General features: G+C 51.9%; 1 protein-coding gene and 1 pseudogene across 1 annotated transcript; both read left to right on the forward strand.

Moving 5' to 3' along the window:
- Nucleotides 1-342: 342 nt before the first annotated feature.
- On the forward strand, nt 343-33,717 carry HS1BP3 (HCLS1 binding protein 3). Its single transcript, XM_054475594.1, has 7 exons — nt 343-459; nt 5,966-6,131; nt 10,264-10,471; nt 12,800-13,016; nt 26,535-26,695; nt 27,526-27,661; nt 32,299-33,717. The coding sequence occupies exons 1-7, from the start codon at nt 428-430 to the stop codon at nt 32,555-32,557; spliced, it is 1,179 nt and encodes a 392-aa protein (XP_054331569.1). The 5' UTR covers nt 343-427; the 3' UTR covers nt 32,558-33,717.
- Nucleotides 33,718-46,906: 13,189 nt separating this feature from the next.
- On the forward strand, nt 46,907-47,280 carry LOC129030344 (small ribosomal subunit protein eS25-like; annotated as a pseudogene).
- Nucleotides 47,281-70,433: the final 23,153 nt, after the last annotated feature.

Genomic DNA, 70,433 nt, shown 5'->3' on the forward strand with positions numbered 1-70,433 from the left:
GTTAAATATTTGTTGACCGATCGGTTGAATGAAATGGTCTTGGGGCAGAGGGGGAGTGGTTTTGTAATGCGGACTGGCGGCGGAAACAGCAGAGTCCCGTCTCTCTAACGGCTAAACTTTAGCGCAAAACGGACACACCGATTAAGGTTCACCGCGTGCCAGGGCCAGGCTGGGCTTCTTCTAGGTGGTTACGGCGGGCGCGGCTCAGCCTGGGTACTCCGGGAGCTCCGAGCAGCGCACGCCGACGGCGACCGTGCGCTACCCGCCCAGCAGCGCTCCCGCCCCGCCTCTGGCCACAAGCGCGAACTGCGCGGCCTCTGCCACCAGGGGGCAGGCCAGGGCGGCGGGAGGCGGGGCGCAGACGCGGTGACGCGGGCACTGCCGGGTCCCGTGACTGCGCGCCCCGCCCGGAGCCGCCGCCGCCGTCATGCAATCCCCGGCGGTGCTCGTCACCTCCAGGTGAGCCAGACCCCCGCGCCCCACATCGCGCAGCTCGCAGTCCGGGGCGCCCGGGCGGAGAGGCCAGGGGAGGCGGCCGCCTCCTAGGCCAGGGACCTGGTGCAGGTCTCCCAAGCGCCCTCCGTGGCTTATCCGGGCTGGGCCCCTGCACCGCCCTGCAGGAGAGGTGGCGCTTCCGATTTACAGATGAGGAAACCGAGGCCCTCTAGAGGGTAGAGAACTAGCCAAGGACAGCGGGAGCCCTGGGACTGACTGGTTCAGTGCAGGCGGGCGCAGTGGGGACTCAGCTCTCCTTTCCTATCGCCTTGGGTTCTTCTCTTTTGAGCCCGAAAATCTAGTTCCCCATCCTTTCAGCGCTCCCTGCGTCCCAGGCCCGGTGCTGGGCACTGGGGACCGGGGCGAATCAAACAGGCTCGCCCTGTAGGGGGCTGCGGTGGAGAGGGGGTGATGCCAGCAGCAGGTAGTAAGCTCAGGTTGCCATGGGAACACAGTACAAGGCAGGAACCCGGTTTCTGGGAGAATGAGTTTGATGAAAGACCAGGGAGAGGTGGTCGCTGCTTGCGAGGCAGCTCAGGAGAGCGCAAGTTACAGCAAAGGCCTTGGAGGGGTCCAGGCGGAAGATGCAGAGTGGGTCGGCCCTGATCGAGGCCTGGAGGACCCCTGACAAGGCTGGGAGGCACGTGCTTTTACTTCTTTCCCCCTTTAAAACGTTGTAAAGTGACTTACTTCAAATATTTTCATACACTTCACCCTTGCTCTCCCTACACAAAGTCTTAGGCTAAGATGCCAATTTATGACATAAATAAACGTGTTACCCAGCCAACTGTTGATCTTCCAGTTGTAATCAGGAATTCCCCGTGACTTCAGGTCTAGAAAGGTATGATTCCTTTTGTAAACCCTGATGTCGGAGCCTGCTTGGTCTTGCATGATCAAGTGTGGTTACAGTTGTATCTTCATGGGCAGAAGAGGTTTCCCTACTGCCACTTACGTTACCTCCTCTCACCAAGCCTCGGTTTCCTTTTCTGTGAATTGGAGGTTTGAGGTTGGCAGGCATGAGCAACGTCAGTAGTATATGCCCCTCAGCCACGTGCAGATCGATGGGGTGTGACTTAGGTGCTGGGTGCTTGGGAAGGGGTGGGTGGCTTCCCTCCCTGCCGCACTGTACAGCCTGGACTTGTTAACAGACGTGGGGGCGCTGGCGGTGGTAAGGCCACATGAGTTGTGCTCATTTCTTGCTGAGGGCACCAGCACACCCAAGGATCTTGCCTGCAGGGTGAGTCCAAATGCCTTACCCCAGCAGCAAGGCCAGCCCTTCCCAGTCGCACCCCAGCTCCCCTTTCCAGCCTGATCTCCTCCCTCATGTCATTGCCACATGCACTCAAGCTTGAATTCAGCCAGAAGGTGTTTATCGAGAGCCTTCTCTGTACCGAGTACTGGCCCTAGTTCTAGGAGACAAACAAGTCCCTCTTGTAGAGCTTTAATGGGCGCACAGGCACAGTGGGCAAATCTACTACATGTCAGGGATGTTACATGCTATGAAGGAAAACAAAACATTGGGGGCAATAGAGTGGTAGGAGGCACGCATGCTATTTTCTATGGTGCGGTCAAGGGGTGTCTTTCTGATGGAGTGGCCCCTGGGCAGATCCCTGACAAGCTCCATGACAGAGAGAGCCATGAAAAAGAAATCTTGGAAAAGTGTGTACTGGGAGGACAGGACAGCAGGAGCCAGGGTTCCAAGGCTGGTATGGCTGGAGTGGAGTGAGCCCGGGGAGAGTGTTAGGTGATGCGGTGAAGAGGCAAGCTTGGGAGTGAGGGATGATCAGGAAAGGCCGCGAAGGCTGTGGAGGAGCCATCGGATTTAATTTCAAGTGCAATAGGACCCAACTTCTGGTTTATAGAGATCCTTTGGCTGCTATGCTGAGCATGGGCAGTGGCCCAGCTGAGCATTCAGGACGGGGCTTGTAGGATTCCATGTAGAGCCGGTGGTGGCTTGGCCCGGGGTGATGGCGGCCGTGAGGGTGAGAAATGTTTGGGTTCTGGATATATTTTGAAGACTGAGCTTTCAGGTTTGCTGATGCTTGGATATGGGGTGTGAGAACAAGAAGAGAAGTCAAGACTAACGGCAAGTCTCTCAGCCTAAGATGCTGGAAGAATGAGGCTGCCCTTTAGCAGGCTTCAGGAGAGGTAGGAGCAGCATTTGTGTAGACAGGTGAGTTTTGAGAAGCTCGTTGACAGCCCAGTGGGGATGTCAGGCAGCTGGAAGCAGGCTGGCTGTGAGGGGAGAGTGGGCTAAAGATGGGAGTTGGGGAGCCATTGGCTCGGAAATGGTATTTAAAGCCTGGAGCCTGGATGAGATCACCTGGGGAGGGGTACAGTGAGAGGAAGAAGGTCTAAGGAGGGTGCTCTGGATGCTATCAAGGGGAACCATCCAAAGCAGTTCCTCTCCTCCTGTTTGAGCAAGAGTGGCCAGGGTTGGCAGAGAAGAACCAAGAGGGAGGGTGTGCTCCAGCCACCAGTGAAGGCAGAGCTTGAAGGAGGGGAGTGGCTGACTGTGCTCACTGCTGCTGACAAGTCAGACCAGAGGAGAAATGAGGATTCACCTTTGGATTTAACAACATGGAGGTCGCAGGTGACCTGGGCGTGGGCAGTTTGTTGCATGATAAGGACCAAAGTCTGGCTGGAACGGGTTCAAGATCAAACAGGAGGAGAGGAACCCATGAATATGGGGCCCTCTGTTGAGGAGTTCTGCTGGAAAGGGCAGGAGGGAAACAGAGCAAGGGGAATGTCGGGTGAAAGCACAGCTTTTGTTACAGGAGTGGTCAGAGCATGGTTGCATGCTAATAAGCATGGGCCAGTAACGAAGGAAAATCGATGGTGCGGAAAAGAGGGGTGAACTGCAGCAGCCATGTCCTTGAGTAGGTGGGAGGGCCTCGGAGCCGCTGCCCTGGTAGAAGGTTGGCCTTAGGAGCAGCCAGCCAGTTTGTCTACAGTCCCAGGAGAGGGCAGCTATCAGGGAGCAGCTGCAGGCTGATGGGCAGATGTGACAGCGAAGCCTAGGATGTTCTCCGATGGTCTCTGGAGCAGCACACAACAGTGTCCACATCACTTGGGAATTTACTAGAGATGGTGAGGGCCCACCCCGGGCCTGCAGAACCAGAATCTGCGTATTAACAGGATCCCCAGGGGGTTGCATGCACATTACAGTTGGAGAAGCTTGGTCTAGGGCACATCCTGCCCACCACACCCCCATTTGTTCTTGTACTCTCCGTAGCAGCTGCAGCAGAGACCAGATACCCTGCACAGCCTGAAATATTTACTATCTGGCCCTGTAGAGAAAGAGTTTTCCTATGGGTTCAGGGAAGTGGGAGGGTGATGGAGTAGGCCCAGGTGCATCAGACTCGCTGGAGGGCTTACTAAGAAAACAAGATTGCTGGACACACTAGGCCCGAACATGTCTTTCTTACAAGTTCCCAGGTGATGCTGATCCTGATCCAGGGACCACACTTTGAGAACCCCACATCTAGGGCAAGGTAGGGTTGCCAAGCCTGGTGCGGCGCTGTGCCTTCAAGTCTGCAGCTGTGAATTTCAATGGGACCAGGCTGCATGTTGACACCGTGTCTGTCCCCAGTCACGTTGAGCCACTTGGGCACAGGGTGAAGGAAGCAGAGAACTGGAGAAGTGGGCTTTGACCAGGCTAGCTCAGCTCTGGGTAGGAAGTCAGGGGAGCTGGGCCTAAGGCAGAGGGATTCCAGCAATGGAATGGGACCCTGGAAAAGGGGTGGGGTTATGGATTGTGGGTTCTGGCGTGGTCAGAGAACCATTGGATGTGGCGTTCTGTGAGGGAGCTGGATTGTGGGAGGTGCCCATTTGGGTCTGCTCCATCCCTTTCATACCCCTGAGAGGACCTCCCCCCAGCTCAGGCACCGCCCTTCTTGTCACTTTCACCCCCCGTGCCTCGTTTTCATCATGATCCTAAAGAAATGATGCCTGGCTTCTTTCTCATGCCTGCCCCATAAGAGGCCACCTGGGCTCTGGAGCAGCTGCCTGGGATTGAACGCAGCTCCACCTCATGCCGGGTGAGACCTGGGCAGGCAATTTCCCTTTAGGGGTCCGTTTCCCTGTCTTAAGTGGGTCTGGGTAGCAGAGCTCCTTCGCAGGGCTGCAGGAGGCAGAAGTGACTTCACACAGGTGCATCCCTAGAGCCCAGCGCGTCTCCCCTCAGCATCCAGCCTCACCTTTCTCCTCCACACTGGTGACAGTGACACCGTGGGCGACACCAGGCCGCGGAGTGCACACCGCGTGAACTCAGTGCTGTTGGCAGAGGGCTGGCTGTGCATGTGCACCTCCCAGTGCCCATTCGGCCCTCGCTGCACTTTTCACCACCTGAAGGCAGGTTGCCTGGGGTGCCCTACACTGCGGGAGGATATTCCTTGTGTCTACAGCACGCAGTCATTGGGTGTCACACATGGCATAGGAGGCGCATCACTGTAGGCCTCACCAGTTGGTGACAGCAGCATCGTGCTGGTGACAGCGTGGCCTAGCGTGGGACGTGAGGGGTCCGTGTGGGAGGAGTGCTGGGGCAGAGGGATTTGATGGATTGGGGTATAATTCCAGAGAGGGAAGGGCCTTGCCCCAGACACAGGTTAAGCTCCAGAAGCTCCTCCCATGTTTTCAGGGTCCTGCCTGGCACACAGGAGGTCTCACCTCAATGGTTAGAGCTGCTCAGAGGGTGCCCCACATGTCCTGCCAGAGGCGTTTGTGTGAGGGATGTTAGTCTGCACAGGTCTGTGTCTCACCTACGTAGGATGAGGGATGTATTTAATAACTTTTTCCACTTCAAGGAAAACATCTCACCACTTCTTTGCTCGTCATACAATTCATTATATTAGAATTGCATTTTACAAGTCTCCAAGAGCGGTGATGTTTTGCCGATGCACCCTCTCTACACCTCGAGGGGCAGCATCGACTGCCCAGATGAGGGACGGGCCTATCAGTGCCTCTCTGGGCCATGGGGGGGTCACAAGGGTTCTGCCTCCAGTGCTCATCCCGTGTCCCCCCCCAGGGGGCCTGTAGCAGCCCTCCTGCCCATTAGCCAAAGAGAGGTACCTGTCTGCAGCTGGGATTTCAATCCCATGTTGTCCCTGCAGCCCCAGGCATGTTCCTTGGTCTGAGTAGAGGCCCTGGGATGCTGCTCCCACCCACTCTGCAGAGTTTGTGTCGATCCCTTTCAACAAGCCCCATCCTTCCCTGTTTTCCTGCAGAGAGCAGACCTTTGTCCTGAGCAACCCCAAGGCAGGACCAGGCCCGAGGCCTCGAGGCCTGGGAAGCCAGGCTTATGAGGGCTGGTGTGGCGGGATGGGTGGCCTGGAGCAGTGACGACTGAGGACAGCCAGCAGAGTCACCTGGCACCCAGGCCTGCCAGGCCCCCGGAGGTCCTGCCCACACTTTGCTCGGGAAGCCTACTGCCTTGACCCTGAACCCCACCTGCCTTCTTTTCCTCTGGCAGGCGACTTCAGAATGCCCACACTGGCCTCGACCTGACTGTGCCCCAGCACCAGGAGGTACGGGGCAAGATGATGTCTGGACACGTGGAGTACCAGATCTTGGTGGTGACCCGCCTGGCTGCGTTCAAGTCGGCCAAGCACAGGCCCGAGGATGTCGTCCAGTTCTTGGTGAGCCAGAGGCTCTAGCCAGGATGTTTCGAGGGTGCCCGGGGTCTGGGCGGGCAGACACACCTGCCCACCAGGGTTCAAGTAGCATCTGGAGCAGGTGCTTCTCTATCTGTTGTTTGCTCAGGGCCTGGAGTACCAGACCATGCTAGACAGAAGGGACACAGTGAATCAGACGCTTTCAGTCCGTGGAGAGGCAGACCTCTAAAGAGACAGATACAGATGGGGACAGGAGCACCTGGGGGGCTCTGGGGGTATAGAGAAGGGGCGCCTAACTCACCCTGGGGAAACTTCTTGGAAGAGGCAGTGGCTAAGCTGTGTTTTGAGGAATAGATGGGGCTCAGCAGGAGAGGCGAGAAGGGTGTCCCAGGCGGACAACACATCCTGAGCAAACGCACGGAGGCTGGAAACAGGACGTTGAGTGGGAACTCTGCACAGTTGAGTGTGGTCCTGGGAGGAAGTAGGGAAGATGAAGGTGAGTGACAGGCAGGATCCAGATTGTGGAGACTCTGTGGGAGCCTGGACTTAGCCTGCAGCCAAGGAGAGTTTTAAGCAGGGGAGTGACGTGGGCCCTTTTGCCTTTAACCAGCCAATCTGCTGAGAGCATGGAGTTGGATTGGAAGGAACAAAACAAGCGTCAGGGAGCCCAGATACATGGCCAATATGGTCATTCCCAAAGCAAGGGCTTGGAGCAGGCCAGTTGCACTTGGTATGGAAGGGAAAGGGAGAGTTGAAAATGTTTACGGGGTAACATGCACCGCATTTGCTGACTGTTTCCACCAACTGAAATAAAGAATATGATGGAGGAGCAGATCTAGGGGGCATGTGGAGTGTGAAGTGTGAAGTGTCCGCCCTGTGGATGGATACATGAGGCTGGAGCTCGGGCTGGGCTCAAGCCTGAGATACAGGTTTGGGTGTCATCAACTTGGAGAGATACAGGTTTGGGTGTCATCAACTTGGAGGTGATATTAAAAATCTGGGAGTGGATCAAGTTGCCCAGAGAACAGATGTGGAAGGCAGAGAGAAGGGCTGAGGAGGAAATCCTGAGGACGCCAGGGGTTCAGGGACTCTTGGGGAGAAGGAGGAGTCTGCAGTTGAGGCAGAGAGGAGAGAATTGGGTATCTACGGAGTCACAGGAGCTAAGGGAGGAGAGAATTTCAAGAGGGTTGAGATCACACACTCATTGGCTTATTATTTACCATTTGGCCTCTTGTGAAAAGGACCTGCAGCTGGAGACCAAGAGACACAGGTACAGGATTATTAGGACAAAGGTGAAATGAACTAGACCCAGCAGTGCAGCAGGGAGTGACATGGGGCTAGCTTGGAGTCTCCTGGTAGCCAAGATAAAAAGGGAAACGATGAGTTGCATCTTTCTGGTGACCTGTTGAAAGAGACACTAAATTTTAAGAGAAATTTACGGCACAAATGTTTCTTTTTTTTAAGAGATAGGATCTCACTCTGTTCCCCAGACTGGAGTGCAGTGTGTGTGATCATAGCTCACTGCAGCCTGGAACTCCTGAGCTCAAGCAATCCTCCTGCCTCAGCCTCCTCAGTATCTAGGATGACAGGCAGACACCACCATGCCCAGCTTTTTGTTTTTTTAATTTTTTTTGGTAGACATAGTGTCTTGTTATGTTGTCCAGGCTGGTCTCAAACTCCTCAAACTGTGCTCAAGCAATCCTCCTGCCTCAGCCTCCCAAAGTGCTGGGATTACAGGCATGAACCCCCACGCCCAGCCACACAATTTTAAGGGACATTCAACAGCGTCATGAGAAGAGTCTAGAATAGCAATGCTGTTTTTCATTTGATTGCTCCTGTGGCCGACTCTTGGTGAGAAGCAACGTGTGATGTCAGGGGTGATTCTGGGCCTGCATTGCTTTGAGAGTGAATCTGCTTCACAGGGCACTTTGCAGCTCCTGGTAATCTGACTTGATCCAGGATGGAGCTCAATGCACCTACATTTTCAGAGACAGGAGCAGAAGAGGAGAATATTTGACTTTGATGTTGCTGGGCGTGAAGCAGGGAGCATTCTGGGAAGCTTGGGCTTCAGCCCAGCCCACTTGGTTCTGTGCAGAGGGCCGGCCTTACATGCGAGGTGTACATGAGGATGTTTTAATACCTCCATGAATCACACTAGTGCCACTTTTTCCTAGTCAGTGACGCCCACTCCCTGTGGAGTGTGTGCGTGCAGGGGCTTGTCAGACATTTGAAAGTACTTGCGAGGGCATAGAACTCCTTTACTCCCCATGGGATCTCAGGATGGAGCCTAAAGTTACATACCCCCAAGCCTGAAGTCTCTTTGATGTTTCATGATTTAACTCAAAGAATTAATAAGCATTTTGTATCTACTTAAAAGGGCATATGTGTTTTAATATAAACGTGTACTGATTTGCTGACCATGGAGTAAAACAGCCCCAGGAGGGGGCACCGCAGTGGAGGTTGTGCAGGCTCTTGGATGTGCTAGTAGTGCAGACACCCACAAGCTTACTAATGTTACAGGGCTGTCTGCCCTGTGCTCAGCAGTGCCCGGCACACGGGAGCACCAGATAAATGTGAGTTCTCAACCTTGAGCTTCCTCTGCTCAGGGTCTCTTACTTGGCCTCCTCTTGTTGCTGGAGCAGGTGCCCACCCGAGAAGCCCTGCCTGAACCCCTGATGGACATGGGCCCTGGGTGGGGTGGGAGCCCAGGCCTGTTGCTCCCAGGTACTCACGTTGCCAGTGCCCTGGAGATGGGAGGTTTCCCGGAGCCTGGATTTGCTGGGTCTGTGGTCTGAGCCTGAGTGGAGCAGTCGGGCCAGCAGGGGGCGCCCGGCCACCACCGTGGCCTGCTCTGCGGGCCGGGCTGGAGTCACAGCTGCTGTCGGAGCCTGTGTTAGCGATCGCTCTGCGAAGGGGTCCGTGTGCCTTTCCCTGAGGGCTGTTTTCAGGAAAGGCTGGAGCCAGGCTCTTGTGCTGACAACTGCAAGCAGCACCTGTCCCAGGTGACTCCCCACTGGAGGTTCTGAAGGCCCCCCCAGTGCCTCCTGGTATCTTGACCCTTCGCAGGCTGGGCATTCTGGGTGGTGTTGTGGAGCCAAGGATGTGTGCTCCAGACACACCCTGCACCAAGGGATCCCCCCGAGCCAGAGGGCGTCAGATGCCCGCAGCCCCTGCACGCCAGCACTCCAGTGGCACACCGTGGGTACAGACCGGGCCTGGGAGTATAAGAGTGAGTGGCCCACACTTCAGTCGGGGGAGACAGGCCCAGTCTATGGGGAAAGCACAGAGGAGCGAGGAGTGAGGGTAGGTGCCAGGACAATGGTGTGTGTATACAGCAGGTGACTTCACTGAGCACCCACGTGGCTACAGACACGGTGATGGCACTGAAACCACTGTGAGACAGAGAGCCTGCTGGGGTGTCTCTGTACAGAGTAAACATGCAGCAAGAGCTCTGTGAGTGAAGGGGTGACGCCTTAGCCGCCCAGGAGCTGTGGGGAGAGGCCAAGGAGGCAGCAGGAGTCAGCCGCTGGCCCCAAGGGAAGCTGAGTGCTGCCCTCTCTGAGTCAGATGGTGCTCAAGGCCACCTTCTGATGACAGAAGAGTCCTGGCCTGCTTCACTCGGGTGCCTGCATGCAGAGAGGTCCTGCCTGACTTAGGGCAGAGAACCAGCCTTGGAAATATCTGTCTCCACTGCTTGCATGGGCTGGCCCGCCGAAGGCCACACTGGTTCACGGGAGAATGAGGTTGGTGCTGAGAACAGGTGATTCACGGTGTTGCAGGAAGATGACCTGCCAGCTGGTGAGATCACCCTCCTGATATGCAGAAAGCTGGGAATGAACGCAGTGACCCTGATCACCTGCAGGCTGGGCAGGGGTCCCTGTATCAAATCTTTTTACCTGGACCTGTGACAGCGCCCAGAATGGCACCGTTATTGCATCTTTCCTCTGGGCCACTACGATGTTTTTATTGAATCTGCTATCGGCCAGGCGTGTTAAGGACTGGAGCCTGAGGCTGGGAGACAGGCGGAGGGGCAGCAGACGGGCGTACCTGGCACACTTCCTTTGGCTGCTGGGCCTCGGGAACCCCTGGTCGGGGTGAGAAAGGAGCACTGCCTGCCACTCTTCACTCAGGAAACCACATGCTCCTCTCATTCCAGGTCTCCAAAAAGTACAGCGAGATTGAGGAGTTTTACCAGAAACTGAGCAGTCGTTATGCAGCAGCCAGCCTCCCCCCACTCCCCAGGAAGGTCCTGTTTGTTGGGGAGTCTGACATCCGGGAGAGGAGAGCCGTGTTCAATGAGATCCTGCGCTGTGTCTCCAAGGATGCTGAGTTGGCAGGCAGCCCAGAGCTGCTAGAGTTCTTAGGTACCCGAGGCTCTGCCCCATGTCCCTCAGGTCTCCCTGGCCCAGAACTAGGCCCTGCTGCCCTGCCCCAGTGGGAGCACGTCCACAGCTGCCTCAGCAGCCTGGAGGCTTCAGCCAGGCTGGTGAGGCAGGTGGCCTCACTGACATCCTTGGCTGGATGGTGGGCAGAAGGAGGCCTACCCTTGAGGAACTGAACGTCTGGGTGTCAGGTGGGGGCTCACACAGCAGGCATTCTCCATAGTGTGACCCCATCCATGGCCTTCCTGGCCAGCGCCATTCCTAGAGCTTGCCGGATGCCCCCCGACTGACCATGCACCACATACAACCCCCTGACACACACCCCACACTCCCCTCTGCCTCCTTCAACCAGCCCTAGGGACCTGCAGTATCCCGGGAAAGCTGTGTTCTCACAGCCTGGCTGGTGACCTGCCCCTGGGGACATGTGCCTCTCACCTGTGCCCCCACAGAGAGGGTCGTGGGGACAGCTCCGGCCTGAGGAATTGATCCAGCACCCCTGCCCCCAGTGGTGGAGACGTCAAGCCCTTCCCATGGGTGTCCCGGCCCTCTCTTTTCTCCTCAGTTTTCTCATCTGTAAGGTGGGATAGCCTGGCTGATAGGCTGTTATGAGAATTTACAGAGCTAACACATGCAAAGTGCTTAGAACAGAGACAACAACACAGTAAATAGTGGCTACAATTTTACCCCACTCCTCGGTTAGTCCTGTCAACCCAGAACCCCTATGGGGCAAGCCCTGATCTCACAGATGCCCCCAGGGCAGGGCAGGTTCTCACCACTGCTGGTGCCGGACTCCCACCCCTTGACTTCTCCCCTCTTTACATCCGTCTGCTTAACTCTTTCCCAGCTACTGTGGATCTCCTAGTTCCACAAGACAGAAGGGAAGTTTTCAAAAGAAAGTTGACCGTAAATAAAACAAATTATTTAAAGTGAAAGGTGGAGAAGAGAAGCAAAACTGGTGAATGCGCAGGCCTAGAACTGGACAAGCTGCACAGCCCAGGTGTCCTGTGGCCATGTTGGGCCCCTCACATGGGTCTGGGTTCTCTTCTGCCCTTGTTTGGTCCAAGGTCACAACCCTTCCTTCCTTGCCTGTCTCTGGGGCTGGGTAGACTGTGCCAAGAGGTTCCAGCTCAGCCATCGCTGGAAGAGGTGCTCAGGATGTCCCAGCCCCTCTCTGGTGGAGAGGCAGGATAGAAACACAAGCTGCTCTATGCCTCACTTTGCTCATCTGCAAGATGGACGTACAGTAGGGATCTCTCTCATAGGGCTTTTGTGATGTTTAAATGTAAGATGCTTATGACATGAAATTGAAGGTTTGGGAGATTTTGAATGGCCTTTTCACATTTGTCCAAGTAAAATAACAGAGCATCACATAATATAATATCGTCATTATCACTCAGTGCGTCCTGTATGCCAGACACTGTCTAAGTTCTTTACCTACAAGGTGATTTTATTAAAAGTCAGTTGTTTTAAACTACCCAGTAAGCACTTGGATAGAGATGAACAAATAGCTGAGCCCACGCTTCTCAAACTATCTGTGGCAAGGGCTAGCTCTTTTATTCCCATCCTGTCACAGATGGATACTTTCACAAATACAAAAGCACACTCGGGTATTGTGATGATGGCAGGATGCTATGGATGTTTCTGGATGCTTGCTCTCCCTTTCTCTACTTACCTCATTGTGGTCACACAGGGGGCATTCTCTGTCTGAAGACCACACTTTGAGAAGCGCTCATCTAAGCCAGTTTGTAATGGAGTGATCACCGTTTGTTCTGGAATCTTCCACATGCTTACCCTGGGCACCCATCCAGTCCACAGTCCAGGTGCCCAGACTCTCGGGGCAGGTCTCCGTCTGCAGAGCTCCTTGCCGTGCCTCCGACTGTAAACGGTTCTGGCTGCTCTGGTTCTTTTTGAATCACCCTGTGCCCTGGCTGGTGTATCCCACTGCTCACCCGGGAGGAGGGCGTGGCCATCCTTGTGGCGCACACAGGCTCTGGGCCTTGGGTTCAGGAACCGCTGCTCCTGTCTTGCTCTGAAGCTCCCACTTGTGACCACTCCACTCCAGGCTTCCTTGGTGCCCGTCAGCCCTTGGGGGGCTGCAGCAGGCACTTGGCTGCTCCCAAAACAGAGGTCACCGTCCATCCACCCAGACTCGCCATCCTGCTCGGGTCCCAGGAGGGATGAGTTTGGTCCCAGGAGGCTGCAGGAAGCCCTCGGCCTCCGATCCTGGCATGGGAGGGTGCAGTGTGGCAAGATGCCTGCCCTGGCTCTGGCGTGGTTCCCAAGTCCCTTCTTTTCTGTCTTCCTCCACAGGTACCAGATCCCCAGGGGCTGCAGGGCTCACCAGCAGAGATTCCTCTGTCCTGGATGGCACAGACAGTCAGACGGGGAATGATGAAGAGGCTTTCGACTTTTTTGAGCAGCAAGACCAAGTGGCAGAAGAGGGTCCGCCCATCCAGAGCCTGAAGGGCGAGGATGCTGAGGAATCCTTGGAGGAGGAGGAGGCGCTGGACCCTCTGGGCATTATGCGGTTGGTCTCCCATTGTTGAGAGGGCCCCTTTGGTGTATTCCAGGCTTTCTGGAGATGACGTCCCCCTTCCCTGGAATCTGAGAAAAGCCCTGAGCATCCCAGGTCACCCCCTCGCAGGGATCTGGGCCACGAGGCCTTGGCCTGGCGTGCTTGGGGCTAGCTCTCTGCGTGGCCCTTGGTGGTGTCCATGTCTCTGGGGCTGGGCTTAGGTATCGCCTCCCTTCCCGGGTCACAGGATGTCCTCCGCTTGTGGCTCTGCACTGAGGCTTGGTAGAGGCCCCCGTGACAGCTCAGTAGTGCAGGCTGCGGACCCGTCTGGCTAGTGTGGGAGGACTGAGTGCTCCTTCCAACTATGGGACTCGCAGAGGTGGCTGTGGCTCTCTGGGCTGCATCATCTGCATAGCAGGAGCATTCACCTTGGCCCTGCCTCCACACAGGGCCGTTCACCAGCCATACATCTCTGGCCATTTATGATCTCTTTTCTTCGGTTTTCCTCAGTGAAGATGGACTCATGGTCGTACCAACCTCTTAGGGCTCCTGTGAAGATGAACTGAGTTATGTAAATTTAGCAATCAGCTATCCTCATGGCCCCATCTTTCAATGGAATCAGACCAGGCCAGGGGTACTGTTCTCCCACAACGAATGTCTCTTAGCCATTTACCGAAGTCCTCGGGTGCCAGATGAGTGAGTCCTCTCTTGTAGGTCCTGCCCCAGAAAGGAATTAGAGCCCAGTAGAAATCAGGCAGAAGCAAGTTCAACTTCATCAGCATGCAGAATTCTCTCCTAAAATCACAGCCCACTCTGGAAAGGCTTTCTTCGTGGGGAAGGTTATGGGAGGGTGGACTGCAGGGTGGCCACGAGACCAGCGTCCAGGGGTGAGGATTTGCACTGGGAAAGGGTATGCGGCGCTCAGGGAGCTGCAGCAGAAACAGGCCTGAGATCTGGGGTCCTGCGGCACCTGGGCACAGCAAGTGCCCTGCAGTCGCTCCTCCTGGCCCTCCGTGGCTGGCCTTGTCCTTGAGTGGGGTCAGCGGCCCTTAGGGAGAGGCAGCCAGAGTAGCGGGTGATGTGGGGACAAGCCTGTAATAGTCACTCCTTATCAGCCTGGCCCAACCCTGCAGGCCTTTCTTGGGCTTTATTTTAGTAAGGGTGAGGCTTTGTTTGAACTTACATTCTCTGTTGTTCTGAGTAACCACACGTAGTGCCAAACCGAGATGGACTTTGGTGGTCTGTGCCAGCCTTTGGCTGAAGAACACACTTAGCAGAGCGGCTCCTTTTTTGGGTAGGAAAATGTTCTTTGGGGCTGGCAAGTGCTGCCTTGAACTTCCTACTTACTTCATTAGCAGATTGTCAGGGGAGATGTGTCAGCTGTCCTGGGACCTCTTGGTGGGGGGGCCCCAGCCCCCTCCCCAGCTCTGTACTCTGGGGCCCTCGCCCCTGAATCCTGGGAAAGCTTAGCACCTAAGAGTAATCCCGCTGGCTTGAGACCCTCTCCTGCTGGGCTTTCTTTTTAAGGACCCGTGTGACAAGGTGCTGATGGATCAACGTTATCACCTCTGGCAGGAATAATAAGTAAATTTTTGAGAGTTTATGAAATGCTGGGAACTAAGTTAGCATTTGCTTGCATGATCTCATTATACCTGTAAGACAGCATTTCTGAAACTACTTGCTACGACCCATGGTAAAAACTATATGGTATGCCATGACCCAGGACACACATGTATAAACATCCCATAGAAATGAAGCAAAAGTTCCCAGAACTCATACAAAACCTTACTAAGTGTATTGTACTGGGATATTTTCTATTCTATTTCCACGTTTGGAAAGGTCATGATTCACCAAACTGCTTTCAGGATCCACTGTGGGCACAGGTCAAGAAACGGAGAGCCCTGGAGGCCTGCAGTGGCATCAGCCTCTTCTGTGTGGTGGGAAACTCAAGTTCAGGGCCAGTGGTTCGTCCACATTCCTGCAGCCTGCAGATGGCAGAGCCAGGACCCCACGCCATCTCCAGTCCAGTCTTTATCAGCCTGGGAGGCGGGCAGGGCCCCAGGATTATCCCCCTTTCACAGATGGTAAAATCGAGGAAGGAGTTGAGCAGGATCTTGGCCAGAGCTGTGTGTGTGGCAGAGCCGTGTGTGTGGCAGAGCCGTGTGTGTTCCAGAGCTGTGTGTATGGCAGAGCCGTGCCTTGAAGTTGGGTTTCCACCTCGGCCTTTCACAGACACCCAGGTGGACTGATTGATCTCTCTTGGTGCCACCCACCTGCCCTTTGGTGGGGGACTTTCTGTTCTTCTCGGGAGGCTGTTTGTGCACCCCTCTCCCTCCCGTGCCCTTGGTTCCTGTGCAGATGCAGCAGCCCCCGTTTCCCAGCTTGCCCTGCCCCATGTCTGGGCTTAGCTCTGGGCTCTCTGGAGCAGCCACCATTTCCATGCAACCAGCCTCGGTCCTTCCCCGCCGTGGCCGCGGCGAGGCGCTGCTGCTCTGCTAAAGGGCTGCTCCACGGCAGGGCTGCTGGGAGGGTGGGAGTCGCCAGCACAAAGCGGGAGCCCAGGCCGGCCTGGCTTTTCTTTGTCTTTTAAACCTGGTTTTGATTAGGGGCAAAAGAGCGTTATTACACCATTAGAGAGCAATTAAAGATAGAAAAAGCCCTCACCTCGGCCCATCCCAACACCACCGCTCTCCCCATCTGCTGGGGCTCTCGTCTGACCCTATCCCAGCACCATCCATGCAACAGCAGGCACAGTGCACGTGCCTTTTCGTACTCTGCTTTTTCACCCTGTGGTCTGTCCCGATTGCTGCTCCATGTCGCCCCTGTTTTGTATTTAAGTTTCTATTTTAGAGATGCCACGGTGCTGAGAAAATTGACATTCTACCCTAATAGTTCTGCCTTATGCTGGAAATCCTCTGCGGGAAACCATTTTCATTGTGACTCAAATAATACACAATTAGTATAGAAAAATTGCAATCACAGATAAAAGTCCTTTCCCTGTGAATTTTTGAATGCACCTTTGAATATTCACATCTTACTGCCAAAATGAGATTGTCTTATGTGCCGTTCTGGAATTTGCTTTTTTCCAGTTTACATGTTCTAGGTCCTTCCAGATCAATAGCTGCACTCTCCCTCCTTCCTCTGCTGGTTTCTCAGCTCGATGGGCTGTAAGTGGCATTACCAGACCCCTGCTTGTGGACGTGGTGGGGGTTTCTGTAGGTTTTTCCTATTACGGGCAATAACTTGAGGAACTTCTACATATACAAAGCTTTTATTCTATGGAGCCTTCCCCTATATATGTGCCCCAGAGTAAGGTCCCTGGAGCTGCTTCTGGGGGCTTTGGGGTACCATTCCAGTAAAGGGTTGTCTAAGGGCTGAAGCCCCTCTGTTGGGAGGGCCCCTCTGCTTTTCTAGCCCTGCCCACCCCCGCCCTCAGGGCCCACTCCTCCCACCTCTTCTTTTGCACACAGGGACCCCCTCCAGGCCCTGGGTCCCTGAGGACTCACAGTGTCCTGTGGGACAGGCTGGCTCCTGTATGAACAAATGCACCTGCCTGTGAGGCTGGGCTTCCCAGACTCCCTGGAAGGGGGAGCCCACACCTGGGTCCCTGTGCTGTGGCCTCCGTGGTGAAGCTGGATGTTTCTCTGGAATGCCATGTTTTATGGTTATTTTTTAATATGGATTTTGCTTCGTCTTTCATAAAACAACCACATGTATTTTAGTATAAAAATAATATGTTACTCTCTATATTTGGATGAAATCACTTCTCTGGAATGATTATGTGGTTTTGAATGCTTCTGGCACATTGCCAGGTGCTCCCAGATTTGCTAACCCAAGATTTAGCAGCAAGACAGTCCCCTAAGGTGAGCTGTGGAGGGGAGCTCTGTGGGGACAGCAGGGCCTCAGCCCCACCTCCTGAGGTGCCCTGGAGCTGCTTCCCCAAGGGTGCCTCTTGCTGAATATCCTGACCACTGCGCATGGGCACCTCTTTATTCATTCCAGCCTGAGCCTGGGCACCCAGGGCTTCCCTGATGCCACCAGTGCAGCAGAGACCACCTAGGGATTCTGGGCCACTGAAAGCTTGGCAGAGATAGAGATTCCAGGCCTCCCTCAGATCTGGGTAGGGCCCCCAGAATCTGTGTTTTAACAAGCTCTTGAGTTGGTTCTTCTGCAAGCTCCTGTTTGAGAATTCCCAGAAACCAAACTCCATTAAAGTGTTGGAAATGCCAGAAAGGAAACAGGTGTGGAAAGCGGCAGGTCGGCCATCACCACAGTCTGCTGCCCACAGCGGGCTGAGGACAGGGCGTGTCCAGAAGGCACTTCCGGTACTGTCTGCTCCCCAGCTCCTCCTGCTCAGGCTGGGCTTTCCCTCATCTGCTGGCCCACCTGCTGGAGGAGTTCTCTGCTGTGCCATCCTGGAGTTCATGTGGGGGCCATGAGCCAGGATGGCTGGGCCCGACCTCACCCTGCACCTGTGCAGCACTTAGCCCCGGCCTGGCTGGGGACCCAAAGCCATAAGGAAAGGAGGAGGCAGGTGCCACAGCCGCCCTGCAGCATCACGCAGGTGGCACACCACGCAGGCTGTCACAGTGATCACAACAGCACAGTGTGCATGCCAACTGCATTTCCCCATCCAGATTACTGCTGTGGCCGGATGCAGTGGCTCACGCCTGTAATCCCAGCACTTTGGGCAGCTGAGGTGGGCAGATTACTTGAGATCAGGAGTTCAAGACCAGCCTGGCCAACATGGTGAAACCCTGTCTCTACTAAAAACACAAAAATTAGCTGGGCATGATGGGGCACACCTGTAATCCCAGCCACTCAGGAGGCTGAGGCAGGAGAATCGCTTGAACCTGGGAGGAGGAGGTTGCAGTGAGCTGAGATTATGCCACTGCACTCCAGCCTGGGCGACTGAGACTCTGTCTCAAAAACAAAACAAAACAAAAACCAAACAAACAAAAAAACAGATTACTGCACAAAGTCCTGCCTGAATGAATGGGCTGTTAGGAATAACAGAAGTACTAGTGGTTTCTCCTTTTTAAATTCAGTAGCAAAACCTTTGGCTCAAGAGACATATCATCCAGAATCCCAGTACATAAAACAGGCTGAAGTAGGATTTCCCCTGGTTGGGACAAGTGGGGACTGGATCTTTGTCCCTCCAGCCTCAGCCCCACTTCCTGGGGTAGCCCTGGGCAGCTTTGCAGAAGGCGAGGGCCCCTTAGAGTATGGTTTGACAGTGAGTGGGGCAGCTAGAACCCCCAGGATGTGTGGCTACCCCCAGAGCAGGGTTAAAGATGGGCAGTCGCAGGTTCAAATCCCCTTTCTGCCACTTACTAGCTGGTGGACGCTGAGTGCGTTGCTGTACTTCTCCAAGCCTGTTTCTTTCTTTGTAGAGTGGGGGTAAAGTAGAGGCCCAGTGGCTGAAAGGATAAAATGAGATAAAGCACTACAGGAAAGTTCCTTTGTAAAATGTTATCACTATTTCAGATTTACTTTGCTCTAAAGAGGTCTTTGTGTATTTAAACAACAGTTGAAATATGAATATAAAAGGCAGCTTTTCCACTTCCTATAGTTGTTATGCAAATGTCAGGACCCTGTGATGTGCACACTATGACTTTGCCTCCCTCCAGGAGCGCCAGTATACCTGTCACCTGTTACAGCTTCCTAGAGCAGGCGATTCTGGAGATGGGGCAGCCCCTGGCCCTGGAGGAAGGAGCCTGCTTATCTGAATCCTTAGTGGGATTCAGTGGTTGCTTGATTCCTTGAGAGATAGAAATCTGGGTGGTCATACTTGCCATTCTCCCAACTCAGGCTCCCCCAGGACCCGTTGTGGCAAGTTCTGGCAAATAGCAACACTCTTAGGATGACACAGCCTTTACGCTCTGAGGACTGCAGATCAGATCCAGACTCTGTTGTTACGACTGAGGAACCTTCCCAGGATCACACAGGAGGGCATGAGAGCAAGAGCTGGGGGTCTCCTGACTGCTGGCCCAGGACTTTTCCCTTTGTCCCCAGTCTGTGTCCAACACTTGTGCCAGGGGACTGACTTCTCAGCCCTCCCCTGTTCACTCTCGTTTTTTGATGACATGGGTGATGGGCATTCCCCACTGCAAGGACAGCTAGCTGCCTGCTGGTCATGTCACCATTTGGAGTGGATCGGGGCATAGGAGCGCCCATGTGAGAACCAGCAATGGTGGTTTACTTAGAGCTTACTGCGACCACGGAGGTATCAGCCACCATCACCTGCATTTGGCAAAGATGCAAAGAGAGGCAGGGGAGTGGGTCACTTTGAAACAGATGAAAGGGAAGGCTCAGATACACGCTGATTGGAGGTTATCGGCATGGGGAATCCAGAAGCAGCCAATGAGAGTGGGGCATCCTTTGTCCTCTGTGACCAGGAAGTGGGGCATGTTTGGCTTTCTCTGGAGGGTCCTACTAAACTGGAAATGGGGAAAAATTTAGGAAAGCTGGCAGTTATTGATCAAATCTTGGCCATTTGGGGCTGATTGCTGCAGAGGCTGTGGTCTGGCTTCCTGGGCAGGTTACTGCAGACTGTGGATCAGAGTTCCACCTTTACATGTGGCCTGGCCATTGTCCCTTGGGGGGACTGGGTGCTTGCTGTAGAACGTGGGCTGCAGAGACCTGCAGCTGGGACCCACTTGGTTCCCTGGTGGTGCTGGAGCTGGGATGGGTGAGGGGCAGTCTGTGGCCCCATTGTAGAGAAGGAGAAATGGCATCACCCACAAGCTCAGGTGGGATTGTCACTGACTCCTGGTCCCTCAAGATAGGGCTCAGTGGCTGGGAGAGTGGGCTCTGGCTGTTGAGAAACAGGTCCTTGGAATGTGACTCTGGGGACCATAGCAAATGATAAACATTCATGGTGACCACCCAGGCTAGCCCCATTTTTTTTTTTTTTTTTTTTTTTTTTTTTTTTTTGAGACAGGGTCTTACTCATTTACCTAGGCTGGAGTATAGTGGTGTGTGATCTCAGCTAACTACAGCTTCAGCCTCCCAGACTTAACTGATCCTCCCACCTCAGCCTCTCAAATAGCTGGAACTACAGGCACACACTACCATGCCTGGCTACTTTTGTCTACTTTTTGTAGAGATGAGGTTTCACTATGTTGCCCAGGGTGGTCTTGAACTCCTGGGCTCAAGTGATCCTCCTGCCTCGGCTTCCCAAAGTGCTGGGATTACAGGCATGAGCCACTGTGCCCGGCCTGGCCCCATTTAGTTTTTAAGGCCCAGAGTGAAGTCTGCTGAGTAGAAAGCATAAGTGAGCCTAGACATCACCAGGCAGCTCCCGGGACCCCAGGCCTCTGCCATGGCCCTGCGGTGACTTGCATACAGGACCCACTTGGCAGCTTGTGAAGCATTTCTGTGTCAGTTGCCTCCTTCTTCCCTTTGACCTCCAGTAAGGAAACATGGTTGGGGAAGTTGAGTGACTGGTCCAGATCCTATACAAGTTCTCCTACATCCCCCTCTGCTGCTCCTGTCTCAGCAAAGGCCAGAATCTCCCCAGGCCCCACTGGAGGTGGCCAACAATTCGCACAGAGCCTCCCTCCATGCACCTGCTGCCCAGCTGTTGGGCACTTTCACTATGCCAGGCTCTGCACACCTTGGCGTTTTCACAGGGCTCTTCTCTCTGCCCGGAGCACAGCTTTTGTGACTCTGCTCGTTTTTCCATCCTGGCCTTCTCTGAAGCCCCTGTCCAATGAGGCTGGCTTGGACTCCCAGGGTTAGTCCCTGTCCTCAGGTGATTCTCACTCTTGTGATTGCTTCTCCAAGGAAGCCCATTGCTGTTGCAAATAACATTGTCCTGGTGTGAATTTCAGAAGTCCATTTATTGGTACTCTGAGAATTTTCTCATTGAAAAAATAAAACCAGCCAGGCACAGTGGCTCTTGCCTATAATCCCAGGACTTTGAGAGGGCAAGGCGAGAAGACCACTTGAGCCCAGGAGCTTGAGATCAGCCTGGGCAACATAGCAAGACTCCATCTCGACAAAAAATATTTTTTTTAATTAGCCAGGTGTGATGGTGTGTGCCTGTGTCCCAATTACTAGGGTGGCTGAGGTGAGAGGATCACTTGAGCCCAGGAGGTCAAGGCTGCAGTGAGCTGTGAGCAGTGAGCACCCCAGCCTAGGTGACAGAGACCCTGTCTCAAAAAAACAAAAACCCAAAAAACAAAAAGACACCAAACAGCTGAATTTAAGAATAAAGTATGAAAAGTGCATTAGTTTAAAGTACGCAGTTTGCATCATTGGAAAGGAGGTGGATTTCTGTATTTGGTTAAGCTGCACCCTGGCTTTGAAGAGTCATGCTGTCCATGTGTCTCAGTTGTGGAAGGATCAGCAGTCTTCTGTTCAGACCCAGTTAAGCTGGCTGTGTCTAGGACATGTCTCTGCCATGCATGTACACCCGGTTCTGAGCAGTTGGTGCCCATTGGTGGTCTGCCGTGTGGGTGGGCACATCTGGGAATGGTGCCACAGGCCCCCTGGGTGGCCAGAGTGGTGGATGCTCTTATGTGTCAATCACTGTCACCAGAACTGCCTGAGCCACAGGGAGCCAGGCTGCTGCTCAGCCTGTCTGAGCGTTGGAGCTGTCAGCCGCGGCAGCTGCCGCCTCTCACCCCGTATGCTGCACGCCTGCCTGCAGAACGTGGCCTGGTCTGCGCGTCTGTCTGCCGTCAGGAATACACAGCAGGAAAGCGGGTGTCTGTCCATGCACACATGTGCACGCAACAAGAACATGCCAGCACATGCCTGCAATCCATCCAGGAGCACCCCACCTACCTCATGCAACCTCTGTGGACCCAACTCATGTTTGGTGGCCCTCATGGCCTGCACTAGTTCCGATGACCCCCGTGCTCACCAGGAAGTCAGGAGCTGCAGTTCCAGGCCTGTTCCCTGCAGACCTCCCTTTGAAGCCCCTGTTGCCCTGTCCCTAGTGACAAGATTCTAATCATGACCAGCTGTCCTTCCAATGAAGGGAGAAGAGGGCACCCTTCCTCCACGTCAGTGAGGAGTTTTGTCTCCTGTCAGTGCAGAGGGTGGGCTGGAGGGCGGGCACTGCAGAGCCAGGCCGTGCGCCTGCAGACAGCTGGGTGGATGCTGATATAGGAATGGAGGAGGAGGAGGACCAGGGAGGAGAGGATTGAGGGGGCCCCCGAGTGATAGCCCATGTGTGCGACCTGACCCGACTCCGTGTTCATGACAACCCTGAGGTGTTTGTGCTAGGAGAAGGGTGAAGAAATGGCTCAGAGGCTGAGTGACGCACCTCTCATATGGAATTACTGACCCCCTCACTGAGATCAGAAATCTGTCATCACCTTAGACAATTCCCTTCTGCCAGCTGATCACCTCAACTGTCCAGATGTATAAGCACGTTTGCCTTCTGAAGTTCCCCCTAGCCTGTCTTCCCCTCGCATCACTGCTGCTCCCCTAGTCTAGGCTCTGGTCGTTTCTTTTATGGACCATGAGCAAAGCTTCCCTGGAGAGACCTGACTCTCAGCCTGTTCCCTCATGGCACTACGTCTGCTGCAAACCTAAGGGGTCCCCTTTCACCAAGAGGAATCTGGGTTCCCAGTTATGTCTTAGTCACACCCCCTGCAGACCCTCACAGTGTGACTCTCAGGTCCTGTACCTGAGAGGCTATTTAGCTCCATTCCACAAAGTTCACTTCCTGTCTCCACATCACCTCCTCCAAGAAGTCTTCCCTGAGCCCTCAGGCTTGGTTGGCTCTGTCTGTGCTCTGCCGTGACAGAGCAGAACACCCTGTGTGCTAATGAACAGTTTCCTTTTTTTTTTTTTTTTTTTGGAGACAAAGTCTCGCTTTGTCACCCAGGCTGGAGTGCAGTGGTGTGATCTGAGCTCACTGCAACCTACATCCCTGGGGTTCAAGTGATTCTCTTCAGCCTCCCGAGTAGCTGGGATTACAGGCATGCACCACCATGCTGCGCTAATTTTTGTATTTTTAGTAGAGATGGGATTTCATCATCTTTGCCAGGCTGGTCTCAAACTCCTGGCCTCCCGCAAACTTTTTGCTTTAAACTAAAGCACTTTTCGTATTTTATTCTTAAATTCACCCGCCTCAGCCTCCGAAAGTGCTGGGATTACAGGCATAAGCCACCTCGCCCGGCCATAATGATCAGTTTCTATGTGACCCTGCTCTGCCATGAGCTTCTGGGGACAGCGGCAGCTCGTCCTCATCTTCGTTCCCTCGTCCCCGGCACAGGTTCTTGCAGGTGGGAGGTTCTCAGTGACTGCTCGCCATCAAAGGTGCTCATGAGGGAAGGAATTAGTTGCTCATAGAGTAGCTGAGGGCCTGGCAGCAAGGCCAGTGGAGTCAGCCAGGAGATCTTTGGAGAAGGGGCTTTCGCACTTAGGGCGCTGTCTGAGACTGGGTCTAGGAGCCTATCCCTCTTCCCTCCCTGCCCCTCCCGCCTTGAGGAATAGGTTAACAGAATCCTGAGATGGAGATGTGCTGGCACCCTGCTCTCTGCCTACCTGTCCTCCACCTGTCCATCCCTGCTCCCCTCCGTCCATCACCCATCCTCTCATCCAGAGTTTATCAAGGCATCTGTTCTGGACCAGGCACATTACTAAGTCCCCAGAGCCTGAAAGTTTTGGACCGCTCAGGACAGGACCCTGGGGCTTTTAGGCACCAAAACTCTGTATTTCCTGCTTCTTCCTTGATTCCCCTGAAGATGGTCTGGAGAGTTGGGGAGGTAGAGAAGGCAGCCCAGGTGGCATGGGTGGGTGGGGGTAGGGTACAGACCATGCCTGCCGGAGCCGCCTGCGTGTGCTATACATCCATTTTATTTCAGTTCAAGACAACAAAAGGGTAAACATGTCTCTAGGGAGAAAAACAAGGACATGATCCAGTTGGAGGAGAAAACTCACATGGAAGGAAAGTTCGGCCTCCTGTGTGCTGTCAAGACCAGGTGCAGGCATAGGAAGGGGCACCACGGCTTCTCCAGAGAGACCTCCTCAGGCCTGTTCTCTCTCGCTTCCTTTGCTCCTCAGATGGCTCGCTTCCCTCTGTGCGCCCTCTGATTTCTGGTCAATGCAAAGCCTCTTTCTCCCCTGCCCCGAGGGACCTGTGGCTGGGTACATGCAAGTTCGATCCCCAGGAGCCAGGGAGGGCCTGCTTGTTTCTGAGGGGACAGTTGGGGGTGTGGCATGGAGCTGCTGCTGGGGGAGGCTGCAGAGCAGCCTCAGACCTGCTCTCCCTGAGAGCTGCCACCTGGGTAGGGGCTAGGGCGGCTCTCCACCCTTCCTCACCACAGTGCCTGCTGGGGCCAGGAGCAAGGGCCACGCAAAGGGCAGCAGAGATGGGGAACGAAGTGGAGAGAAGCATCGGGCAGAAGAGCGGCTGTAAGCCTGACTGACTGTGGAATTCCATAGGAGACTGAACACAGCCTCCTGTGTTCAGGGCCTGCTTGGGTTTCCGACTCAGTGGGTCTTGGCTGGGGTCAGCTTTGCTGTCTGCCCCAGGAGGCCATGGCCCTTGTTTGGTACCCACTTCCTAGGAGTCATGAGAGCCGAGCTGGCTCTGCCTGATTGGTGAGAATAAAGGGGAGAACGTCTGAGTAAGAGCAGGCGAGCCCTGGCTCCTCTAGGTCTCAGAGGAGCAGAAGCTGAAGATTTCTGGAAAGCACTTGCCCTTAGGGTGGAGAATCCAAGCTCCCTCCACCTCACCTCCAGCACTACAAGCAGGGCCTGAGGGTGGTACACAGCAGAGGAGGTCCCTCATGGCCTGAGCTGGGTGGAGAAAGCACAGGACCAGGCAGATGGGCCTTCTTGGAGCAGTCCCTGCCACTGCGTCTCTGCTCCCCATCACTACCCTTGAAACATGCCACTTTCTCCCCAGAGAACAGCAGGATCAATCCTGTTATCCCTGCCCCATCCTATATCACCTTCTTCATGGGACATTTGGAGGGGACAAGAGGATAGGACCACGAGTATGACCATCCTCAATCTAGACCCAGCCTGCCTGTCCCTTCCCTGCTGTGTGGCCGTGGGCAGACACTCAGCTTCTCTGGACCACTGTTTCCTCATCCAACAAACAAGCCCTGCAGAGATCCTTCCCCTGGGACTGGGCTCTGAGCTCAGAGGGTGCTCTGTCCTGCAGCCTTCCAGCAGGGAGCCTTCCTGGCTTTCATAGTTTCTCCTCACCTCGGCTGGGCGCCTGGGATTCTGCCAGACCTCAGACTCCAGACTGTGGGAATGGTCACCTTGCGGGGACCTGCCCCTCCAGCACCCAGGGCCATTCTGCTATTTTTATCTGCCATTGGTTAATCTGTATCATTGTGTAGGCCAGCCTCTCGGTGCAGTTTTGCCGCAGCGTGTTACCGGCATGAGCTCAGATGGTGACCTCACATAGTGACCTCAGTCCAGTGGAACTGCCCGCCAGGCGGGCAGGCACGCGGAATTTCAGTTTCCAGTAAAGAGCATATTCTCATTATTTTCAGGAACCTTAAAATGGCTAACAGGCATCATCAGCGGGGATTGAATGCCTGTTAAAGTAATTGTTAAAGTAAAATCAAGTGTGTTTACTTACTGGCAGTATCACTTACAGTGATGTACACAGATCCTGAGCATTCAGCTCCATGCGTGTTTACTTATCCTGCCAGTAACCACCGCCTGGATCAAAACTAAAGTACTCCCACACCCTAGAAGCTTCCATCCTGCCCTGTCCTAGTTTCTTGCAGCAGGGTCTGGCCCAGAGCAGGACTTCCTCAGCCAGTGGGCAAGTGCACTGTAATGGGACCTAGGGTGGCAGAGCCGGAGCCGGGGAGGTGGGCAAGTCCCAGAGAGGCTTCCTGAAAGAGGGGGGCTGCTCCACAGAACCCAAGTGTTAACTAGAACAATGGTGGTTTTACCATGCAAAGGAAACAATAAGGCACTTACCAAGGCTGCTTTCTGCCCTCCTGAGTCCTAGCCCTGAGGTTTGTGGCTCAAGACCAGGTCCATCCCCATTTCTGAGTGGCTGTGGAATGCGGTTCTCTGAGCCTGGCCCCCAAGTGCTGAGACCCTGAGACCAGGCAGCTGTCTCCACCTTCCAGATGGGAGCGTGATCTCTGGCCTGTGACCACATGGCAGACTCAAGGCCTGAAGGCGTCTAAGAGCTGGGGTTGTCTGGCAGCCGCCTGCTCCTCCTGACAGTGGTCATTTCTTGAACACAGGGCACAGCTGCCCACAGTAGCAGGGGCCTTACCACTCTGTCATTGGGGAAACCTGCTCCTCAACCACCTTTGCTGGCCTGCTTTTCTCCCCTGGGATGGAGGACTTGTTCTTCCCTTGGTCGTGTGACCATCTGTTAGAGATTTCAGAAAGTCTTCAGCTCCACCTGCCTGGACTGCTCTGGGTGGCCCTCTCCAGGCTTTCCCTGGTCCCTCTGGCCTGGTCTTTTCTGGCCCATGGCATCCAGCCGCCCCCCTGCAGGGCCCAGCGCCTGTGTGGATCTGACCAGGCCACCTGGACACTTGTGGGAAATCCTCACCTTGTGCTTTGTCTGTGATTCTCCAGCTCCAAGAAGCCCAAGAAACATCCCAAAGTGGCCGTGAAAGCCAAGCCCTCACCCCGGCTCACCATCTTTGACGAGGAGGTGGACCCTGATGAGGGGCTCTTTGGCCCGGGCAGGAAGCTATCTCCGCAGGGCCCCTCGAAGGACATGTCATCCATGGACCGTAAGTAGAGCCCCAGGGTCTGCTCCTGGTGTCCTCTCAGTGCCCAGCCCAGTCACCAGGCAGGGTCTGGACTCACCCGGCATGAATAGGACCCATATCTCCCCTGTCCTGTTTAGATGTGATATAGACTGAGCTTTGGAGGGAGCTTTCCTGCTGGAGGAATTGAGCCTCACACCTGGTTCCCCACAGCCTGGAAAATTCTGGGACTGTGGGTTTCCTCTAAACATCCCGCCAAAGAGGAGGATGGTTTCCTTTGCTGCTTCGAGAAGTGCTTCCATGACATCTGTGGGCAGATGTGGGCCCTGGGTTTCCAGGCACCGTTTGTGTGGAAAGCGATAGGGCCTGCCTGGGGCACGTGTGTGACTGTAGGTTTGGATTTAATGGGACTCTCTGCCACCTGCGTGGACTGCCCTGGAGGGCTCTGTGCAGAGTTGGCAGAGGGAAAACTGAGCGGCCTTGGGACATCTCCACTCGTCCCCGGGTCTCTTTCCTCACATGCCCAGGTCATCCTCCGGTGAGGGGAGTTGATGCCACCCACTAATTCAGCCCATACTTGGTGAGCCCTCACTGAGGGCCGGGCCCAAGAACATGCTGAGGAGTGAGACCTAGTCCCCGCCCCTAGTCCCTATCCTGAGGGCCTCGGGGACCCCTGGGGAGACAGGTCATCGCCTGACAGTTACAAAGCAGCACCAGTTATGACAGGTTGAGCAGAGGCATCAATTCCTGTAGGACTGCCCAGAAGACTTCCTGGGGTGGGGCAGAGAGAGAGTGGCCATGGCATCCCAGCCTAGAGGCTTCCTCTGACCCCCCCTGCTGCTGCCTTCCCACAGCCCTGAAGCTGTTTGATGATCCTGACCTCGGCGGGGCTGTCCCCCTGGGTGACTCCCTCCTGCTGCCAGCCGCCTGTGAGAGTGGAGGGCCCACGCCCAGCCTTGGCCACAGGGATGCCTCCAAGGAACTGTTCAGGTACCACCTGTCCCCAGTGGCGCTTGGCCAGCTCTGAGAGTGTCCTGGACAGAGCCAAGGGCCCGGCTCATTTGAGGGCATTGCCCAGTCACAGCCCCAGCCTCCTCTGAGGGGAGGACCCCAGGCCTGTGAAAAGTAGAAGCCTGTGGGTGCACATTGGGTGAGAGGCGGTGAAGGAGGCTGAGGGGGAGGATCCGCAGCCCAGGGCTGCTCAGCTAGTTCCAGAAAGAGAGAACTTTGTGTGCACAACCAGTCTTTCTTTTCACAATCGTATTTTCACAGTTTATATAAAGAATAATTAAATTATATAATTGCAAGAGCAGGTATAACTGGCATAAGCAAGTTTGGGAACAAATTAAATTGACTCATGGCAGCATGCAGCCCATTCAGCGAGGGGGCAAAGTGCAGGTGTCCTGGTGATGGCCTCTCTGCCGGAGGGCCCGGTCAGCAGCTTTCACAGAAGGAAGGGAGAGTGAGGCCTCATCTGTCACATGGAGGTCAATTGGCAGAACCTGTGCCAGTGACGGCTCCTATTTCCTGAGTCTTTGCTGTGTACGCAGTAAGCCAGACTCCTTACATGTTCTCTTATGTAATCTTCACGACAGCCCCCTAAGGTAGATGCTATTTTCTCCATATTATAAGAAATCAAGTGTGGGAGGCCACCTGGCTAAGGCCCCGCTCTGCCCCTGGCCTGGCCTCTCCACTTCATCAGGGACTGTCTGAGCACTTGGCTGGATGATCTGCCTCCCCACCCAGCCCCCCAGTTCTCCCCAGGCCTTTACCTCCGCTGGCCACATTCTCAGCAGGCTCAGTGTTGTGCGTGTCTCCAGCTCCTCCTCCATGCTCCAGGACACAGGACTGTGCCAGGATTCACAGGAAGCCAGGCCGCCTCTTTCCAGGAACAGCTTATGTGACACCAAGGCATGCAGGCCCTGGAGGCTGTCATCTGTACCCCTCATTAGCAGCCTCGGGCTATTAGACAGCCCTGCAAGTGCCCGCCAAGCCTGAGTCACCGTGACGGCTTCTGGTATTTACATGTCCCCAAGGCCCCTGGCATCTGTTCAGTCTCATCCTGTGTCCTCTCTCCTGACATCCCAGCGGGCTGGAAGAAACCAGGATTGTTATTTTATTAGAGGGAAACCGAGGCACAGGGAAATGAAATACTAGAGTCTGCCTGGGGAGCAGCAGGGCCAGGCCAAGCATGTCTAGGAGTCCATGTGTCCCTGTGGGGTGGCTCTCGTGGGACCTTTCCGGCCTAGTTTATTCTAAATCCATTACTTCCCAACCTGTGTTCTGCGGAACATGGTACAGTGGGGTGGTCAAAGGCTACTCAAAGAGGCTCTGTGGCTGATGAATTGGGGAAATGCCACAAAAAGCAGGGCTCGTAGTGTGCGGGCCAGCACCACACGGCACTTCACGTTCTCATTCGTCCCGCAGAGCGCTTGGGGAATCCCTGCTCAAAAAGTGTGGGTCCCGCACCCCCACCTTCACTTTAGCAGACATCTGCTAATGAAAGGATTAGCTGCTTTTCTTTTTTTTAAATTCAGACAAATTCAAAAACAGCTGTAACACTAGGATTAGCTTCTTGAGAGCAGGAACCACATTCATTCTTTGTGTCTGCCCTGTGACTATCCAGGGAGTAGCTGGGCTTCCTCATAATAAAGAATGTTCTGATAGTCATTCATTCATTCATGCTTTCACCCCTTCATTCATTCTGTCACTAGCCTCAGCCGCCCTGAGGCTGCGTGGGGTACACACTGAGCGGGTCGAGGCTGAGAAGGCTTTGTTCCTTCTGGCTGTGCAGCCACACCAGGGCAGGGCCCCTAGTCTAGATGTTTAGGTGAGTCTTGTCTTCCGCAGGGACCCAGGGAGAAGGAATGGGGCCAGGGTCTTAGAGCTCCCTTACCCCTCACTGGTTGACCTCACACCAGCTGGGCCTGGAGGAGAAAAGAGCTGGACCTTGCGTTAGTGAGAGCTAGTCCTAGTCATGACTCAGAAATAGGGTGCTTGGAAAAGGGGTGCCTTGTGGCCTCCTGTGTCCCAAGAGCAGCTATGCTGCCTCCCGCCGTGGCTGACCACCCATGTACACCTCCCACCTGGGAGCAAATCCAGCTGCTGATTAGTTCCAAAGAGTCACTGCTTTGCCAAGCAGGATAATCCTGAAATCTGACATAAGCCTCTAGCAGCTGCTTTATTTTCCAAAGGGCCCCTATTTGAGGATAATTCAGTCCCTTTGAGCTTTTCCCAGGTACCCTCAGCCTTCAATGGAGGCCGCCTCATGCCAGTGGAGCTGGCACCTGCCCTGGGGGAGTCAAGGAAGGGCTGCCACTTGGAGGGAGCTCCGGAACATCTGACCTGAGGTGGTCGGGAGCAGACTGGCCATGAATGACACCTCCTGAAATCGCCTCTACCCCAAGACAGCTGGTCTCTCTATGAAGGCCCGGCTTGGGCCAGTCCCTCTGGGTTTGTTCAAGAAGGACACCTTTTATTCATTTCTCTGCCATCCAAACAGACTCTGAATTCTCTCTCTGGGGTTTGTGCCCCATCACAGGAGGTTGAGCCAGGAAGCAGGCAGGGTGTCCGGAGCTCCTTCCACAGCTGGCTCCAGGCAGGCATCCACCCCTGGGGGTGCTGTGCTGGGCACCTCCATACTCACACAGGCTCTCTGGTAGTGCCAGGAGTTGTCCTGAGCAGAGGTATCGCCTCTCTATCCCCACCCCTGCATGGCCCTGCCCCAGGGCAAGAAGCCGCTGCTCATGAGCCTGCCTGGTTCTTCCTGTTCATTCTCATTCCCGCCTCCAGATCTCTGCTGTCTGCTCCCTTCTCCAGAATTCTGTTCCCTATTCATTCCAGGCTCACCCTTCTGAAAAGGCCCACCTTCCCAGGAGGGCTTCCCAGCCTGCTCTGGCCCAAGGGCTCACTCCCTTCTCTGGACTTCAACACCTTCTTTCCAGACCTTTACAATTGTGTGGCCCCTGTCTGACTGCGCTGGGGGTGTCCTTCATTGTAGATGGAGGCACTGCTTTTCTGTGCCTTATGCCCACTTGCTCAGACCCTGTGACTGTCAGTAGACATCAGTACATACGGCCTTCCTGTACATTTGGAAACTACTTTCCTTGTGTTCTCTTATTTGATCCTTGTAAGAATCCCTGTGAGGGTGGTAGAGCAAGTACAATCCCACTTTATAGAAGAGACTGAGGACCAGGGAGGAGGAGTGGCCTGAGGCCACCTGATGGAGGAGTTGCAGGGTGAGGAATGGAAGCCAGTTCTCCTCCCACAGTGCTGTGCTTCTGTGCACAGTTCCGTGCAGCAGTGCCAGTGACATTGTTACTCCTGCTTGTAGATGAGGAAGCCGAAGGCTGTAGAGACCAAGTGGGCACTCCAGGTCTTCTGCCTTCAGTACTTGTGCCTTCCCTCACCTGACTCCAGCATGGCTGAGCGATAGACGTAGAGATGCCCGTTAGCACAAGGGGAAACCTCACCCTGACACTGGAGTCCGAGTGCCCCAGCCAGGGGAACACACCCCAGAGAACCAGCCACATGCAGGCCAAGTCCTGTTCATCCTCACACTAGCTGTGGGTCTCAGGGCAAGGCCCTTTGCCTCTCTGCACCTCAGTTTTCTCATCTGTAAAACAGGGCTAATCTCTGCGACCACACAGTGTTTGGAGATTATTAAATGGGTTAATGAACGTGGAAATGTCTGGCCATCACGGGTGTTCAGCACAGAGCTGAGTGGGTGGAATGGATTGAATGAGTCTTCCACTGTGCATCTGGTCTCCAGAAATCAAGTTCTGGAGAATCAGTGGCCTGGCCTGTTTCCTGCCCTCAGCACCCAGGGATGGTCCTGAGTGACTGTAACACTGTCGGGGCTTTTTGCCCACCCACCAGTGGGAGATCAGAGGTCTGGAGTGATGACAGAGTTTTGGTGGGGCCTGGCCGAGGCCATCCTCAGCTCTCGCTGGGCTCTGTCTAGCACCCGTGTGGCCCACAGAGGGGCACTGTGGGCGGGCCAACCCTGCGCCACCATGGCTCAGCGCCCCTGGTTATTCTTTCTGTGGCTGAGCTTGCTTTGGATGAGGGCTCAGCTTCTGAGGGCCGATGTCCTGTTCCTTCCAACAAAGGCACTGTCACATACCATCCCCTCGAGGTCACTCGGCCTCCTGGGACTCCAGCATCCTCATCTGCATGATGGAAGCACAGTCATGCCTCCCCAGAGTGGCGTTTTGAGGATGAAATATGATAACGTGTCTGAAGTGCTCGGCACAGAGCGGGAACTCTGTACATAGTAGCTGGTGGTTATTTCTGAAGGGATTGGAGGGAAAGCTCCCTATAGAAGGCAGCGTGTGTCAAGTGGGGTCACCTGAAGAGCAACTCTCAGGAGGCTGCGTGGGGCCTGCCCTGTGCCTGCTTTGCTGTGGGTGGGAGGGAAGGAGAGCCCTGGCCTTCGTGTCTCCTCTGGGCAGGATGGGTGGAGGGGCCGGAGTGGAATGGGGCAGAGCAGGGCGGGGCCTTGACCTGGCCGAGGCTGGGCTCCCTGCAGCTGCCCAGCCCCGTGTGGGCACTGGCATTGCCTGGGGTCTTGTTCCTGTCGCGGGGTGGCAGTGTTATGCTCAGGGTTCCTCCCTGTGGTTCCCTAGAGTTGAAGAGGACTTGGACCAGATTCTGAACCTGGGGGCTGAGCCCAAACCCAAGCCCCAGCCTAAGCCCAAGCCACCAGTGGCAGCTAAGCCAGCGATACCCAGAAAACCAGCTCTTCCCCCCAAAGCGGGCCCGGCTGAAGCTGTGGCTGGGCAGCAGAAGCCGCAGGAGCAGATCCAAGCCATGGACGAGATGGACATCTTGCAGTACATCCGGGACCACGATACACCAGCCCAGGCCGCCCCCAGCCTCTTCTGACCCTTCCATGCCGGCCCCTGGCCCAGCAGGCCTGTCTGTGGGGACATCTGCATGAAGGGAAGGGACTGGGCCCTGCAGGGTCAGAACCTCCCCACCCCCAGGGGAGGCCAGGCAGAAGCCTGGGTCACAGCACCCACAACTGCATGGTTCCATTTTCTCCTGGGCTGTGGGGCTAAAGTAGAAGCCTGCAGGCTGCGGGAGTGGCTCTCACCCTAGGAGCTGCAGCCCAACGTGTCTTATTCCCCGTGGACATGAAGGGGAGGGAGGGTGTGGGGATGCCTTGCCGACCAGAAGCCCAGCCCCAAGGATGAAGCAAGACATGTGGGGCCCTAGCGAGGTGTCACGTGGGGCAGGGAAGCTTCGTGCCCACGGGTTCTGCCAGCCCCAGCACAGACCCAAACTGGGGCTGGGCCTCTAGCCCTCCTCTGCCTCTGTTCGCATAGTAAGAAGGAGTGACCAGGATCCTCCCCTTCCCCTACCCTAAGCTGCAGCCTAGGTGACTGACTGGCCTGGGCCTGGGGTGGGGAGGTCCCCAAGCCAAATTACTCTAGGGTCTCTGCTCCTCGTGGCTGCCAGGGGCCTGCAGGGTCTGGGTGGGTCTCCCAGGAGAGGAATACTGAGCGGGACATCAGCTGTCTGGAGTGTTCTGATGCAAGTCTCTCTCTCCTGAGCCTCCTCTTGATGCAAGCTCTAAAGGGAGAAGTCAGGCCCTGCCTCTCCAGGGTATAGACGGCCCTGCCAGGCCCCAGTTCTTCCTCCCTCCCTCTTTCCCAGGAAAGGCCAGCCCAGTCCATGGCCTTCTTGGGCCTCTGGGCACAGAGCCAATGTTCGTCATTGCAGCTCTCAGCAAACTGGGTCATAGCATTCCCCACAGCTCAGCCTGGGGCCTGGGCAGGGCTCCCAGCCTGCACTGCCTCCCACTGCCAGTGGGGCATGATTCTCTCAGGCTTCTGCCCCGAGGCCTTCGCCGTCCTCAGGGACTTGGTCAGTGGCCTTTCACCAGTGGAGCTGCCTTCCCGGGGAGAAGGAGCCGTGCGCCAGGGCAGGGCCCGTGCCTTAGACTTCTCCCGACCCCCAGAGCCCTGGCACACAGGTCTAGGCACCACACAGTGCTTTGAAAATTCTCAGTGAATGATGTTTAATAAAGCAAAAAATGTCAAGATGTCTTTCTTGGGTATAATTCTTCATGTTCAGAGCTAGTTTTTGGTTTTGGTTTGTTTTGTTTTTTAATGAAACAGTAGTTTTAAATGAAATGCAACCACTATTGTTCCTTGGCCCTGTCCTGCCTGGCAGAAGCATTGGGCGGGTGGGACTAGGACCCCAGACCCTTTTCTGATAGACACCAAAGCCAGCCCTGAGGGAGCCCCCAGTTGATGGTGCGGGTGGTTTGCAGCCATCAGTGTCGAGTGTCTCAGCTCCTGGCCCGTGCCAGGACTTGTCTGCTCTGTCCTGCATCTGATCACGTCCCTCTCCAGCTGTGCTGCCCTGTCCTGAGCAGCTTCCCCTCCACCCCTGCTAGAGTGAGAGGAAACAGGTGGTCTCGGGGTCGAGAGCTGACTTCCTCCTCCTCTGTCTTAACCCAGGCTCAGAGGGTCAGCTCCCTCCCCAGGGCTCTGAGCCGGCTCTGGGACAGCTCCAGCCCTGGCTCCACCCACTTGCTTTCCCCCTTCACACCCGCCCCTCCTTCCCAGCACTCAGCCCCAGGCCCTGCATCCCTTGCTGACTGCAGAGGAAGGTCTCAGTAGGAGTGGGGAGGGGGTGGGGCCAGGTCTTCCTCAGAGAGGTGGCCCCAGCTCTCCCCTGGGCTTTGTCCCCTCCCTGCCCTTTCTGCACCCTGATGCTGGCTCCCTGTCTCCTGCTCCCCACCTGCTTTGGGTCGGGTGACATAGGAGCAGAGGGTACAGCGGGGTAGGCGGCCACAGGGGCTGGTGCTCTGCTTGCGGTCACTGGCAGAACCTGGCCTGCCCGTTATGTATTCATCCACTGTGGGCGCCACCTCCTCAGTGGTCTGGACTCTGGACACCATCACAAAGGCCCCCAGATATTGATGCTCCAATATCTGTGGCTTGTTCTTCACCCGCAGGACTGTGACTCATGGCCAATCAGTGATCCTTGTCGCCTGATAAAGGCTGTGCCCGTGACCCATTCCAGCCTGTGTTAGTGATGTTCTTTTCTGTGCCTAGGCTGATGGCAGACCACCCGGGAGGGGAGAGGGGGAGAGGATTGTCCTTTAAAACAATGGACTCAGCCAGGGAAGCTGCCCTGCCCCAGCCACCCAGGCTGCTGCTTAGGGTAGGGGAAGGGGAGGATTCTGGTCACTCCTCACTATGCCAACCAAGGCAGAGGAGGCATAGAGTCCCAGGCCCAGTGTGGTCATCAGGCCAGTAACTGCGCAGCCAAGACCCATGTAGAAAGAAAGAGGACCCCTTTCTGTCTCCAGACCTACCCCCTATTCTCCCACAGTGGAGATGGTCTAGGCTTGGACTGGCCCTGGGGCCCTTTCAGGTCTGACATCAGATGGTCCTCCCCCTCTGTCAAACCCGCCCTGGCCTTCAGGGCTCAGGTTCTGAGATGCAGCTTCAGCCCTGGAACCCAGGGATGCTGAAGTAGAGAGTTCTGTAAACTGAAATCCACTAGAGAACTAGAAACAGGTTCTCAGGGAGCCTGTGAGGCCTCCTGCAGGGACAGAATGTGGCCTCTATTCCCCCCAAGATTTTGGTTGGAATCTTGTAGCTAAGATTGTGCTGGAGTCCTGGCTCCTGAGGACAGGCAGTTTGGCCATTCTGAGAAGGTCTGCTCAGGCCAGGAGCCTGCAGCTGAGAGTTTCCTGTAGAAGGGAAACAGAAGTTTAATTGGGGACAGCAACACTTGTTTATTTCGAAGCCTGTTGTGAGCCCACGGACAGGATGTACTGTCTATGGCTGGGGTCCCACTGCTCCCTTCCTCCCGGCATTGTTCCTCTTAGGAAGCCGGGAACTCAGGCCAGTTCTGGAAAGTCCCTAGGGCCTGCCCTGGCCAGGCCTGTGTCATGGGCCCCCCTGGAGAGCACCTACCTGTTGAGTACTGGTGTCCCATGACAACGTCCATACAATGTATCTGGGACTAAGTTCACCTCCATGTGCCCTACGGGCTCCTCTGAGTCTCAAGCTCTCACACAAGGTACAGACCAGAAAGCAAAGCCCAGCCACTCTCTGGGGCCCTGTGGCCTTATTGTCCAGCGGCCACCTGGGCATTGTGTCGACATACTTGGTGCAGTGATTTAATACTCGGTGTCACGCTGATGTGGAGGGTCATTCCCATTTCTCTAGCTCACCAGCTGCCCAGCTGAGCCAGTCCTGGGAAAGAGAGAGGGCAACAGAGCTACCAGCATGTCCCCACATAGTGGTCCTGCCTGCTGCTATTGGCTTCATGTGGGTTCACAGCTGCCCAGAGCAAACATGGTCAATGCTCAGAGCCTCCTCAAGGAGCTGAACTCTCAGCATCAAGCTATGAATGGTCCCACTCACTACAAACTCCAACCGCTGCAAACCATTCCCTGCTCAGCACCCTAAGGCCTTGCAGTTGGGGAAGCTGACTGAGGGGCCTGTGGGGAAGCTGATCCAGGGGCCGGTGGAGGAGCAGTAGGGACTGGCCCTTGAGTTCTCATGCAGCCCACAGCATCCTGTGAAGCAGCAGCTGGGTTCTGTAGGTGCAAACGGCCAGGGTTCCAGTCCAGCTTGGCTGTGTGACATCCCCTCACCCCACAGTGCCAATTGAAGAGACTTACCCTAGGTCCTGGGAGGAAGCCAGGTACGCTGTAAAGTCCTCTATGTGCCTGAAGGAATTTCAGTGGACTGGTCATGCTAGATCCTCACAGAGGGACTTCCCTGCCCGGTACCAGCTAGCTCCTAACAGGAGGTGGCAGGCCACTGGGCAAGTGATCAGCAGGCCTGTCAACAGCTCAGTCAAGCCCCCGGCCCCATTGCTGACCACTGACTTCCATGCCAGGCCTGGTGCTGCGACACACAGAATCCCACGCGGTACACAGATATCCACCCTCCTGTGTGGCTGGCCTCTCACTCCTGTGCTTTGTGGCTCTGGCTACTGGGAAGAGCCAAGCAATTTCATGTCTCGGGTCATGCTCAGGCTAAAGCCACAGCTTCTGGAGTGGGATTATGGGCTCAGCATGTGGCCTCGGTAAGCCGGCTCTTTATTGATGACTTTCAGAGACCTGATGCTTCTCTGCCAACTCAGCACATAACAGCCGCCTCTGAATGGCTTTTTAAATAAAGCTGGGCTAGCTCTCTCCAGCCCAACTGGCCAATCACGTCATTTATTTTCCCACATGCAGAGCTCATCCATAAACACTAAGCACGTAATGGGCACCTACCGTGTGCAGTACCTGTTCCAGGCAAGTTGGAGGAAGCAAAGATGAAAAAACTTGAGCCATTAAAGCCAATTCTACCAGGAGCCATGCTGAGCCTCTAGTTTCACTTCTGTTCTCTGGGCCTTCTGCCTGAACCTCAGGCACAACTAAAGGAGGTACCTCCTCCATGCGGCCCTCTCTGCCTGTCCCTCCCCCTCTGCCACCTGCCCGCATGGACAGTTCGTTGCCTGCAGCCTGGGCTCAGCTTTTGTTCCATTTCCTGGAGCTGCCGTGGCAAAGCACCATAAACTGGGTGGCTTTAAACCACAGGAATGTATTATCTCACAGTTCTGGGGGTCACGAGTCTAAACTCAAGGTGTCAGTAGGGCCATGGTCCCTCTGAAATCTCTAGGGAAGGATCTTACTTTGTTTTGTCCTGGCTTCTGGGAGTTTCTTGGCAACACCTGGGGTCCCTTGGTTTATAGCTGTATCACCCCAGCCTCTGCCTTTGTCTTCATATGGGTTTCTCTCCTCTGTGTCTGTGTCTTCACACGGTGTCTTCTCTGTGTCTGTGTCCAAATTTCCCTCTTATAGGAAAGAATACCAGTCATTGGATTACAGCCCACTGTAATCTGATGTGACCTCATTTTACCTTAATTATACCTGCAAAGGCCCTATTTCCAAATAGGAGCACCTTCACAGGGTCCTTGTGGACATGAATTTGAAGGGACACAATTCGACCCAGTACAGTTACCACCTGTCCTGAGCACGTGGCATTCAGTAGCAAGCAGAGGCCCAATCCATTCTGCAAGGCATGGCCCCTGTGCCATCCCTGTGCACTCTGTGTGTTTCAGCAGTGCCATGTCAGTTTCACTCCCATGTGAGGGGACGTGTCAGGAGGAAGCTGGGCAGGCAGTAGTGTGTGTAGACACCCACCACGGGCCATCATTATAAAGTTCTGTCCTTTGCAGCTGCTGCCAGACACATCAAATTATCTCTATCAAAAGCTGGATCTCTTTATTAAATAGTGAAATGACTCCTTAGATAACATGTGGCACAAATTGGAGAGCTGGTGACACTCAGCTATCCTGCCTGGCAGGGGGGCAGTGGTGTTCGTTCCTTCCTTCCTTCCTCCGGCAGTGCCCCTCTGGAGAAGGCCTTCCCTGACTGGACCAGCGCTGTCTGTTCAGAGCCACAGGCAGCTGAGTCCTGGAGCTCCCCCTTGCCATCACCCCATTATCCTCTCGCTGGCCTCCGAGGGAGTCGGAAAGGGCTCTGAGGATGCTGGCAGTGGGAACTAAAGGCTTCCGGAGCATGGGAGCTGCAGGCCAACTACCTTTACTGCTGGCTTCTCAAGCTGGTTTTCTTCCTTTGGTGAGATAGCCCTTGACGTCTCCACAGTGTGTTTCTGTTTTTCATTTTGGCGTTATCGCCACTTTGCTGATTTTCCCCTAACAAGTGCTGTAGGTCCCAGAGGGCAATGTTTTTCTGGATTAGGAAGTAGAACAGCTGATTTCTTGCCTGCCTGTTTCTCAGACATCAGAAGCTGCAGAGAGGCTGAGCTTGACTCAGTCCCCACCCTTCCCAGATGGCTTCATTTTACACCTAGGCTGGTTCCAGGACCCTAAATTGGGCTCTGTCTGCTTGTATGGGTGGCCCTAGGATTTGCATCAGGACCTCGCAGTCTATAAAATCAATGGCTGTGGAATGGAAAATGGTGCAGCACTTTGGGAAATAGATTTAGCAGTTTTTAAAACAAGTAAACATAAATGTACCACACAACTCAGCAATTCCACTCCTAGGCATATACCTAAAGAGAAGGAGAAATATATGTCCACTCAAAGGCTCGTACACAGATGTTCATAGCAGCTTTATTTATCACAGCCAAAAAGTGGAAACAATGGAAAAGCCTCCTGGCTGGTGAATGGATAAACTAAATGCAGTAAATCCATATAATGGAATATTATTAGATCACAAAAAAGAATGGAGTGATACATGCTGCAATATGGATCTACCTCAAATACATCATGTTAAGTGACAGAAGCTAGACTCAAAAGACCACCTATTGCATGATTCTATGTATATGAAATTTCCAGGACAAATCTACAGAGACAGAAAGATTAGTGGTTGCTTCAAGCAGAGGTTGGAACTAACAGTGACTGCAAAAGGGCACAGAGAATCTTTCCTAGGGTGATAGAAATGCTCTAAAGTTGGCTTGTTGTGATGGTTGCACAATTTGATAAGTTTACTAAAATTGTTCAATTGTACACTTAAAATGGGTGATGTTTATGGTATATAAATTATATCTCAATAAAACTGTTAGGAAAATTTAATGATTGGAAAAAGAAGGAAACCAACAAATCCATAGGCAGCAGAGTGCAGAGACTAAAAATGTGAGCCAACTCCTGGCTTTTGGGCTTCCTGGCTGTGTGACCCTGGGCCAGTTACTTAACCTCTCTGTGCCCCAGTTTCCTCCTCTATAAAATGGGGGTGGCAATTTTACCTGCCTCATTAGGGTAGTATAAGGCTAAATGAGTTAATATTTGTAAAGTTATTTGGACAATACCTGATGCATAGTATTCATTATATGTGTGTAACTAACATTCTGTTGAAATTCTGTTAAGCTGCTGTCTATTGGGCTATGAGGAATCCTAGAGTTTGTGTACTCCCTCTCTTCATCTGAGAGTGAACACCAGACATCTTCGTGGAAAGGGGTGCTGATGACTTGCTCTCCATGGAGGGTGGTTGTAGGTGTGGGAGAAGGCTGTGCCACCCTCTGCCATCTCTCAGCTTCTCTGAACCCCACACTGCTGAGCAGGGTGATGGCCTGCTTCTGCTGCCTCACTGTGGGGTGGGGGGCGTGGGAATGGGCACATACAAAACCACTGGAGACCCAGAAAGGGGCCCTGGGATTGAGGGACCCTGGGTCCAGGGGGCCCTGGTTTGTGACTAGGGGCTGGATCCAGGTGGGTCATGGAGGTCTACAAAAGGGAGGGTAGATGGAACGAACTGGAAATGAGCCATTCTGACAAGGAATAATGTCAACAGGACTGTGGCAGCGGGGAGTACATTCCAGCTCACCCCACACTCAGAGCAACAACAGCTCTCCCAGCACCATGGGGACAGGAAGTAAACACATCGGTTTCCCTCTCCTGGTCCCTGAACTTTGAGTACAATGTGGTCAAGTGGAGAGAGGTTTCTGGCAGTCCCAGCGGCCCATGGCCAGGCTGGCCTGTATCCCTTTCTCTTTACCCCTTGGGCTTTCCCAACTTCCTCATCAACCCTCAATCACTTTGGGTGGGAGTGAGCCAGCGTTACCCCTTCCTTCGAAAAGAAGCCACACACACAAAGACTTAGACATGAATGTTCATAGCAACGTTATTCATAAGGGTTCCTCCCCCAAAGGAAACAACCCAAATATCCATCAAACGGTCAATGAACAAGCAAACAGTGGCACATGGATGCAGCGCGATGCTGTGCAGCATCAAAAAGGAAAAACCCTCTAATAGACATGACACAATGGATATCACAAACATGCTAAGTGAAAGAAGCCAGACCCCAAAACTACATCTTGTATGATCCCACCTACATGAAACTCTAGAAAAGGCAAAATTGTAGTGACAGAAAGCAGACCCGTGGTTGCCAGGGGCTGGGGATGGGCAGGACAGGAGTGGTTGGCTGCAAGGGGCCATGAGGCAGCTTTTGGGAGTGATGGAAGTGTGCTACACTGTGAGCATGACTATAAACGTTCACCAAAACTCATCAAACTGTGCACTTAAAATGGGAACATTTGATTGTACGCGAATTATATCTCAATATACCTGTTGAAACCACAGTACAAACCTGAACATACTCTTACCATACTCTCCAGCATTTGTGCTCCTTGGTATTTACCCAAAGGAGTTAAAACTTATGTCCTCACAAAAATCTGTACATGGATGTTTATAGCAGCTTGATTCATAATTACCAAGACTTGGGAGCAAACAAGATGTCCTTTGGTAGGTGAATGAGTAAACAGACTGCAGTACATCCAGATGATAATTCCACTGAGCATTTAATTCAGTGCTAAAAAGAAATGTGCTATCGAGCCATGACAAGATACGGAGGAAACTTAAATGCATATTACTAAGTGAAAGGAGGCAATCTGAAAAGGCTAAATATGTTGTATGATTCCAGCTATCTGACCTGGAAAAGGCAAAACCACGGAGACCATAAAAAGATCAGTGGTTTCTGGGGTTCAAGGGGAAGAGAGGGATGAATAGGAGGAGCCCAGAGGATTTTTAGGGCAAAAACTTATCTGTATGATACTCTCATGGTGGATCCGTGGCATTATTCGTTAGTTTAAACCTATAGAATGCACCGCACCCAAGAGTGAACCCTAATGTATGCTATGGCTGTGGGTGATAAGGAGGTGTCCATGTGTCCATGTAGGTTCACTGGTAAATGTCCCACTCTGGTGCAGGCTGTTGGTGGTGGGGGAGGCTGTGCATGTGTGGGGGCAGGAGGCATGTGGGGACTTTGTACTCTCTGTTCAATGGTGCTATGAACCTAAAGCTGCTCTTTAAAAAAAACTACTTAAAAATAAAAAAGGAACCACAGGGAGGAAGCTCATGAAGTAGAAGATGCCTGCCGCCCCAAGATACCTGACCTGGTATCCCCAGACCATGCCCCACCTTTGGTGATAGCCCCCACAGTCCCCAGGGTACCTGGGCTCCAAGTGAGGCTTAGCAAACGTTTCACTGATGGTGGGAGGGGTTTCCAGTCCAGTAAATGGGAAAAACTGAGTCAAGGGGCTGGGGGCACCCTCTGAAGGAAAGGACACCTCCAGAGTCCTCTGGAGCAATGAGAGGTCAGAATCCTCAGCTGGCCTGGAAGTCCTGGCACCAACTGGCCTTTGTTCCTTGACAGCATCTCTCTCCTCCTCTGTATGATTTCCAGCTTTTCTTTTTCTTCCTCTAGTTACCCTGTGTTGTCCTGGACAGGCAAATGGGGAGAATTTACTGCAGGGTGGCTCGGGGCCTATTGGCGCAGCATGGGATGACACACAGCTGAGCAAATCCACAGAGCGGCTCAGCCCAACCTTCCCTCCCCTCCCCCACTCCTGGAATGAAGCCAAGAGGAGCCTCAGTATTCGGAAAACTGTTCAGTGTGCTCCCTAGAGAAGGCTCCAAGAGCCTGAGCTACAACAGGCCTCACGAGAACAGGCCTTTTCCTGGAGGAGAGCTCAGAGGTCCACCCGGGCCCCCGGAGCCGCTTTGAAGTGGCAATCTTACTGAAGGTCTTCACTAGGACCCCTTTGGCTTCGGGAGTGCATGGTCTTTTGCTAGGATGCAGGAAGGCTGCTGTGGGTTCTCATGTGGCAGAGAGTGAGGACTAGAGCCCTGAGAGCCTGACTTCTCACAGGCACTATTAGAGCAGCAGGCCGGGATCCTGATGCAGCACCTGGAGGCCTCTGCCCCCCAGGATGGTGCTCATCCTACAGCTACCCATGGGTGGAGAGGGAGAAGGTGTTTGTTTTGTTTTGCTCTGTCCCATGGTTACGTAAGGCTGGCTACAAGTTAGGACCTTTAACTCCGTCATCTTGTCATCTCGTGTCCCTTTCAGCTGAACCTAAGGCAGTGTTGTTGCTTCTGAGTGAGAGGCAGGCTCCTGCTATTGCCACTGCATGTTCCCGAAGTTGTGTGTTTGGCATCGGTGCTTTTGGGCTCAGCTTGAGGATTCCCCCTTAGACATGAGGCTCAAGCATCCTAAGTTTAAGGAGAGAAGGGTAAGGCTTGACGGCTGAACTCAAGAACTGCGTCTCCAGGCTCATGTGGAAATCAGGACAGCAGAGTGACCTTGCAAAAATGCAAAGCAATAAACCAGCTCCCTGGCCCAGGTCCCCGGGCCTGGCCTTCCCTCTGCTCCCCATCTTGTCCTCATCCTCACCTGCCTGTCACTCATCTGTAGAGCTTCCTGGGCCTGGTCTTTGGAGAAACTTAGTTCTTCAATAATCATCTCCATTTCTCCTATGGATAGTAGTAAACTCATGTTTTTCTACTTCATTTCAAGTTAATTTTGATCATTTATATTTTTATAGTCAAGTGCCCATTTCATCTAGAGCTCAAATATCTATCCTATTCTCATAATGTTAAGAATTATCTTTGTATTTGTGGTGTTAGTCCAGTTTTTATTTCTAGGGTTTTATTTGTCTCTTGTTTATTGGTTATATTTGTGAGAAATATATGCTATTGGTCTTTCTCCATTTAGTTTTTTGTTTTTCTGGTTTTTTTAGTTCTTTTTAAAAAATTATGTCAAATTTTTATTTACCTTTATTTTTGTTGTTTAATTTTTGAAAACATGTCAGGCTATAAAATTTTCTCTAAGCACAGATTTGGCCGCTTCTCATACATTTTATCGTGTTCTGTTCTGATGTCTATTAATTTTCAAAAAGTCTAAATTTGCAGTGTTTGTTTCCTGTTTAAAACTAAAAAGCTATTTAAAATATTAGTAATGTTTGTATGTTTGTGCTTTTGTTCTCAAGATTTTCTCACTATTATCCATTTGTAATTCATTTCTGGTTTTATTAAATTAGGTCTAAGAATGGGAATCTGTATAATTCTACTTTCTACAACTCAAAATTTTTCCTTTGCAACCTAGTATATAACAAATTTTTATAAAGGTTCAATAGTTTTTTGTGTGTTTTTTTTTTTTTTTTTTGAGACAGTTATGCTCTTGTTGCCCAGGCTGGAGTGCAATCGCGCAATCTCGGCTCACGGCAACCTCTGCCTCCCAGGTTCAAGCGATTATCCTGCCTCAGCCGCCCGACTAGCTGGGGTTACAGGCATGCGCCACCGTGCCTGGCTAATTTTGTATTTTTAGTAGAGACATGGTTTCTCCATGTTGGTCAGGCTGGCCTTGAACTCCCGACCTCAGATGATCCTCCCGCCTTGGCCTCCCAAAGTGCTGGGATTACAGGTATGAACCACTGCACCTGGCCGATTCAATAGATTATATATATGTATATCTCCTGTTTGGAGAATATGTAGAGTTTCAAATTTATTGATTGTATTTCTCAGAATTCTGTATCTTTATTTATTCTGGGTCCGCTTGACTGGTCATTTCCGAGAGAGGAGGTTAAAGGGTCCCACTCTCATGATAGTTTTGTCAAATTCTTCTGGGAGTTGTTTGATGCCAGTCCTGGCTGAGGGTCCCAGCAGTCTCTGGCCTGGTCTTAGAGAGGTGCTGAGGCTCCCAGGAGGATGTCACCCCACATTAAGCAAAGGAGCTGTCTTAGCAGGTAGCAGAAAGGTGCTGCTCACGGTACTGGGCTCTCCCTGGCTTCTGTCTCTGGGTTTATGCTCCAAACTCACTTTTAAACTGTGATATTTTTGGTGTCGTAAGCCATTGCCTTCGCAGAAGGGCTTGGCCTCAGGGGCATGGGCAGCAGGTGGGCGCATCTGGGATTCCCCTCCAGCTGCAAGGGAAAGGAGCAGAAGGTCCTGCCCACAGACAAGAGTGTCTGTGGCTTGTCAGCAGGCTCCACCTGCCACAGAGCAGGGGCCCTGGAACACCTGTGTTTCTTGGATGGGCATCAGTTCTCTCTGGGCTCCTGCCAATCAGGCCAGCAAGGTTTTAGGGTTTGTTTTCCCTGTAGCCAGGCGGGCTCAGACATAGCTCTTCTCAGCAAGCCTGACCTCTTAGGCTTTTCAAGACCTCAGCATTTATGAAGTGTGCCTCAGGCCTCTTCATGCTCAGGGCTGTGGGAGAGGGCCAGGGAGGAGAGATGCATGACTAGTTGGAGCCACATGAGTGAGGCATAGGAACTCCGCAAAAAATTCTTGGTTTGAAAGATAGGGCACTGAATCAGAAAGTGGAGGGCAGAGGTGGGGACTAGAGGATGTGGGTGTGGCAAAGGCTGGAGCACTGGTTTCCCTGGGGCAGCAGAGTGAGCAAGGGTGACAGTCGGACACCCTGGAGAAAGTAGAAAATGAGCCAATGAAAGTCAAGAAAACACTTGGTGAAAGACAGAAAGCTTTGCCCGAAGATCAGGAACAAGACAGGATGCCCATTTCGGCTACTTCTTTTTTTTTTTTTTTTTTTTTGAGACAGAGTTTCGCTCTTGTTGCCCAGGCTGGCGTGCAATGGTGCGATTTCGGCTCACTGCAAACTCCACCTCCCGGGTTCAAGCGATTCTCCTGCCTCAGTCTCCCAGGTAGCTGGGATTACAGGCATGTGCCACCACAGCCAGCTAATTTTGTATTTTTAGTAGAGACGGGGTTTCACCATGTTGGTCAGGCTGATCTCAAACTCCCAACCTCAGGTGATCCACCCGCGTCGGCCTCCCAAAGTGCTGGGATTACAGGCGTGAGCCACCGCACCCGGCCCGTTTCTGCTACTTCTATGCAACATTGTACTGGAAGTTCTAGCCAGAGAAACTAGGCAAGAAAAAAAAAAGACATCTAGATAGTAAAATAAGCAGTAGAACCATCTTTCTTTGCAGATGACATGATCTTATATGTAGCTGATCCTAAAGAATCTACAAAAAAACTATAATAGCTGATATATGAATTTGACAAAGTTGAAGGATACAATATTAACACAAAATCAGTTATATTTCTATACACACTACAAAAGGAAAATCAAGAAAACAATTCAATTTACAATAGCACCAAACACAATAAAATAACTAGAAGTGAATTTAACAAAGGGAGGGGAAGACTTGAACATTGAAAACTATGTAACATTGCTGAAAGAAATTAAATAAAATTTAAGAAAATAAAAAGACATTCCATGTTCATTGATTAGAAGACTTGATATTGTTAAAATGACAGTAATCTCCAAATAGATCTACAGATTTAATGCCATGCTTATCAAAATCCCAATGTGATGTTTTTACAGAAATGGAAAAGCTAACCCTAAAATGTGTATGGAACTACAAGGGACCCTGAATAGCTAAAGCAATCTTCAAAAAGAAGAGCAAAGTTGGAGGACTTATACTTCCCAATTTCAAAAGTCACTACAAAGTTACAGTAATCAAAACAGTGTGGCACTGGCACAGGATAGACATATAGATCAATTGGATGGAATTAAGAGTCCAGATACAAACTCATACACGTGTGGCACTTGATTTATGACAAGGGTGCCAAGACCATTCCATGCAGAATAGCCTCCCAACAAATGGTATTGGAGGGGATATCTACGTGTAAAAGAATGAAGTCAGAGGCCAGGTGTGGTGGCTCATGCCTGTAATCCCAGCACATTGGGAGGCTGAGGTGGGCAGATCACTTGAGGTCAGGAGTTTGAGACCAGCCTGGCCAACATGGTGAAACCCCATCTCTTCTAAAAATACAAAAATTAGCTGGGCATAGTCATGGGTGTCTGTAATTCCAGCTACTCGGGAGGCCAAGGCAGGAGAACTGCTTGAACCTGGGAGGTGGAGGTTGCAGTGAGCTGAGACCACACCACTGCACTCCAGCCTGGGCGATGGAGCAAGACTCTGTCTCAAAAAAAAAAAAGAATGAAGTTGTGCCCTACCTCATACTGTATGCAAAAATTAACTCAACATAAATCAAAGACCTAAATATAAGAGCTATTACTATAAAACTCTTAATAAAAAATATAAGGTAAGTCTTCATGACCGAGATTTGGCCATGGATTATTAGATATGACACCAAGAGCACAAGCGGCCAAAAAAAATAAAAAGATGAATTGATGAATTTATCGAAACTAAAAACTTTTGTGCTTCAAAGGACAACATCAAGAGAGTGAAAGACAACACAAAGAATAGGACAAAATGTTTGCAAACCGTATATCTTTTAAGGATCTAATGTCTAGAATATATAAAGAACTCCTACAACTCAACAACAAATAATCCAATTTAAAAATTGGCATAGGATTTACATAGGCATTTCTTCAAAGAAGATATACAAAGGACCAACAAACACATGAAAATATGTTCAGTGTCTTTTTGTCTGACATCTTAGCGAGGCTGTAGTGTTCACCGCTGCTCTCTGAGCTTCGCAATGCCACCCAAGGACAAGAAGAAGAAGAAAGACGCCGGAAAGTTGGCCAGGAAAGACAAAGACCCAGTGAGCAAATCCAGAGACAAGGCCAAAAAGAAGTGCTCCAAAGACATAGTTCAGGACAAGCCCAATAACTTAGTTTTATTTGACAAAACTACCTAAGACAAACCCTGTAAGGATGTTCCCAACTGTAAACTTACAACCCCAGCTATGGTTTCTAAGAGACTGAAGATTCGAGTCTCCCTGGCCAGGGCAGCCTTCAGGAGCTCCTTAGTAAAGGACTTATCAAACTGGTTTCAAAGCACAGAGTTCAAGTAATTTACAGCAGAAATACCAAGGGTAGAGATGCTCCAGCTGCTGGTGAAAAAGCATGAACAGATCCAACCAACTGTACATTTAGAAAAATAAAACTTTATTAAATCAAAGAAAAAGAAAATATGCTCAATAAAAGCGTTAGTCAGAAATATACAAAAATCAAAACCACAATGAGATACCCACTTAAATCTATTCAGATGGCTAGAATTTTTTTTTTTGAAAGAAAAATAACAAATGTTGGTGAGGATGTAGAGGAACTGAAAGCTTCATACCCTGCTGATAGGAATGTAAAATGGTATGGTCAATATGGAAAAGAGTGTGGTGGTTCCTCAAGAAGTAAAATAGAATTACTGTATGACCCAGCACTCCACTCCTAGGTATATGCCCCAAAGAATTGAAGACAGGGGTTCGAGCAAAACTCATGCAAGAATGTTCTTAGTGGCACTATTCACAATAGCTAAAAGGTGGAAACAATGTAAACATCCATCAATGGAAGAACAAATCAACAAAATGTGGTCTATCCATCCAATAGAATATTATTCAGTCATAAAGAACAGCCCTAAAGTATTAGTACAAGAAGTGCTGACACACACTAGGACTTGGATGAACCTTGAAAACATTCAGCTGAGTGAAAGAAGCCAGTCACAAAGGGCTACACATTGTAGGATACCATTTATATGAAATACCCAGAAAAGACAGATTTAAAGAGACAGAAGAAGGTAGGTAGCTGGTTGCCAGGGGCTGGGAGTGGGGGGAGGTACAAGTTTTCTTTTGGAGGGGATGAAATGTTCTGGAAGTCGATAGCAACGAGAGTTGTACAGCTTTGTAAATACACTAAACACCACTGAATTGTACCCTTTAAAATGGTTAAAATGGTAAATTTTATGTGATGTGTATTTTACCACCGCCACCACCAAAAACAAAAAGTTTACCTAGGACATGATGGGAACAAAAGGAAGGTGGCCTTGCCTGCCAGGCCGAGGCTTTGGAGTCATCAATGATGAGGGGTGGAGGTGACATGGAAAGCCTGAAGGGTGTGGAGGATGGAAGGTGTGAAGCAAGTGGGGGGTGCAACCTGTGTCTATAGATGATGCTGAAATCCTGGTGAGGAGAAGCTGGGGAGCCATGGGCCGCCGAGGTTTGGGAAGCTCGTGTGTGTTTGTGCACTTCCTGTGAATAATAAGAGCTGGGACTTGTCTGTCTTGGCTGCATCTAAACTGAAGACAAATTCTCCCCTGGTTTGGCAGGAAACATTTGAAGCTATTGCCAAGACATCTGTTTCATCATTCTTGGCAACAAAAGGCATCCTGAGAGAGACTCAAGGCTGGAACTGGGAACATCCATGATTCTTTTTCCTTTTCTCCCGTGGGACTTTAAACGAACGCTCCCAACCTCAAGGAGCCTGGGCTGCAGAGAATCTGGTGTTTAGGGAGAGGAATGAGTCGGAGTGGGATGGGAGAGTAGGTAGTGCAACCAGGTGAGGCCCAAGAATATCCTGAAAACCCAAACTCCATGGCAGAGTCTCTCTCAGGGGATGGGAATGGAAGCATCTCCCCTCCTCTGCAACCTGCTTGGCTTCTGATGAAGAAACTGGGGGAACTGGCCCAGAAGAAAGAACACAGGTTTTCAGAAGAAAGAACACAGGTGTCAGACGGGCTGGATGTGAATCCCGGCTTGCTCACTCTCTAAGCCACCTTGAGCAAGTCTCTGTGCTCTCGTCTGTAAAAAGGGTAATCAATGTCTACTCCACAGATTTGTTGTTGCAATTCAGGGAGGTGCTCACGTGAAACACGAGCAGAGCCCGGCTCACTGGAGTGGCTCAGGACATGCTCCTGGAATCCTCCAGAGAATTGGGCTGAGAGGCCACTGAGCCAGGCCCACCCATCCCTGGACCTCAGTCGACCTGTCTCTAACACGAGGGGGCCTGATGCTGACTTTCTGTAATCTCATGACAGAGAACTCCAAGCCCAAGGCTGTCCCGGGGCAGTCTTTAAAAGCAGGCCCCTTATTCAGGGGCTGAGAGAAGCAGAATGCGGGGTGTAGACTAGAAAGCTACTGATTCTGCAGCTGAGGGGTGAATGACCACTGAAGTGTAGACAGCCTCTTAGACCATCCCCGAGGCTCTATGGGGAATAGGGGCAAAAGAGGTATCCTCAGCTATACTGCAGCTCCTGCCTTCCAGAACCTCCCCTGAGTTTCTCAGCCCCTTAAGGTCTGATGAATTGTTATTTAAATATTTAAACATCATCAAGAGCACTTGTAGTTAATTTCCAAAAAGGGAATCTGCAGGCTCCACTCATTTAGGATGTTGGGCACCTTCTGAGGGCAGGGGTCTTGGAGGGCCCTCTGGGAAGCAGCAGACTGGGCTTCTACCGAGCTCCAGCACTGTAGACCCAGTGCAGGCCCACTGGGCATCAGGCATAGCTGTCTCCATTTTAGGGAGATGAAGCGATTTGTATGAGGAGCTTACATAGCTGGGAAGCGGCTGAGCCGGAGTTAGAACCCATCTCTGGAAGGCCATGTAGGACCTGGGTTCCCATTAACAGTCTACTGAGTAGGCCAAGCATGGTGGCTTCCATTATTTTTTTAAAAACAGCTTCATTGAGATATAATTCATGTACCATATAATTCACTCACTTAAGGTGTAAATTCAATAGTTGTATTATATTCACAGAGTTGTGCAAACACTACCACAATCAATTTTATATTTTCATCACTTCTAAAAGAAACTCTATACTCCTTAGCCATCAAACCCCAATCTCTCTATCCCCTCAATGTTAAGCAATAACTAATCTACTTTCTATCTCTCTCTATTTGCCCATTCTGGACATTTTATAAACATGGGATAATATTAATATGTGGATTTTTGGTAATTCTGACTTCTTTCGCCTAGCATACTGCTTTCAAGGGTCATCCATGTTGCAGCATGTATCAGGAGACCTGGGCCATTCCTTTCTAGGGCTGGATAACAATTCGTTGCATAGCTTTACCACATTTTGTTTATCCATTCATCAGTTAATAAGCATTTGGCTTTTTTTCACCTTTTGGCTATCGTGAATAATGTTGCTGTGAACATTCATGCGTAGTTTTGGTGTGGACCTATGTTTCTATTTCTCTTGGACATATACCTAAGAGTAGAATTGCTGGATTATATGGTGATTATATGTTTAACTTTTTGAGGAACTTCCAGACTGTTTTCCAAAGTAATTGTGCCATCTTATATTCCCACCAGCATGGTATGAATGTTCCCATTTCTCCACCTCCTCCCTAACAATTGTTAATATCTGTCTTTTTGATGATAGCCATCCTCATGAATGTGAAGTGACAGCTCATGGTGGTTTTGATTTGTATCTGATGACTCATGATGTTGAGCACCTTTTCTGGTGCTTGTTATTAGCCATTTGTATATCTTTTTTGGGGAAATGTCTATCTAGATCTTTTGCCCATTTTTATATTGTGTTGTCTTTTTATTATTGAGTTTTCAAAAAGAGCTTCTTATGTATTCCCGATAAACCTTATCAGCTATATAATTTGCAAATATTTTCTCCCATTCTGTGGGCATATTTTCACTTTCTTGATAGTGCCCTTTGAAGCACAAAACTTTAAAATTTTGATGAACTCCAATTTATCTAGTTTTTTCTCATGGGCTTGTGCTTTTGGTGTCATCGACTTCCCAGTTGTTAAAAACAATATTTAACATAGACAAATTTGACCATACCAAAACAGTCATCAGATTTCAAAAACTGTATACAAAATGACCAATCATAAGGATTTGAGAATCTGTTAAAGAGCTATTGATGTTTTGGTTTTTTTCAAGCTCACATTTTAAAAACTTCTTTATTATACTCCACTTTATTCCAAAAATAATTTGATGCCACTTTTGAAAATTTGAATAAGACAAAAAGATACCATAAATAAACAATTCTGAGCAAAATAGAAGTATGCATCTTGCGATGAAACCAAAAGTAAATTCCGTGCATAGAATTACATACACAGAGCTTCCCAGTGACCAAAGCAAAGAGGGAAATACAGTTATTTATTAATAAAAGATTTGCAGGCATATGACATAAAAATGTATCTATAGTTTAGAAGAGGCGTTGCTCTTCCTGGCACGGAGGCCAGAAATAAATTCCCCCCGCATGGCTCCTCCTAAAAGGAGCAAGACCTGCTCTCTTCTAGCTGATAAATTCAAACACATGGATGACGTCCCTGATAACCTATCTCCTCACAGCCCAATTTCCTTTCCTTTGTATTTCCAAACCCACATCTTTCTGTCTTCCTGCCAACAGTTTCGCCACACACAAAATTGTCCTTGCTGTAGTAATCTTTCAAAAAAACACAAATATGAGTCCCTTGCTTCCTTTCTTGAAATTCTTCAATAACTCCCAACTGCCCTGATAAAATCCAAACTCTTCAACATAACTTACAAGATATGAGAACGGCGTGAACCTGGAAGGCGGAGCTTGCAGTGAGCCGAGATCACGCCACTCTACTCCAACCTGGGCGACAGAGCAAGACTCCGTCTCAAAAAAAAAAAAAAAAAAAAAAGACACATTTGAAAACTAGGTGATTTATAAAGGAAAGAGGTTTAATGGACTCCCAGTTCCACATGGCTGGGGAGGCCTCACAATCATGGTGGAAGACAAAAGGAAGAGCAAAGGCATTTTTTACATGGCGGCAGGCAAGAGCGACTTGTGCAGGAAAATTTCCGTTTATAAAATCATCAGGTCTCGTGAAACTTACAACCACGAGAACAGCACAGGAAAGACCCGCCCCCATGATTCAATTGCCTCCCACCCGGTCCCTCCCACAGCATGTAGGAATTATGGGAACTACAATTCAAGATGAGATATGGGTGGGGTCACAGCCAAACCATATCAAACCCTCACTCAGATCTGCGTTCTCTTAGTTTACTCACACTTCTAACAAGCATGTGTGTTTTTCCAAGATGACGGCAGATTAGAAGCACCAAATTAAAGTGGCAAAGAGTTGCTACAGAATACTGATACTGATGGTTTATCAGTAGTGAAAGAAACTGGAAAATTATAAAAAGCAAGTCTAGATACTCAGTAAGGGAAGTAATCTGAAGCTGCTTAGTGCAGATACAAACCCTTCTACTTAGCCAATAGCCCTGAAGATCAGCATATTATGTGATATGGTAGAATCTGCACCCTTCACAATGATGAAGCTAATGATAAACTATTTTTATTGTACTCAATTGCAAGAAGGCATGAGAATATGCAGTACTGTTTAGAATAATTTTCTTATACACTGGTTAATGTAAAACAAATTTTTAAGTATTAGTACTTGAATTAATAAAATATTAGTTAAAAAGAAAGTTTAACTCTCCAAAACAGTGCCCTCTTGTGGGTTTCATTAACTGAAGTTTGACTCCAGAGGGAAAGAACGACCACTCCACCCTAGAATTCTCTGCATCAATTTTTAAAAGAATAAAAAAATTTTGAAATACAAGATAAATATATGTTTTTTATAAGAATACAGATAAACCAAAAGAAGAAAAAGAATTACGCACGATCTCACTTTTCAAAGATAACTACTCACACTTTAAAAGATTTTTCTTCTATATTTTCATTGTCTATACGTATGTATATGAGTTTTTAAACAAAAATGTTGCTTATTTACAGTTTTTGTGAACTTGTTTCCACATATCATGAGGATTTTAATGTAGAAAATACAATCAGCATCGTCATTTGAATGTCCACAATCTGTGCTATTTTATGGCTGGTCTGTGTATTATGCAAACGTCTGTTGAACATTTGCGTTATTTCAGATTTTTCTGCTCCTGCTCTGATTCTGGGCCCCAGGGTGACTTTGTGGCTGATGCTGGAACCATTCTCTTTGGTTTGCTGGGTTCTCTGTGACTTGAAAGCATGATACATCTCCTGCTAGGGCCGTTGCGACTTGTAATAATGGCGCTTTGTGGTTTAACGAGAACAGGGCTCTATTAATCCCTCTTTGTCTGACCTCAGCCAACCTCGCCCTCAGTGGAAGCAGGATTCTTAGGCCCTTTGGGACCCTATTGAGCTGTTGTCATAGTGATTGGTGCCAGGGGCAGGGTCACTGGGCTAGTGTCCCTAACCAGACCATCTCTGTCTTAATGACACCCGTAGATCACAGTTGTTCATTCCCAAGCGTGGCAAGAAAAGGGACTAACAGGCTACAAGACCAGCGTTTGGTCTGACTGCACAGAGGCTGGGCTGTTGAAGCTTTCTGAGGCCTGGCGTTACTCTCTCCAGGAAGGAAGCTTAACTGATTTGGCCAAAGAGCCCCCAAGGGTCCCCCTGGGACTACTCTCAGGCCCCTGAGGGCTCACATCTGGAATCAGCTCTCACTGCTGTAACTAAGGCTCGCGAGGAACGCAGGCAGACAGGCTGCCTGTGACTTCAGAGTGGAGCTTCTTGTCACTTGATGGCAGGGCTGGAAGAATTCAGGCCTGTCTCCCTGGGGAACAGAAGGGGAAACTGAGGCATGAGGAGCCAGACCTAATGCCAGCATATCAAGGGTACAGTGCTAATCAGGCAGTCCCTCCCTACCTCCCACCTCCAAAGAAGAACATGTTTGGAGTCTCTTGTAAAACAATTGTTATTTTTACTGTAAGCTTTTAAAGTCAGATCTTTAAAAAAACAAAAAAACAAAGGGTGTGTGTGTGTGTGTGTGTGTGTGTGTGTGTGTGTGTGTGTGTTATACAAGAAGTCCATGAATACATTTTCCTTGAAAATAAAATGGAACATGGCAGATAAGGCTCAAAGCCCCCTTGACCTCTGTCCACAATCCCAGCCTGTCTCCAGAGATAGCATCCCAGTTTGGTGTGTATCCAAATCTGATTTTAAAATACCTAAAGCTCATTTGCCTGCCTTGGGGAGCCTGGACATTTGGGGTGACACAGGCCACGTCCCTAACTGGGCACTAGCTCAGGCAGCTCGCTGGGACAGCGGGCACCCATTGGCTGCCTGTGGCTGGCAGGATTGCCAACATGGGATGTACTTCCCCTGCTCCAGGGCAGGGGGAGGGAGGAAGAGCGGGACCTGTGGGTACTGCTGTGTCCTCACTCACCCTGGGGCCAGGACAGCTCCTCCACCTTCTTGTCCCAGTTCCTGTTCCAGAATCCCAACAGCCCATCTACTGGCCCGGATTGGTTGCCGGGAGTCTGAAAAGAATAGACCCATTTCCACCAGGGTTTAGCAGTATCTCCAGCAGGCCACAGGCCCCCAGGGGCGGTGCTGAGGCCGCGGGCTCCTGCACTTGTCTCTGGTTTCCACCAACCTCACCCCATTCCCCCCACTCCCCACTGCCCTCCCTAGCATCTGTCCCTTCCCTCCCGGGACCCCTTGTCAGGGAGAAGCTCAGCTGACCATCTCAGTACTCTCTGGAGAAGAAAAGGGGAAGTTTACAAGAAGAATATAAAGAGCCCAATTATATATTCAAAGAAGTAAATCTCACATGGTAGAGATTCTGACATTGACCCCAAGTCATGGGGAGGAAAGAGGCTTTCCTGGCATATCAAGTAGGGCGGGGTCCCCAACCCCTGGGCCACGGACCAGTACCTGTCCCTAGCCTGTTAGGAACTGGGCTGTGCAGCAGAAGGTGAGCAGCAGGCCAGTAAAGATTCATCTGTATTTACAGCCACTCCCCATTGCTGGCACTACTGCCTGAGCTTCGCCTCCTGTCAGATAAGCAGCAGCATTAGATTCTCACAGGAGTGCGAGCCCCATTGTGCGTGCGAGCCCTTGCTCATGCAAGAGATCTTGGTTGTGTGCTCGTTATGAGAATCTAATGCCTGACGATCTGTCACTGTCTCTCATCCCCTGAAGGTGGGACCATCTAGTTGCAGGCAAACAAGCTCAGGGCTCCCACTGATTCCACATTACTGTGAGTTAGATCATTATTTCATTATATATTACAATGTAATAATAATAGAAATAAAGTGCACCAAAAATGTAATGTGCTTGAATCATCCCGAAACAATCCCTCCATCTCCAGTTTGTGGAAAAATTGTCTTCCGATTTTTGTCTTCCCTGATGCCAAAAAGGTTAGGGACCACTGAAGTAGGGGACCTGACCCCCAACTTTTAGCTGCCTGACCTACCCAGCCAGGATTGTCCCTCCTCACCAGGGCTGAGCCTGGCTCTAGGCACGGAGGCAGGGTGTCTTCAATAAGGAGGCAGCCGGCTCCCCTGCCAGGCCCTCTCATCACAGCCCAGAGAGGATCATAAAAATCTTGAAAACAACAGCAAGGGTTTACGGGCTGGGAAACAGGAAACGGGTCTTCTTTCCTTGAATCCTCCTAGTCCCATTCTATGAGAACCATCTATGATCTCGGTGCAAACTGTCTAGATTTGCATAATAAATGCATAGATACCATATTCAGCACTTTTCAGGGTTGTTTTTCTTTAATCAGCAAGAATCTTTTTTTTTTTTTTCTCAAGCAAAAAATCTTCCCCAGATCATTGACATGCATGGCATATAAAATCAGTAAGAGGGGAGGTTTCTCCATGTGGAGAATTCTGCTTGGCAGAGGTACTCTAATGTTCTGTGGAATCGCTGAGGTTTCTACAGCACAGTTTGATCACCTCTCATGGAAATCAACTTCCTTTTCTTAGAACTGAGAACGCCAGTGCAGAAGGTGAAGGCTTGCTGAAACCCCCAGCAAGTCGGTGGTAGAACCAGGAGGGCCCAGGTCGCCTGGAGCTCTGTCCAGGGCTCTAAAACCAGTACAAGACCTTCACTAGCCTGAAATGATAAATTTAGACAAAATCAGAGCTATGAGGACACTTTGCTAGTCCAAGGCTGCCAGGGGAATGGTGTTGCTGTGGTTACCCTGGCCCAGGAAGTGACCTTTTGCTCCAAAGTCCTAGAACAGAGGCCTGCTTCCTGCTGGGCTCAGGGAGGGAGTCAATAAGGGGATGGCCAGGACTGTGGCCAAGGGCCTCATGCTGCTTGTGGCCTGTAAACTCCATGTTCTGAGGCCATGTCATAAACACGGAGGGGACCCTGGGGCCCTGGGGTGGGGGCCTGTGTCTTCCCTGGGCCTCCCTTTTAAGGAGGGATTAGAGATTACTCCAGCTCAGCCCTTTTATGTGGCCTCAATGGGAGCCATGGCTGGATCCTAAACACATTCAAGTTGCCCAAATCCCACCCACAGAGTCCAGGGAGCCATGGCACCTGCTGGCTGCCACGGGTCTACAATGAACGGTTCTGATGGGGCACCTATGAGGGTCCAGCCCAGGAAACACAGAGGGGAAAAAACACCAGGCCCTGAAGGAGCTGAGATTTGTGTGTAGGACAAACGGAGAAATGGGTGCTTCAGACACAGCAGGAGGAAGGCTGTGATGGGGAGAAGGACAGAGTACAGCACAGAAAGGGGAGAAGAAGGGACCACTCTGCCCACATGTATGTGGGTGGGGGGAAGAGATCAAAGTAATTCTCCTAGTCCTTTCAGGCTGCTATAAAAACTGCCATAGACTGGGTGATTATAAACAACAGAAATGTGTAGCTCGCAATTCTGGAGGCTGAGAAGTCCAAGGACAAGGTATCAGTTGATTTGGTGCCTGGTGAGGGCCTGCTGTCTGGTTCACAGACTGCTATCTTCTCACCATGTCTTCACATAGTGAAAGTGGCAAGGCAGCTCCCTGGAGCCTCTTTTATAAGGTCACTAATCCTATTCATGAGAGTTTCACCCTCATGACCTAATCTCTGCTCTAAGGCCTCACCTCCTAATACCAGCGCCTTGGGGGTTTAGGTTTGAGCAGATGAATAGAATCTTGGAGGAACACAAATATTCAGATCGTAGCAATAAGCTTCCTGCAGGAGGCGGTATCCTAGCTGGGGTCTTGAAGGAGTTTTGACAAAGCAGCTAGTGTTAAAATACTAAAGGGCCAAGGCAGGAGCGAGAGGTATCTGGTACACCCAGAGGTGGGATTGGAGCAGTGTCACGGGGAAGGAGGGGAGAGTTGTGAGAGCTTTAGAAATTTGAGTCACATCCTGCGGGTCAGTGGTTTTCAAGCTACTGTGCCCTAAGGAGCCCTCAGTTTGGTGAAAAGACCTCAGGGCGGGAGGTAAGCTCTGGACCACTCTGCTTTACATTCCAGGACTCCACACAGGATCACCTTTGAACTAAGGTCCCAGTGATTAAGAAAGAACCTGGGAAACTGTCATCAGCCATGCGGGAAGCTCTTGTTGGTTAGTCTAAGGCTCTGTCTCCTGGCTATGACCTTTTTTTTGGCCACTTGGAGGTGTCAGGGGCCCCAAGAGGCCTGCTCCCCTGATGGGCCATGATGGATGGACGTGACCATCACCTCTGCCCACTTCCCTGCCCAGCAGGGGACTGTGGAAACAACTCCAGCCAGCGGCTTCCTTGGCTTTGAGGCTAGTTGTCTGTGGTCTCATTTGCATTTATGTCACGGAAGAGTCAGCAGGAACCAAATATAGACCTAGGGAAGAAACCAGCCATGTTGAGGAAGGGCCGCAGCACAGAGCAGGCTGCAGTCCCTTCGCGGGGAGTCAGGCAGGCAGGCATGGGCTGTGGCCAGAATCATTGGTTGCTACAGGATCAGCAAGGCCCAGCCCAAACCCTCCTTCCTCCAGGAAGCCCTCCTGCTGCCTCAGGGGAACTCCCTTTCTGTGCCTCTGTGCCTCTGTTAGAGCAGGAGTCACTGTGAGGATGATGATGATAGGGTTCTGCTCCTGCTGAGTGCCTGGTGAGGAGTTTTCTATGCATGACCTGGACCCCCAGGACACCTTTGTGCAAACTAGAAAAAGATCCCCCTTCCCGTGAGTAGACAAAGCTCCGTCCCAGGGTAGACATAGCTCTGTCCCAGGGTAGACACAGCTCTCTCCCAGGGTAGACACAGCTCTCTCCCAGGGTAGACACAGCCGTCTCCCAGGGTAGACACAGCTCTCTCCCAGGGTAGACACAGCTCTGTCCCAGGGCCATGGCGTTTCTGTAGGTCACAACCATCTGTCCAGTCTGAAAAGGAGACAGCTGCTGTGATCTCTGCCCACAGCTGGGAAACTGAGGCCATGTCACATTAGGGCACCTTCTCCAAAGGCTGCCGAGGCTCTCACTCTCTTATCCAGCTGTGCAGAGGCTACAAGAATGTCTCCCTTGTTCAGGTAAGTGGCATTCCGGGCTCTGTGTCTATCCCGAGAAGATGCTATGGTCTGAGTGTTTTTGTACTCCCGACAATGTGTATGTTGAAATTCTCACCAGCAAGGTGAGGGTATGGGAGGTGGGGCCTTTGGAAGAGATTAGGGCATAGGACAGAGCTCTCCTGATTGGGATTAATGCCCTTATAAAAGAGGCCTGAGGAAAACCCCTTTGCCCCTTCCATCCATGAAGATGCAGCAAGACAGCCCCATCCAGGAATCAGAGAGCCAGCCCTCCCAGACACCGAAGCTGCTGACACCTTGATCTGGAACTTTCAGCCTCCAGAACTGTGAGAAATACATGTCTGCCATTTCTAAGCCACCCCATCCATGGTATTTTGTTGTAGCAGCCTGAATGGATTGAGACAGGGGACCTTACTTTCAGCGAGTCTCAGAGGGCACTTGGCTAGGCCCAGCTAGAGGCTGGCCTTGTTGCTGCAAATCCTGAGCCAGAGGACAGCCTCTGCCACCAAGCACTATGGCCACCTGAGAGACAAAACACAGAGCAGGGCCCTCGCCTAACTGCCCTGAGACTTCAACCCCAGCGTAGGGAAGGAGCCATCTCTCCGTTGGGTCATTGATGCCTTCCCAGCAGGCAGGCCATGCTAGCTGCCTCAGACGTACCAAAGTAAACTCAAAAAGGATTTGTGGTGCCATCAGCCACTCATTTCAGACCCATTCACCTCCTCCAGGATCTTTTCTCTATCATCAGACATCCATAGACTCATGTGGACGTGTTGCCCAAAGCCCACTCACAAAGCATCTAACCCAGCCTTAGCACACCTGGGCCCCCACTCTCCCCAAACCCATGGCAGAGGTCACTAATGGATCACTGCACTTCTTCCTGTTAAGCCTGGATTGAACCTCAGAATCCTTCTCAACCCAGTGCCACAGCCAGAGCCATCCGAGTTGGAATGTGTAAGATGCAAGCTATTGTAGCCATCCCCGAGGGGTGGATGCCCAGGTTTAAAGATGACAAAACTGGGGACCAGCAACAGGAGGGAAATTGTGCCAGTCACAGAGCCCATCGGCAGCAGAGACATGGCAAGAAGCCCGTGTCCCTCTTCTGAAATGCAGGCTGTGGTGGTTTTCATCAGGGAAGTTTTAGGGGACTCTTCACAGTTAGTGTTGCAGGCCCTGGGGCAGCCCTTGTACATTCCTTCAATGCCTGCCCTGGAGGCCCATATCCCAGGCTTGAGTGCATCAAAAGGACCCACTCTTCCATCCCCGTGGCAGCTCCAGGGAGCAGCAGGGGCCGCAGGGCAGGCCTGACCTTCATACCCAGTCCCCTACACACACTCGGCTAACAGTGACCAGGGTGAGAGCGGGCGCAGTGGGGGAAGGATGTGGGAGGAAGGGTCAAGGGCCTCTGGTGACTCATGATGTGGGCTCAGGGAGTGTTTGCTGAGCCAACATGTCTGGCTCAAAAAGAGGATCACCAGAGGCTGAAGTGCGGGGGCCTCATGAGAACTGAGGTACACCGGGAGCTCAGAGGTGGGGCCAGCATGTTCTCGGGGTGTCTACAAAGGCTTCCGGCAGCTCAGAGTTCAGCCTGAGCAAACTCTTGCTCATTCATTCACTCATTCATTCAGCCAAGGTCAACTAGTGTCAAGTGTTGTTCTAGCCGCTGGGACACAGCAGTGAACAAAACTGACAAAACAAGCCTGAGGCCTAGGGGAGGGGAGACAATGAACGACATAAATGAGGAGAAGGCCGGCACGTGCGATGGTGATGAGTGGTAGGGAAGAGAGAAGGCAGGTGAGGAAGAGGAAGTGTTCCGGGAAGTTTGCAAATTTAGACAATGTGGCCAGGGAGGGCCTGGCCATACCAAACAATCGGCTAAACCTGACGATGGTGATGGAGGAAGCGTGTGGACCTTGGGGGAAAGGCCAGCACCTGCCAAGGCCCTGAAGCAGGAACATGGTGTGCTAGGGGGACAGTGGGGGGACAGGGCTGGAGGTCAGGGATGGTGGGGTAGATAGCGGGAGGTTGGAGGTCATGGATGAGGCCAGATCCTGAAGGGCCTTGAAGCACAGAGTAATGACTTGGGATTTTCCTTAAGGAGGTGATATCATGGGTTGAATTCTTGCCCCCAAAAAAGCCATGTTTGCATCCTAACCCCTGGAACGTGTGAATGTGACCTTATTTGGAAAAGGAATCTGTGGATGAAATTAAATTAAGGATCTCAAGATGAGATCATCCTGTGTTATCCAGGTGGGCCTTAAATCCAGTCACAGGTGTTTCTGTAAGAGACACACAGTGGAGAGCAGAAGGCCACGTGAAGGCTGAGGCAGGGATGGGCGTGGTGCTGCCACCAACAGGGGAACGCCAGGAACTGGAAGAGGCAAAGAAGGACCCTCTGAGGGAGCGGGGTCCTGCTGACACCTCAACTTCAGACTTCTGGCCTCCAGGGCTGTGAGAGGAGACTTTTCAAGCCACCCAGTTTGTGGTCATTTGCTATGACCGCCCTGGGAAACTGATCCTGATGGGGATCCCTTGGAAGCTCTTGAGTGGAAGAGGGACATGCTCTCCTGGGCTTACTCCTAGCTGCGTAGGAGAGTCTGAGCTGGGCAGGGACGGAGCTGTCGGGGAGTCACTGCGGTGATGCAGGTGAGTGATGGCTAGAACTGTGATGGATGGAGGAGGTCAGAAGAGAGAGACAGGCCCGAAAGGGGAAGTAGGAATGGGCGGGGCGGGGCGGGGGAGGTGGATGGCCAGACAGGGAATCCCTTGAGGAAACCCAGGGGTTGTGGTGGATTTTGTGATGCAACCTCTGCCTCCCAGGTTCAAGCAATTCTAGTGCCTCAGCCTCCCAAAAAGCTGGGATTACAGACATGCGTCACCATACCCGGCTAATTTTTGCAGCCCTCTGGGGGTTGCAGAGTAGGGCAGGTATGTGAGAGAGGGGCTCAGGAGAACAGTGTGACCAAAGGAGGTGTCCTCCTGGAAACCTTCACCCCAACCTAGAAGCTCAGGATAGGAACCAACTTCCTCCAGGGCCAGCTTTCTGGCCTCGAGGCTGGGGCTGTTCTGTCCTTGGACCATCCATGGGACGTGATGTTGAACCATCCCCCTAGGACCCACTAGCTGCTGTCAGATTTTACAGCCTCCCCCATGCAACCGCCTGGGGTGTTCGCTGCTCAGAATCTCTCAGAAAGATCACACAGGGCCAGGTGGGGTGGCTCGGGCCTGTAATCCCAGCACTTTGGGAGGCAGAGGTGGGCAGATTGCTTGAGGCCAGGAATTCAAGTTCGGCCTGGCCAACATGATGAAACCACGTCTCTACTAAAAATACAAAAATTAGCTGGGCATGGTGGCTCATGTCCGCATTTTTGGGAGGCTGAGGCATGAGAATCACTCGAACACAGGAGGCAGAGGTTGCAATGAGCCAAGATCGCGCAACTATACTCCAGCCTGGGTGACAGAGCAAGACCCTGTCTCAAAACAAACAAACAAACACAATGGTCGACCAGAACTCCAAAGGGACAGAAAGTGTCAGCAATATGTGTGGCCGGCCAGAACTTTGACAATAAACACCTGGCCTTGGTGACATGGGAAACTTCCAAGTCTTGGGGCTCCCAGAATCCGAGTGCTTGTGGCTCTCTGGGGCTGGTGGCCACACCCATGTTTGAGGCTTTTTGTGGTCTGGTGATGCACAGCTACAAGCAAGACTCAATCCTGTTTCCATGAAGCAGGAGCGAGGCCTTGGAGTGTGCAGGGAGTGAGTGCCACGGGATGGCTGTTCTTGCCTGGGAAGATGATAAAAGGGCTCTTTCCTTGGCAGCTCCCATGGAGGAAGGGGCTGGTGTCACCCAAGAACACAGGCACAGATGGAGGCATCCCTCTCCAGTGGCTGGGGCAGGCTCTGATTCCGCCTCCTGCATTTGGAGCAGCTGTAAGCTATCAGGGCCTGGCTGGCTGGCTCCAGGCCTCCCAACGTAACCAGCCTGCCCTGCTATCCTGGCCTGAGGCTGGCATTCCTCCCATGTTCTCTGCAGCACTCATCATCGGGGCTCCTGCCGCAGCATAGGGACCTGGGCAGCCTGATGGACAAATACTGGGCAGGGAAGTAGGGAGATGCAGTTTCCTGGATTCCCTTCCCTTTATTGAATAGGAATCTTTGCACCTAAACAAGTCTGTGTAGAGTCCAGGTTGTGCTCTTTGTCCTTGGTCCAGGAGGCCCATCTCTTTGAGCATCAGTTTCCTCTAATGCCAAGTGGAGACAATAAATTGCACTTTCCAGGGTCCCAACAAGGATTGCCAAAGTCAGCGTCCTTGGGTGTCTAGCCTAGCTCAGGTGCCCAGATGTTTGATAAGTTCTCATGGGATCCACACTGGGTTGACTGTGGATCTGTGGAAATTCATAGAGGCCCAGTTTCCCAGCCTGGCCCAGCCCACACGTCCAGCTCTGCCTATGAGAGGACCTGTCAGATGGGCCGGGCCAGGCCATGAGGAAGAGGTGGAGTATGGGGACATGACCTGATGAGGTTGACAGAGCAACAGCTGGAACCAGAGATCGCCAAGGGGAGCGAGGCCGCTTGGCTGCTCTGGGATGAGGGGGTGAGGCAGGGCCCACAGGCATGGGGTCCCATCGTCCTTCTACAGAGAAGGACAGCCTTGAGAGGCTGTGATAGTCTGTGATAGAAGGTGGCTCCAGCCTCAGTAAAGAACAAACAGAGGATGCCCCTCACACACCACTGGTCTCTCCTGAGACCCTGGAAGGCTGGGTAGAGGTGGAGCTCACAGCTGACTCAGAAGTGAGGAAGATATGGGGAATGAGAATTAGGCTCAAGTCTGGAGCCGTGTCTGCACCAAAGGACACACACAGAGCCTGGGGGTGCAAGCCACTCAGACAGGAAAACCAGGGCCAAATGCCCCCAGCCTCCACCTCAGCAGCCCCATCTGCCTGCCTGGAGGGCGGGGTGACTCCAGCACGGGCAGCCTGAGAGCTGCTGAGACCTGGGTGGTCTCTGGCATGCTAGCCTCCTTCCTTTATTCATTCACTCTCCAGACATTAATAGAGCATTAACTCTTCACCAGACTCCTGGACATAGCAATGAACTGAGAGCTGCTGGGACCCATTGGTCCAGGGGGAACTACTGGGGGCTCCAGGAACCCCAGGAGTCTCAGTCATCTCTCTCTTCATGTGAGGCAGGAAACTCTCAACTGCCCCCACCCCAATTCCCCCACAATCCCGCCCCCAGCTGTGAGGAGTCTCCCTCCACCAGCTGTGAGGAGTCTGGGTCCTATAGCTGCAAGTCCTCCAGTTCTGGAAGCAGCCCTGTTCAGGAAGGGCGTGGTCTGGTCCATGCCTCACTGCCTTAGGATTTGAGCCACTTAGAATTCTCTATCCTCTGAATCTCAGGGTTGGGGGTGCTTATCACCCTAGAACCTGGTGTTTTCAGATCTGCAAGACACCTTAGAGCTAACAAGCTAACTTCCTGGCCCTTGAAAGCTGTCCAGCCTCAGTGTCTAGCTGCCGCTTATGGGGGTCTTGTCCCTCAGTCGATTTTTCAGAGTCAACCAATGCCAGGTCTGATCTCTTCACCAGCAGCCTCTAGCAGTGCCCACCTAGCGTGCAGGGGAGCAGAGCTCAGTGACAGGGAACATGTGAGGAGCCCCAGGAAAGCTCAGCCTTTAGGTCATGTTCCGCAGAGGTTTAGTGTCAAGAGTGAGGGAGGTTGGAGGTCTCGCCCATGTCAGAGCCCCCCAACAGCACAGTTTCAGAGAGATATTGGCACCCTGCAGGGTGCTTAGATGAGGATGTGTTGGAAGGTGAAGGCCCTGGCAGTGACCACGAGGAGTGGCTGAACTTGGGATGGGCTATCCTGAGAAGTGAAGGCTCAGACTGGGGATGCACTCATTGCTGACAAATCTATGCACCCATCCATGCAAAGCAGGGCTAGTGGTGCATTCTGTGGCCCCAGGGCAAGGCTAAGACTGAAGACGGAGCAGAAAGGAGACACAGTCTGATGCCCACATGGAAGAGATGGAGAGACCAGTGCTGGGTTAGTGGTGACTTTGGGCCCAGCCCTGCCGCCTCAGTGGTCAGCATCTGGTCCCCACTGGAGATCATGAGACCAGCATGAATGCCCTGGGCTTCCTCCACCTGGCAGCCCTCCCCCTGGGGAAATCAGGCTCTCAGAATGCTGAGCCTGCCTCAGCCTGGGACCCTGGGGACAGGCCTCTGTGAGGTTAGAGGAACCTCAGGCAAGCCTTCTAAGTAGAGATGTCCTGTGCCTTCGCCTCACATGGCTTTTAGGGAGCTTGCTTTTTGAGATGGTACTGACAGGCCAGAGAGGAGGGCAGAGGGGCTGCAAGCTCCCACGTGGGCTGACGTGTGCTCCCAGGAGGGAGCTGAAACCCTGGGACCTTGTGAGCCGCCAGCAGAAAAATCAGCTTGGAAGGCCGGGCGTGGTGGCTCACCTGTGTAATCCCAGAAAAATCGGCTTTGGGAGGCTGAGGCAGTCGGATCACTTCAGGTCAGGAATTCGAGACCAGCCTGGCCAACATGGTGAAACCCCGTCTCTACTGAAAATACAAAAAAAATTAGCTGGGTGTGGTGGCTGGCTCCTGTAATCCAGCTACTCGGGAGGCTGAGGCGGGAGAATCGCTTGAAGCCAGGAGGGGAAGGTTGCAGTGAGCTGAGATGGTGCCACTGCAATCCAGCCTAAGCAACAGAGCAAGACTATGTATTAAAAAAAAAAAATTGGCTTGGAATAATTCAGAAGACACGTTTTCTCGGTATGAGATAAAAGCATGTATATTATTTCAAAAGTAGCCTTTATTGTTTGTTCCAATTGTAGAAGTAATACATGCTTGATATAGACAACTATGAAAATATAGAAAAGCATAGACAATTAACATCACTGTTAATCCTGTCACCTATTGTAAACTATATTTTGGTCTTTTTTTTTTTAACATCTTGGAGAGACAGGTCCACTTCCCTTGGTGACCAGCTTGGGGTGTCCTAGTGTTCACAGGCTGGTCCCCGAGGACTGGATGAGAGTGCCTTCTATCCCCAACCCCAAGGTGTCCCATGTCCTGGGGTGGGGATAGGTGTCCATGTCCTGGGTGGAGGAGACTGTGGAACTGTCAGATGGTTGGTGGAAGAGGCCTGGACGTTCAGGCAGGGAGAAGATTTCTTTCCCAGAACAGAGCTGCCCACGCATGACATCCCCTCTGCCAAGGCGCTGGGCTCGGTGGTCAGGCTCCCCACAGCTCCTGGCCACTTGGACTGTGCCCGTTGCAGTGGTCCGATTCTTTTTATTTATTTATTTTTTGAGACAGAGTCTCGCTCTGTCGCCCAGGCTGGAGTACAGTGGTGCAATCTCGGCTCACTGCAGGCTCCGCCAGGAGGTGGAGTTCACGCCCTTCTCCTGCCTCAGCCTCCCAAGTGCACAGTGGTCTGATTCTTAATCCACTGTCTCTGATACTTTCTGGGCCACTGACCTACCATGGGACCATGGCCACTGTCATTGGTGAACCCAAACGTCCTACTCTCTTGCCCTCTCCCCATCAACAACCTTTTGCCAGGCGCCTCCCAGGTTCCCAGCCTCACCTCTACCCTCTGAAACACTAAATGGGCTCGTGGCATCCCTACCATCCTCAAGAGAACAGGGGATGGGGTCAGGGTCTTGCTCTCCCCGCCACAGATGGGCATGGTTGATTGCCATCACGTTTCTATGTGGCTATGTCATTCATTCATCTATACATGCTTTCTAAGAGTGGGCTCGTATGCTTTGCAGCCTACTTTTTCACTTTCGTTTCTTTTCCTTTGCATAAACATTCTTCAAAAAGACCATTTTAAATGACTGTGTCCTATGATCGTACAGACATATCATAATGTATTTATTCACCTATTGTAGGATATCTGGGCTTCCATGTTTTACTATTCAATACCCCCTTTATCAATCATCTTTGTATATAGTTTTTTGGTCTGAATTTCTCAATATTTCCTCAGGGAAAATTTCAAGACATTTACGTTTTGTAGTTAAATATCCTTGATATGTGTTGCCAAAATGTTTCCAAAACAGTTGTCCCTGACTTATATGCCAGCCTCAGCCCAGGTTTGAGAGGGCTGGTATTATGGTCTGCACCAGCTTATGGTAACACCAACAAAGCCAGTCTCATTATCTGAAAGAGAAATAATGGTATTTCAAAATTATAATTTATATGATTATTAATGAAACGCAAATGTTCATACTTATTAAGCCATTTAAAACTTTCTTGGTTGTATCTGTTTTCTTTGCCTGTTTTCCTAACAAGGTTTTAATGGATTTATTTAAAAATCATTTGATGAGCTCTCTGTATGTTGTCACTTTGATATCTGTTGCATATACGTGTTGCTTAATTTTTGCTTTTGGAGGCTTTGAATGTACCAAAGCTTTATATTTTTATATTGTCAAAGCTATTAGCTTTTCTTTTTGTGACATTGTTTGTTAGAAAGTCCTTCCTGGGAAATGGCTTTTTAAATGGGTCAAAAGGTTGCCTTTTCCTCCATTGGGGCTCTCTATTTTTGGTAAATTCTAAACAAACATCCTTTTCCCAAATACCATTTTCCCGGGAACATCTGGAATGCGCTTGCTTTTATTTCTTCCTCCCCAGAGGACGGTGTGTTGGGGTGGGAAGAGGCTGTCACACTGAGATGATCTCTGGGTGGAGAAACTGGAGAGGGAAGGCCTGAGCTTCAGAAACAGCCCCTTCCCCAGCTTCAAGGTGGCCGTGCTCTGTTCTGAAAGATGTCTGATCATTCCCACCAAAGAAATGAAAACATTGTCCAAAAACCTCTTTAATGTGATGTGTGTGCATTGTGAAGACATTTTGAGAACGGGCCTCAGACCCCCTCAAAGGGCAGGACAGTCCCGGCTCCTGGGAGGAGGAGGTGCCTTGAGGGCCTGTGAGTCCACACGCATGGGTTTAGCCACTTACATCTCACCATGAGGACAGTGGAACCGTGGAGCCTGTGGCTGGGCCTCGGCAGTGCAGCCACCATGTATGGCACTGCAGAGTGTTTGCTAGGCTCAAAGCCGGGATCTACAAGTTCTAGCCCCAGCCCTGCCTCCTCCCAGCTGTGTGACTTCTAGGGGTCTCCTTTCCATGAAAGGAGGAGCAACACCCACCATGCAGGGTTGTGTCAGGATCAGATGACATGTGCCGTGCCTGGCACACAGTAGGTGCCGTGCCTGACACACAGTAGGCATGATGGTGTGTATTCATCCCATGACGGGGCTGCTGTTGCAAGCGAACGGTATTGTGCACGCTGTCACTTGGGAAAGGAACAAGGCAAAATGGCCAAGCATGGGGCTGGGAGAAGAGCTGGGATCACTGCAGTATGTTAATGGTTATTTTTCTAGTATTCGGAGATAGCAACTTCTCAGTCCTTCAAAGCATGAAGCAATGGATTTTAGAACAGGAAATCTGATGTTGTGGCAAAGCAAAGAGGCTTTGAAGTCAAGAGCTGAGTTCCTATGTTTCTGGGTCTGCCACTTGCTAATCGTGTGAACTTGGGCAAGTTACTTATCTTCTTTGAGCCTGTTTCTTCATCAGAAAATGACACTATTAGTAGTGCTCTTCTTGTAGTGCATTGTAGGGATTCAATTATGCTTATAGAGTTAAGGCAAATATACAGTTATCTTCCAGACTGGGACACTCTTGAGAGTAAAATGAGGCACTGTTGATCATTGTACTAGTAACCCAGGTTTGTACCAGGCAAATGGGGGCATATGGCCACACTGTGTAAAGGGCTCAGCATAGCGCTGAGCTCTGAATAAACCCTCAGTGATGTGAGCCGTGCTTGTGAGCTCTCTCCACAGCTGCAGAGGCCCACATTGGACCTAGATGAGAACCATCGACCTGTCAACAGAGAGCTCTGGACAGAGTGGGAGGAGGGGCTAAGCTCCACAGCCACGGCTCTGAAGTGGCAGCCACAACCTCACCAAGCTGTGCCCTTTTGGAGGTTGTCCTTGGTGGGAGGAGGTGATGAGGGAGCAAGTACCTTTCCCAAGGTCACTGCAGGGGAGGCCCTGCTTAGACTGTCCCTCTCCATTTTCTGTCCCTTGGGAGCAAGCTAAAACCAACTCTACACAAGCCAAAGGCTTTGGTTCCAGCCTAAGTCTGGCTCTCCCTTCATTTGCTCCTCTGTGGCCCACATACTGCAGCATCTTAGCGACTCCAGAGGTCACCACCTCGTCCCTCTTATCCTTGAGAAGAGCCCTCATCCCTTCCAAATCCAGAGTGAGCAGACATGTGGCGTGTGTGTCCCTCCAGCCCCATGAGCATAAACACATTCCTGAGCCTGAGCAGGACCCAGGAATGACTCAGGCTTCAGGAATGTGCAATCAGATCCCCGTCACTTGGGGGGCAAATTCCTAAGGTGAGCAGTTAGCAGACCAAGCCAAGAAGCCCTGGATCAGCCTCTGCGTCTTTCAAGGAGAGTCAGGGGTCTGCACTGGCTCCAGCAGAAACCACCTCTTGCCATTGCCACCTCTTGGTTCCGCTCCTCCCCTGCTGACCCGCAGAGCCTTATGCAGTTGGGGGGATGGTGGTGCAGGGGCAGAAGGGGTGCACAATGGCCCCCATTCCAAGTGCAGGTTCAGTGCTCCGAGAGCTGGAGCAGGCAGGCTGAGTTAGCAAGGGCAGGAGGCTGGAGCAGAACCGTGGCGGGGACCAGCACACCCCAGTCCTTCCCCAGCCCATTCCCTGAGCAGTGGGAGGAAGAGATGCCTCTAGATATAGGGCGAATAGAACATCTCTCTCCTGCCAGCATGGCTGTGCCATGGCCTACTGGCCTCCCCAGCACAGCCTCTGGGAAACTGGCTGCTTTCTAGAAGCAGCACCAGGAAGGGTGCAGCTCCATGTTATCTATACCCCACCTGGCCCAGCCTGCAGGGAGTCTCTGGGGACACAGCCCTGTGTCCTCGCTCAGTGCCACAGAACAATTTAATAAGCAATCTCTTACAATCGCAGAAGGAATCCCACATCTAATGGTTCTGAGGGTGGCCCTGTTGCTGGAGGGTCAAAACACTAATTATGCCCGAGTCTGTGAGCCTGGCACCAAATATGGTGACATTCGGAAACCTGGAGCCATGGGACACAGATAGGAGATGCCATCTCCGTATATTTGACAGTGTGCAGGTGCTGTGCTGGCCAGGTCCCAGGAGTGACCTGCCTTCCAGGTGATCTCAGACCAGTCAGGGAGACCATGACCCTGACAGCACGGTCCACTGAGCACTGGCAGGACCGAGCCCCAGGTGTCATGATGATAGACTCCCCTGAGGGCTTGGGGGCCACACTGAGGCCCAACATCTGAATATCCTTCCTCTACTGGGGGACTCACAGGGACGGAGGAGAGCCCATGTCCTCCCACCATGAGAGATGATGTGGGCTGGTGCCTTCCCCCTACTCCTTCGCCACAATGATAAGACATGGGCTTGACCCGCTGGCCCCTTCTCTCTGGACTTTGAAACTGAAAGGAGTGGTGCCAGGCTTCAGGGAGAGGTGCTGAGAATTGGTGGGGCTGCAAGAACTCAAGAATCCAGCAGCGTCCCTCCAGGGGTGGCAGGTCCAGGTGCACCGCCCCCATGGTGAGATCCAACTGCACCCCTCCCTGGTTCCTGCCTGGCTCTCCAGCCTTCCTGATAACCCAGTAAGCTGCCCCATATCCTTTCATTACAATCCTTTTCTATGTGAGTTAGCCAAAGCTGGCTTCTATGGATGGCGTCAGAAGGTGAAGTGCAATGGGACAACCTGTGCCCAGGCTGGGGGCCTGAGAAACCCAGCTCAGGACAGCTCAGAGGGGTTGTTCAGAAGTGAGGGACCACAGTGCATGGCACATGCCTGCTCCAGCACCCCTCCTTGCTCAGGACCTGAGCAGAGGCTGGGGGTTGCTGAGGGTCTTGGTTCTGGGTGGAGGGTGCGCCTGGGCTCTCGGGTTAGGCTGAGTAGCAGGTAGGTCCAGGGTGTGAGGAGGGTGTGCAGGCAGGCCCAGGGCCTGGTAAGTGGCAGAGGGTTGGGACTCCTCTTGGCCTGGCTGGAGCAGGCAGGCT

Source organism: Pongo pygmaeus, chromosome 12, assembly GCF_028885625.2.
Source record: "Pongo pygmaeus isolate AG05252 chromosome 12, NHGRI_mPonPyg2-v2.0_pri, whole genome shotgun sequence".
NCBI classification, from domain to species: Eukaryota; Metazoa; Chordata; class Mammalia; order Primates; family Hominidae; genus Pongo; species Pongo pygmaeus.

Bases quoted from the DNA above. Each gene is read 5' to 3' on its own strand.
- HS1BP3 (XM_054475594.1), top strand. From the start codon at position 428: ATGCAATCCCCGGCGGTGCTCGTCACCTCCAG. The intron at 10,472-12,799 runs GTACCCGAGGCT...CTTCCTCCACAG, and splicing joins AGAGCTGCTAGAGTTCTTAG to GTACCAGATCCCCAGGGGCT. The intron at 26,696-27,525 runs GTAAGTAGAGCC...GCCTTCCCACAG, and splicing joins GGACATGTCATCCATGGACC to CCCTGAAGCTGTTTGATGAT.